The sequence below is a fragment of the Rutidosis leptorrhynchoides genome, chromosome 2, assembly GCF_046630445.1.
Source record: "Rutidosis leptorrhynchoides isolate AG116_Rl617_1_P2 chromosome 2, CSIRO_AGI_Rlap_v1, whole genome shotgun sequence".
Taxonomy (NCBI): Eukaryota; Viridiplantae; Streptophyta; class Magnoliopsida; order Asterales; family Asteraceae; genus Rutidosis; species Rutidosis leptorrhynchoides.
Window position 1 is genome coordinate 382069512 of NC_092334.1, and position 72089 is coordinate 382141600.

Sequence of the window (72089 nt, forward strand, 5' to 3'; positions counted from 1 at the left end):
AATACGATACAATTTACACAAGATATTTATTTATTTAGAGAATGGATATACTTAAACCTTGCTACAACACTTATAGGCAGTGTACCTAATCGTACAGTAGTGTAGTTTTTAGTAAGTCCGGTTCGTTCCACAGGGAATCTTTTTAAACAAAGCTTAACGTTATATTAGTTTACTTTTATAAAAATACAAATATATATATAAGTAATATTATTATTATAAAGGGGGGTTTTTACCGTTTAATGACCGGTTTGTCGATTTTAAAACTTTAGTCGCAGTTAAAACCAAATGTAAAATATTAAAAATAAATACAAGACTTAAATTAAAGCGTAAAGTAAATAACGATAATGAAATTGCGAATAATAAAAATGTGATAAAATAAACTTGCGATAATTAAAAAGTACAATAATTAAAAGTGCAATTAAATACAATAACAATAAAAATGCGATAATTAGAAGTGCAATTAAATATAAAATAAAGGAAATTAAATATGAAATAAAAGAATTATGCTTATTTAAACTTCCGTAATCATGATGGTTGACGTGTTGATTTTAGTTTTATGCCCATGGGTTAATTGTCCTTTGTCCTGGATTATTTAATATGTCCGTCTGGTTTTTGTCCATAACAGTCCATCAGTCATAAATATAAAGTGCGAGTATCCTCGTCAAATTATCCTTATACCCGAAGTTAAATATTCCAACTAATTGGGGATTCGAATTGTGACAAGGTTTTAATACTTTGTTTAATGAATACACCAGGTTATCGACTGCGTGTAAACCAAGGTTTTACTACTTTGTTAACAATTACACCAATTACCCTTGAATGTAATTCACCCCTGTTTCAACAAGTCTATTAACTATTAATCCAGTTCCGTATCCGGTAAAATGAATAATTATTGGTATTTATAGATATCCCGCCCACCGTACTCAGTCAAGCGTATGTGGTTATATATAAATACGTCGAATTATAAGTTTGTATATTAAATTAACAAGGTATTGTTTAGTTAATATAAAACCCATTAATAGCCCATAGTCTAATTTCCACAAGTGTCGTTCTTTTATCCAAACCCCAATTATGGTACAAAGCCCAATTACCCAAATTTTAGTAATTAGCCCAACATCATGATTACTTCGGATTAAATAAGCATAATAATAACTTAGCTACGAGACATTAAATTAAAAAGGTTGAACATAACTTACAATGATTAAAAATAGCGTAGCGTTACACGGACAGAATTTCGACTTACACCCTTACAACATTCGCTAACGTACCCTTATTATTAGGATTAAAATTAAAATTAAAATTAAAATATAAATTATATATATATATTTTACGTATATAGATGGAGAGATTGATATATGATGATATAAAATGCTCAGAATTCGGTTGCTTTTATAGGGACTTTCAAAACTTGGGGCTCCGCGACTCGCGGCATTTTTGGCCTTCAAACTCCGCGAGTCGCGGAGATTGAAATTACAGCTCAGTCCCTTTTGGAGTCTTTCTTGCCGACGGTTTTATTTATAAATATAATATATATATAATTAATATAATTAATTATATATTATATTATATTTATATACATAGTTAACTTGTAATTTTTAGTCCGTTGCGTCGAGCGTTGAGAGTTGACTCATGTCCCGGTTCCGGATTTTCGAACGTCCTTGCGTACAATTTAATATCTTGTACTTTGCGTTTTGAATCTTGTACTCTTGTAATTTCGAGACGTTTCTTATCAATAATTGGAACCTTTTTGATTGTCTTTTGTACTTTTGAGCTTTTTGGTCGCTTGCGTCTTCAATTCGTCGAATCTGTCTTTTGTCTTCACCTTTTATTATTTAAACGAATATCACTTGTAAATAGAACAATTGCAACTAAAAGCTTGTCTTTCTTGAGGAATAATGCTATGAAATATATGTTCGTTTTTAGCATTATCAGCTTACATAATTAAAAATATGATTATATAAATTAAATACGATTACATAAATAAATAAATTCTTAAAATATGATTTCTAATTTTTCCAGGAGTGTCATCACTTACGTATCCCAAATCATTACTACTCTTGTAATTATAATTAAGGTCAAAAAATATATTCTTTAGATATAACTCAATTCGTTCCGAGTGTAATTTTGCTTTACTGACTAGTTCATACCTTTTTTCGTGCTTTATAAACACGAATATTATCTCGTCTTCATCAAGATATACAAACTCCGAGATCTCGTAATCAATGTGTTCTCTTAAAAACGAGAACAAACATGTTAAATCAAAGCCGGTCATGCTAATATCAATCAACATTTTTTTCAAACCACTGTAGTATTCTTTCACGTCAACGGTAAAAATTCCATTCGACGATACTTCGAATGTAACAAAGCACGATGCCATTTTATTTGTTAACTCTCACATGTACGTATGCCAGCACTATTTCGTCTTGATGAGCATTTTTGGCCGGAGGTCCTTTGGGAAGCAATCTCTTGGCTCTCGAGTAGAGAAAGGGACGATCTTATCTAGTCGCGGGTTATATACCCACGGGTGGAGTAGTGACTTCCTTCTAATTTAGGGTACAAGGAATGATTGTCTACACTCCACCTCCCTCATACCCTACATTTGTGGGATTGGGTATTGTTGTTGTTGTTGTTGTTGTTGTGTGTGTGTGTGTGTGTGTGTGTATATATATATATATATATATTTGATAGTGCTCTAAATGAATATATATTTAGTATCAATATCCTTCCAATATGTAAAGCTTTTAGTTACTATTGTTCTATTTTTATGTAATAATCGTTTAAATAAATAAGTGCGAAGACGAAAGACGAAAATGAAGATTTGAAGACGCAAATGACCAAAAAGCTCAAATGTACAAGATATAATCCAAGTGGTTCAATCTATTGATGATAAACGTCTAAAATTTACAAGAGTACAAGTCGCGAAACGAAAAGTACAAGATATTAAATCATACGAAAAGACGTTCGAAAATTCGGAACCGAGACATGAACCAACTATCAACGTACGACTCAACGGAGCTAAAATTACAAGTCAACTATGCACAAGAATATAATATAATATATAATTATATATATATATATATATATATATATATATATATATATATATATATATATATATATATATATATATATATATATTATTTATTCAGCATCCCACGTTTTGTATTTATTGGATGAGCTGGATTTCAAACCTCCGCAATCGCGGTGCACCAAGGCACAAAAGTACCACGATCGCGGAGCTACCTGGGACACAATTTGGCCTATAAAAGCCAACGATTCTGCTCGATTCATGCATCCCTTTTCCAACCTCAATCTCTCTATATGTATTTATATTTATATTTATAATTATTATTATAATTAAGTTTAATTTAAGATTAATAATAATAATAAGGTTGTTGTAAGAAATGTTTTACGAGTTTTAAAGTCGGAACTCTGTCCATGTAACGCTACGCGATAAATAATCACTGTAAGCTATGTTCTTCCTTTTTAAATTAATGTCTCGTAACTAAGTTATTATTATGCTTATTTGAGCCGAAGTAATCGTGATGTCGGACTAAATATTAAGATGGGGTTATTGGATTTTGTACCATAATTAGGGTTTGGAAAAAAGACCGACACTTGTGAACATTGGACTATGGACTATTAATAGATGGGGGTATTGTCTAATAGAATGACAACTTATTAGAATCTGTCAAACCTATCTTCAAATTATTTAATCTAATAATTATTAAATGATTATGAATGTCCTATTTAGTGACGTTTATACGACATCTTTTACAAATCATTTAATTAATCAATTGGATTGGGTAATTTATTATTCATTATGGCCAAGTGAATAAATTAATGTATCATGGACTAAATATAACAGGGGTGGATTACATACAAGGGTAATTGGTGTAATTGTTAACAAAGTATTAAAACCTTGGATTACACGCAGTCGATAACCTGGTGTAATTATTAACAAAGTATTAAAACCTTGTTACAGTTCGAATCCCTAATTAGTTAGAATATTTGACTTCAGGAATAAGGTTAATTTGACGAGCATTTTATAATTATGACCGATGGACTATTATGGGCAAAACCCAGATAGGTATCAAATAAGCCAGGACAAAGGACAATTAACCCAGAGTAATAAATTAAAATCAAAACGTCAAACATCATGCTTACGAAAGTTTAAATAAGCATAATTCTTTTATCGTATTTCTCATCGTACTTTTAATTATTGTCATTTTATTATTCGCAATTTTATATATCGTCATTGTCATTTATTTTACGCATTTTAATTATCATCATTTACCTTTACGCTTTATTTAAAATCGACAAACCGGTCATTAAACGGTAAAACCCCCCTTTTATAATAATATTACTACTTATATATATATATATATATATATATATATATATATATATATATATATATATAATTGTTTAAAAATATAGTGTACGCAATAAGTGGATCCCTGTGGAACGAACCGGACTTACTAAAAACTACACTACTCTACGATTAGGTACACTGCCTATAAGTGTTGTAGCAAGGTTTAAGTATATCCAATCTACATAAATAAATAAAACTTGTATCATATTTCGTCGTATTTCGTAGTAAAAATTAATAGTATTTCGTATACACCGCTGCACACAACAATATATATAATATATAGTGGTAGGATCAAGGGGGAAGTAACCAATCGGGGGGAAGCGGGGGGAAGAATTTTTTTTTTCATTTTTTGAAAAACTTTGTTCACGAACATTATAGATTGGATGAAAATATGAACATTTAATAAAGACACTTTGTGATAAATGTTTTTATTTTTGCGAAAAAACGCTCGAAAAAGTAATATATAACAATTATCGTGTTTTTCGAGCGTATGTTGAGGTTTTAGATATTAGGGTTGATAATGCTAAAAACGAACATATATTTCATAGCATTATTCCTCAAGAAAGACAAGCTTTTAGTTGCAATTGTTCTATTTACAAGTGATATTCGTTTAAACAATAAAAGGTGAAGACAAAAGACAGATTCGACGAATTGAAGACGCAAACGACCAAAAAGCTCAAAAGTACAAAAGACAATCAAAGAGGTTCCAATTATTGATAAGAAACATCTCGAAATTACAAGAGTACAAGATTCAAAACGCAAAGTACAAAATATAAAATTGTACGCAAGGACGTTCGAAAATTCGGAACCGGGACCAGAGTCAACTCTCAACGCTCGACGCAACGGACTAAAAATTACAAGTCAACTATGCACATAAATATAATATAATATTTAAATAATTCTTATAATTATTTATATATTATAATAAATAATAAAAACCGTCGGCAAGAAAGACTCCAAAGGGACTGAGCTGTAATTTCATTCTCCGCGACTCGCGGAGTTTGAAGGCAAAAATGCCGCGAGTCGCGGAGCCCCAAAAGTCGACTTTTCCTATAAAAGCAACCGAATTCTGATCGCAAATCATCATCTTTTTCTTCTTCTCCTCATACGTAAAATTTATATATATATTTATAATTTATATTTTAATTTTAATTATAATTCTAATAATAAGGGTATGTTAGCAAATGTTGTAAGGGTGTAAGTCGAAATTCTGTCCGTGTAACGCTACGCTATTTTTAATCATTGTAAGTTATGTTCAACCTTTTTATATTAATGTCTCGTAGCTAAGTTATTATTATGCTTATTTAAAACGAAGTAATCATGATGTTGGGCTAATTACTAAAATTGGGTAATTGGGCTTTGTACCATAATTGGGGTTTGGACAAAAGAACGACACTTGTGGAAATTAGACTATGAGCTATTAATGGGCTTTATATTTGTTTAACTAAATGATAGTTTGTTAATGTTAATATAAAGATTTACAATTGGGCGTCCCTATAAATTACCATATACACTCAATCGGACACGATGGGCGGGGTATTTATATGTACGAATAATCGTTCATTTAACCGGACACGGGAATGGATTAATAGCCACTAGAATAATTAAAACAGGGGTGAAATTATGTACAAAGGACACTTGGTATAATTGATAACAAAATATTAAAACCTTGGGTTACACTCAGTCGACATCCTGGTGTAATTATTAAACAAAGTATTAAAATCTTGTTACAGTTTAAGTCCCCAATTAGTTGGAATATTTAACTTCGGGTATAAGGATAATTTGACGAGGACACTCGCACTTTATATTTATGACTGATGGACTGTTATGGACAAAAACCAGACGGACATATTAAATAATCCAGGACAAAGGACAATTAACCCATGGGCATAAAACTAAAATCAACACGTCAAACATCATGATTACGGAAGTTTAAATAAGCATAATTCTTTTATTTCATATTTAATTTCCTTTATTTTATATTTAATTGCACTTCTAATTATCGCATTTTTATTGTTATTGTATTTAATCGCACTTTTAATTATCGTACTTTTTAATTATCGCAAGTTTATTTTATCGCACTTTTATTATTCGCAATTTCATTTATCGTTATTTACTTCATGCTTTAATTTAAGTCTTGTATTTATTTTTAATATTTTACATTTGGTTTTAACTGCGACTAAAGTTTTAAAATCGACAAACCGGTCATTAAACGGTAAAAACCCCTCTTTATAATAATAATATTACTTATATATATATTTGTATTTTTATAAAAGTAAACTAATATAGCGTTGAGCTTTGTTTAAAAAAGATTCCCTGTGGAACGAACCGGACTTACTAAAAACTACACTAATGTACGATTAGGTACACTGCCTATAAGTGTTGTAGCAAGGTTTAAGCATATCCATTCTATAAATAAATAAATATCTTGTGTAAAATTGTATCGTATTTAATAGTGTTTCGTTGTAAAATTTAATAGTATTATATACCACTCCGCTACCACATCAAGTATTTTTGGCGCCGCTGCCGGGGAACTCTCTTAAAAGCCGGAAGCGCAACGCTAATATAAAAAAAAAAAAAGGATTTTTAGTTTACTTTTATTAAAATTCGTTTTTGTAAAAAAAAAAACGTTTTAAATATTCGAAAATATAAAAAGAAAAACAAAAATATAAATATTTTTAGGAGTTTGATAAATATTTAAGTTTTATAAAGTTTCTTTGTTTTTATAAAAACATAAGTTTTATTTAAGTATTTAGTTTTTATTTAAAAACATATAAATATAAAAAATATATATATATATATATATATATATATATATATATATATATAAATCTAGTTTTAAGATTTTTATTTATAAAATTATAAAGTGATTCTATTTTTATTTAAGTTTTAAATATAAGTTTTATTAATACACATATTTAAAAACAGAAAATAAAATAAATAAATAAATAAAGAAAAACGCGTTGAAATTAAACCTGTCAGTTGAAATTCTGAACCCCGCGACTCGCGGGGTTTGATGCATTAAATACCGCAACTCGCGGAGGTATTCTGACACGCGACAGAAGCCCTAATCAGGCATTAATTACGGAGTTATTATTATTATTATTATTTATTAATTAAAACCCTAATTATGTTTTTAGTTTTTAATTAGTTTTTAGTTTTTATTATTATTTTGTATATTTTGTTTAAATTAGTTTAATTAATTTGTAAAATTAATAGTTTTATTAAATAAATAATATAAAAATAATATTTTTATAAAAATTGTAATTTTTACAACTTTTTGTATATTTTTATATTTTGTCCCTTTTTAATCGCTTTAGCGTAACTTTTGTATTTTTAGCTCATATTTAGTTTTAAACTTAGTTTTTGTCATAGTTATTTTTACTCCTAGATTTTTAGGCTTTTCCGTAGAATTCCTTAAGTGCTTTTTCTTTAGACCAAGATTTAGGTGCTTTAGAATTTTGCGACGCCTTTTTAAGTTTTAGTTTCTTTTTAAGTTATTTCCATTTGGGATTTAGTTTTTCTTGTAAGCTTTAATATTTTTAGACGACTTTTTACCTATGTATCAATTATCATTCCAATTAGTAATTTCAATTTGCGATTATAATTTTAAGTTAGTTGTAGTAATAAGGTTAGGTTAGTCAAGTATTTTTAAGTTTTATAAGTTTCTTTTATTTTTCCGTCACCTTTTATTTTTCAACCATTTTTCTTTTTCGACCTTTTTCGACGAACTCTTTTTCTTTCTTATTTCTCGCTATTCTAGTTTTAAGACATAGATTTTTATTCTACTTCTTATCTAAATTTCTTAAAATTACGAAAATTTATTTTAAGTGGTTAAATTAATAGACATCAAAATTTTCTGGTTCGTAGTAATAGTTGGATTTGTACGTGGACCGGGTTATTGGAGCCAAACAGTCCTCAATTATATTGAGACCAAATGAATCCTGCCCCTCTGCTGCATCTTTTGGCTATTCGAAACGTGGGCAAAATCAGAAAAGTCTATTAATTGGATAACTTATTATAATTTTTCTTTCCTTTTTAAAACTAATAGGATATTCAGTGAATGCACCGAGCAAGACGTTCACCACCTTTTGTACGTTCACCACCTGTAACTAGATCAAGATATTTAGCAAATATAACCGCCGTTGATTTTTCTTTAGAATCGTCATCCAGTCGACCAAGTACTTCAGTTCAAATTTCCGATAATCCATTTTTTGAACCCGACCTCACAATTGAGAATCCGGAGAATATTCAGGAACGGTTCGTAGATCCTGAACCACTAAACTTTCCTCCGGAGCCACCAATCATTCAAACAGAGATTGTTGAGGAACGAACCATTAAATCAGAATCATCTAGTGATACCGATTCAACAAATTCAATTATGGAGAATCTGGAACCTTTAAGTATGGAAGACCGAATGAGAGCTAAACACACTGGCCAAGGTCACGCAATTACTCATCCAGACATTAATGCGCCAGATTATGAAATCAAAGGACAAATTCTACACATGGTGACTAATCAATGCCAATTTAGTGGTGCGCCGAAGGAAGATCCAAATGAACATCTACGTACCTTTAATAGGATCTGCACACTATTTAAAATCCGAGAAGTGGAGGATGAACAGATATATCTCATGTTATTTCCCTGGACTTTAAAGGGAGAAGCCAAAGATTGGTTGGAATCGTTACCTGAAGGGGCGATTGATACATGGGATGTTTTAGTTGACAAATTTCTTAAACAATTCTTTCCTGCATCTAAAGCCGTAAGACTACAAGCAGAAATTGTTACGTTTACACAGAAACCGAATGAAACTCTATATGAGGCATGGACAAGATATGGAAAGTTGTTAAGAGGATGTCCGCAACATGGTTTAGACACATGTCAAATAGTACAAATATTCTACCAAGGATGCGACATCACTACAAGAAAAGACATAGATATAGCAGCTGGTGGTTCTATTATGAAGAAAACCGAAACTGATGCTTACAAAATTATTGATAACACTGCTTCCCACTCACATGAGTGGCACCAAGAAAAAGATATCATTAGATCATCTAAAGCAGCTAGAGCCGATTCTAGCCATGACTTAGATTCCATTTCCGCAAAGATAGATGCTGTGGAGAGACGAATGGAAAAGATGACTAAGGATATTCACTCAATACGAATTAGTTGTGAGCAGTGTGGAGGACCACATTTGACAAAATATTGTCTCAGTATTGAATTAACAATGGAACAAAGAGAGAATATTTCATACATAAACCAAAGGCCTGGAAATAATTATCAGAATAATTATCAACCGCCAAGACCGATTTACAATCAAAACCAGAATTATAACCGAAATATTCCATACAACAACCAACGAGGTCCTAGCAATCAACAAGTATCCAATAATACTTACAATCAGCAAAGACCGAATTTTCAAAACAAACCACCACAACAAACCGATGATAAAAAGCCGAATTTAGAAGATATGATGACAAAGCTAGTTGAAACTCAAACACAGTTTTTCACATCTCAGAAACAAACCAATGAACAAAATGCTCAAGCATTTAGAAATCAACAAGCTTCTATTCAAAATCTGGAACAAGAAGTAAGTAACCTAGCAAGGTTAATAGGTGAAAGAAAACCGGGAAGTCTACCTAGTGATACAAACGCTAACCCCCGGAATGAAACAGCTAAAGCCATTACCACAAGAAGTGGTACAACACTTAAACCACCTGAAATACCTGTAACTTCTGATGAAACCATTCCTACTCCACAAGAACCACAACCTGATCAAGATAAGAAAAAAGAACCGGTAGTTGAAAAGGTTAATGAAGATAACACAGCTAAGGCTAAACCTTATGTTAAACCATACCAACCACCACTTCCTTATCCGAGTAAAATGAAGAAAGAAAAACTTGAAGCCGAGCAATCCAAATTCTTGGATATGTTTAAACAGATAAATGTAAATCTTCCTTTCATTGATGTGATTTCAGGAATGCCTAGATATGCTAAATTCTTGAAAGATCTAATCTCAAATAGAAAGAAAATGGAAGAACTCTCGGCTGTTACTATGAATGCTAATTGTTCAGCAGTGCTGTTGAATAAGATACCAGAAAAACTATCTGATCCAGGAAGTTTCACAATTCCATGTTTTCTGGGTAGTCTTAGTTCAATAGAAGCATTGGCAGACTTAGGTGCTAGTATAAATCTAATGCCGTATTCACTATACGCTAAACTAGACCTTGGAGAATTGAAACCAACCAGAATAAGCATACAACTAGCCGATAGATCAATAAAATATCCTAGAGGGATAATGGAGAACATGCTAGTTAAAGTTGGTACTTTAGTATTTCTAGTAGATTTTGTTGTTCTGGACATGGAAGAAGATTCTCAAGTTCCTCTCATATTAGGAAGACCATTCTTAAACACGGCTAAAGCAATGATAGACGTGTTCGGTAAGAAACTGACCCTAAGTATAGAGGATGAGAGTGTTACCTTTTCTTCAGTTGATAGAGCAATGCAACAACCACAATCTGCAGATGATACATGTTATTATATTCAAACTATAGATGCACATGCAGAATTATTAGAAGAATTTCCAGAATTACAAGGAACAGGAGAATGTTCTTTAGGAGAAGGTAATGAACCAATTGATGAAGCTGAAATGTTAGCTACACTTATAGCTAATGGATATGAACCAACAACAAAAGAAATTCAAATGCTAAAAGAAGAAGACAGATATCGATACAAATCACCGATAGAAGAACCTCCGAAATTAGAGTTAAAGCCACTTCCAAACCATTTGGAATACGCTTATTTACATGGTGAATCTGAATTACCTGTAATAATATCGTCTTCTCTTACTGAAAATGAGAAATCACAACTCATTTCTGTGTTGAAAGCTCATAAACCAGCCATTGCATGGAAGATTCATGATATTAAAGGAATAAGTCCTTCGTATTGCACACATAAAATCCTTATGGAAGAAGGTCATAAAACGTATGTGCAACGCCAACGAAGACTAAATCCTAATATGCAAGATGTAGTTAAGAAAGAGATTATTAAACTGCTAGATGCAGGTTTAATTTATCCAATCTCTAATAGTCCATGGGTAAGCCCAGTTCAATGCGTGCCTAAGAAGGGTGGCATGACTGTCATTACAAATGAGAAAAATGAGCTTATTCCTACTAGAACTGTAACAGGATGGCGTGTGTGTATTGATTATAGAAAATTAAATGACGCCACCAGAAAAGATCACTTTCCCTTACCTTTTATTGATCAAATGTTGGAAAGATTAGCCGGAAATAGTTACTATTGTTTTCTAGATGGATTTTCCGGATATTTTCAAATTCCAATAGCACCCGAGGATCAAGAGAAAACCACATTCACGTACCCTTATGGTACTTTTGCTTACAAACGCATGCCATTTGGACTTTGCAACGCCCCTGCAACCTTTCAAAGGTGCATGATGGCAATTTTTCACGACATGATAGAAGAATGCATGGAAGTTTTCATGGATGACTTTTCAGTCTTCGGTGATACATTTGAATCATGTCTAGCTAATCTTGAACGAATGCTTCTTAGATGCGAACAATCCAATCTAGTACTTAATTGGGAGAAATGCCATTTCATGGTTAAAGAAGGCATCGTTCTTGGACATAAAATTTCAAAAGAAGGAATTGAGGTGGATAGAGCTAAAGTAGATGTAATTGCTAAACTTCCACATCCCACCAATGTTAGAGGAGTTAGGAGTTTTCTAGGGCATGCCGGTTTTTACCGACGTTTCATAAAAGATTTTTCTAAAATTGCCACTCCTATGAATAAACTCCTAGAAAAGGATGCTCCATTCATCTTTTCAGATGAGTGTATCAAATCTTTTAATATTCTTAAAGAGAAACTCACTAATGCACCGATCATGATAACACCAAATTGGAATCTACCATTTGAACTAATGTGCGATGCAAGTGATTTTGCAATGGGAGCCGTTTTAGGACAAAGGATTGAAAAACGATTTCAACCTATATATTATGCTAGTAAGACGTTACAAGGAGCACAAACGAACTATACAACTACTGAAAAAGAACTCCTTGCTATTGTCTTTGCTTTTGACAAATTTCGATCATATCTCGTTCTAGCAAAAACAATAGTCTATACCGATCATTCTGCTCTTAGATACCTATTTTCGAAACAAGATGCCAAACCACGATTAATCCGTTGGATCTTACTCTTACAAGAGTTTGATATTGAAATCTGAGATAAAAGAGGAGCAGAAAATCTCGCCGCTGATCATCTTTCTCGTCTTGAAAATCTCGAATTAGAAGTTCTAAATGAATCAGCCATACAAGACAATTTTCCTGATGAATATCTATTGAAGATAGATTATAAAGAAATCCCATGGTTTGCAGACTATGCAAATTACTTGGTTTGTGGATTCCTTGAAAAAGGATTATCGTACCAAAGACGAAAGAAATTCTTCAGTGATATAAAACACTATTTCTGGGAAGATCCACATCTGTTTAAAAGTTGTCCCGATGGAATAATACGCCGATGTGTATTTGGAGATGAAGCTAGTAAAATATTAAACCATTGTCACACAGGACCAACAGGAGGGCATTATGGGCCTCAACTAACAGCAAGAAAAGTTTATGAAGCTGGATTCTATTGGCCTACAATTTACAAAGACGCACACCTTCTTTGCAAATCCTGTGATGCATGTCAAAGGGCCGGAAAAATAAGTCAACGTGATGAAATGCCACAAAATGTCATCCAAGTATGTGAAGTATTTGACATTTGGGGTATTGACTTTATGGGTCCATTTCCAAAATCTCATAATAATCTATATATACTCGTAGCCATTGATTATGTATCTAAATGGGCGGAAGCACAAGCTCTCCCAACTAACGATGCACGAGTTGTAGTCAACTTTTTAAAACGTCTTTTTGCAAGGTTTGGAACACCGAAAGCTTTAATAAGTGATCGGGGTACTCATTTCTGTAATAATCAACTTGAGAAAGTTCTTAAAAGATATGGAGTAACTCATAAAATCTCCACCGCATATTATCCACAAACAAGTGGACAAGTTGAAAATACCAACCGAGCCTTAAAACGTATTCTAGAGAAAACCGTAGGATCAAATCCGAAGGAATGGTCCATTAAATTGGAGGATGCACTCTGGGCTTTTAGAACAGCCTACAAAACTCCAATTGGAACCACACCTTTTAGACTTGTTTATGGAAAAGCATGTCATCTTCCAGTAGAAATTGAACACAAAGCATTTTGGGCTTTGAAGACATGTAATCTTGATTTACATGAAGCCGGACGTCTACGATTAAGTCAACTAAACGAATTAGAAGAATTAAGACATGAAGCATACGAAAATTCGTTAATCTATAAAGAAAGAACGAAGAAATGGCATGATAAAAGAATCAGAAGTTCAAAAGAATTTAAAGAAGGAGACAGAGTTCTTCTTTTTAATTCACGATTCAAGCTATTTCCTGGAAAATTGAAATCAAGATGGTCTGGACCATTCATAGTCAAAAGAGTTTTCCCATACGGAATGATAGAATTGATAAATTCAAATGGGATTGAATTTAAAGTTAATGGTCACAGAGTTAAACATTACATACATGGTCCGATAGAAGTCGACAACGAAGTTAATCACAATTTCGACACCACAGCTAACTAAGTGTGGGGAGAATCAAGTCTTTAAAAAATAATATGTATTTCTGTTAGAGTTAGATTGTCTGTTTTCGTGTAGTTCTTGAAAATGGAACCCGAATGGTCTTTCCCTAGCAGACCCTAAAGAACTAGTCTTCTCCCCCCATTCTGAATTTTTATTTTTTTTAGGTTTTTACGAAATGAAGACTGCCTGTGAACTAAACCATGATCTAATGCTACACGCTTTGATCACTAAACGTAATAATGACATACTACCGAGTGAATTAGTATCAGTAATCAGAGAAAGAATGGACGGAGTTAGAAAAGAATCCAGATGCGAAGATAATAAGTTACAATTTGGTAAAGGAAAATCAAAATCCGCAGCGAAAAGAAGAGCACGACACCTAGAAAGATGTCACAAATGCGGAAAATGGTCACATGGAGGTAAATGTTCAAATAATCAAACCTATTCAAATACCGAATTTGTTACTTTATGCAGAGACGGACCGTTCATATGTTTAGAAGAAAAGACACTGAATGCTCGAGGTTACGCCTATGTAGCCATGGAAAACCAATTAAACCGACTATCTTATGAATGGGATAGATCATATAACTAAGAAATGTATTTCACAGGTATGTCTGTACAGTTTTTATTTTTATTTTTAACCTTTTGATAATAAACGCTAATTTGTTCGCTAAAAAGTATTAAATTGGTATTGAATGAAATTAGGTTTGGCGACCGAAATTATTGATATCATTCAAAAATTTATTACATCACTGCGAAATTTAACGTTTATTCTTAAGGTATAAATATCTTTAATCAATCAACACAAAATATTTCAAAAATTCGTCATGAGTTAAATTAGGTCTTGGAACCGAAATTACTTTACCGAAAAGAGGGTCGCATATTTTTGATAATATTTGATTGATTAAAGTGGGATAAAAAGACAAAAAGATTTTTAATTTTATTTTTACCATGTTTTTAAAATTAATATATAAATCTTAAATTAATATTGTAAACTTTGTAAAAACAATATTTTTAAAATTGTAAATATTTGAAAAATTAATATAAGTTTGGTATGAATTTATAATATGAATTTTTAAATTAAGTTTGGTGTAAATTTTTAATTTTTAAAATATGAATTTTTAATTTTATGCATTTCAAATTTTAAGTTTGGTGTGAAATTTTAATATTAATTTTGAATTTTATATTTAAGTTGTGTGAATTTAAAAACAAAAATTTACTTTATCTCATTAAGTTAAAATATGATTTTTAAAATTCGTCGTAAGTTGAAGACTAGGTCTTTGAACCGAAATTGCTTTACCCGAGGGAGGGACGAGAACTTTTATTATCATTGTTTTTAATCTTATTGAATTAAAGTATGTCAAAAACATTGAAAAAACCCAAAAATCTTAGCTTTTAAAACAATCGCTACAAAAAGACAAATTTTAAAATTTTGTCGAGGGACGGACTAGGACATCGATCCGAAACGACCTCGTCCTAAATAACAAGGGAAACAAAATTTTAAAATTAAATACTTAATTGTTTTATAAGTTAATGATTATAAAAAAAAAAAAAAATATATATATATATATATATATATATATATATATATATATATATATATATCAAACTCCGCGACTCACGGAGTTTGAAGGGTTATTCACCGCGAGTCGCGGGAGGATCGGATTACAGAAAAAAAATAAGAGCTGAAATAGCTCAGTCCACACAACCCACAACACAAAACACTGCGAACAAAAACCCCAAAAACCCGAAAAATACACCCCAAATTCACAATTTTTAACCGTTAATCACCAAATTTTTTACTAAAATCATGTTGAGAAGGATGCTATCTAGGAATTACTCAAGAAGAAAGGTAAATTTTTACACCTAAACACCATTTAATCCGAAATTTGGTGTTCTTGAGCAATTTTTTTTCAAATTTGATTTTGATGCTTTTTAGTGTAATTATGCTTAAATTGTTTATGTATTATGCTTGTATAACCTAGATTGATGCTATTTAACATGATTAGAAGCCTTAAACTTCAAATTTTGAGTAATCTAGGGTTTGTGTTCTTGAGCAATTTGGGACTTTTTGATATAAACAGGTTATGGCCGATTTTTGTCATGAATTGTTGCTAAATTAAGTAGTGTAACATGTTTGGGTAGTTAAATGATCCAAACTTTGAGCCTAAACATGATTTTGAGAATTAAAGTGGACTTTTTCAAGTCTAAAATTCATGAACTTGATTTTTGAGAGATAATGCCATTTGAAACTTGTTTAATTGCTAGTAATGATTATTTTAACATGTTATTTGAATTGAATGCTTGTGAACTTGGCGAACATTTTCGTATATGCTTATTTGAAAAAGTGTAGATTTGATGAAAATATGAAAATGAGCTTAAGTTTGATATAAATTGATCATGTCATTGTAATTATTTTGATTGATGATTTTGCTGACACTAATGCATATTTGGATGCATAAAAATTGTGTTTGATGTGTTTTGTAGACTGAAAGGGGTGAATCTTCATCCCAAGCCCGCAATGCTCCTGCTGAGAATGTGGAACAACAGGAGGTGGATAACTACTACAAGCAGGATATACCTCATCCAGTCATGACCTTTTCTGATATGCACTTAGAAGAGTTGCACCCGAACCTGAGATTTGACAGACTTTGGATAGATTATCCAAAATATCAAAGGGGTTTGCATACTCTTCATTCTAAGGTTGTTGAGGTACCGAGGGTCATAGAATGGGGACCCTTAGAAGCTGTAGAATTGGCCAGGCCAATTAGGGAATTACTTGTACAGAGGTATGGTAATTCTTCTTTTAATGACTGGGTACGTTTATTCACCATGCGTAGACCTGTATATAAAGTATGGTGTGAAGAATTTTTGTGTAGTATAGAGTTGAATGATCGGGTAGCTAGTTTAACCGATCGTTCTTTTATTAGATTTTTGTTAGGCAGTTCGATGCGCCACATGTCTTTACTAGACATGGCTCAGGCTTTACGTATATATATGCCTGAGGAGTTAGCATCTGCCGATTGTAGAGGGTTAATACTAAACGGTAGAAAGATAGATGAAAATTTTGATACACACGGTGTGTGGAGTCAAATGACAAGCCATCACCGTTTCAAAGGGGGAAATTACTCTTATTTGGATATAGATAGAGCCGAATTAAGAGTGATTCATAGGTTTTTACCTAATTCGATTACACAAAGGGGTAAAAACAAGGAAAAGGTAAATGAACAAGATTTGTTTTACCATATGTGTATTCGAGACCCACAAAGCGCTGTAAGTATACCATATTGTGTGGGTTATTATTTATCAGCTATGGTTCGGGGGATGCGATCGCATAGCATAATAGGAGGTGGTATTTTTATTACTTTGATTGGTGAATATCTCGGTGTGGATATAAGTCGGGGGGATTATTAGTAGAAGAACCGGAACCCCGCGATACTATAGGTTTAAGTGTATACCATGGTACGAAAGTTTTGAAGAGGCGAAATAACGCCGCAGTACAATACCATGGTAGACATCCACAGGTGGAGAGAAACCAACAGCAAGGTAATGTAGGAGGGGGGAATGAGATGCAAGAAATGCAAAGGTTTATAGCTTCTCAGGAATACGAAAATGCTAGACAGAGAGCATTTGAAGATTGGCAAGTTCATCAGAACCAAATCATAGCTCATTTCCAACATATAGGTAGAAACTATATTCCTACACCGAAACCCATCTTCCCTCCTTGGTCTATAGAGATGCAGCCACCATATCCTACGTATAACCCTGCCGAAGCATTCTATAGCACCTATGGTTATGCCTGGAACCCCTATTGGTACCAGTATCATCCCTAGTATACTTAGTTTTATTTTTTTTTGTAATTTGTAATTATTGATACGTTTAATACTTTTGTTAATATTGTAATCATTTTTATAATTATCTAACTTTTATTCTTAGATTTTAATAATTTTTGAATGTGGGGTAATATACCAAACTTCAAAAATATGTATATATGTTTGCAGTTTATCTTATGTACACAACAGGGTAAAACAACGCATTTTCAAAGACTGGCATTAAGTTCAGCAAACGCAACTAATTTTGACGACAAGATGCAAAATATATGTGAAATAACAACAAGACGGAATGAACAAATGATGTGCACCATTTATCATTCAGCAAACAAACGCCAATATATTTGGAAACATTGGTAAAAATTTAATCATTTTCACACAAATCACCCTCAATAATTTAAATTGTTACTGATTTCTTGCAAATGAGGGCATTGCAAGATCTTAAGTGTGGGAAGGGGTTAAATTCTTTCGGATTTTAAATTTTTTATCTTAAACACTTGGTTACCATTAAAAATACTAGTAAAGCAGTAGTTGTATTAGAATCTAGTGCTCTCTGATAATAAAGAATAGCCCTAGTCTTATATACTGACTACCCAATTCTAGTAAAATTTTTTAAAATTTTCAATTAAATGAATTCAAAATCATGTTTATACATATTTATGAACGATAAAACTAGGTTTTAACACCGAAATTATTATTACCTCGGAAAGGACATAAATTGAGAAACAAACTAAAATGTTAAAATTCATTTAAAATGGAATATAGGACGATAAAAAGGAAAATAAAAGTCAAGTGTGGGAAAATTTACCAAGTTATCTTAAACATATGTCACATATATCTGTAACAAATAACTGAAAATACTTTTGCTTTGGACTAAACTAAACTGTTTTACCAAATGAAAAAAAAAGAAAAGATGGATCTACACAATGAATCAATTCCATCATTAAAAGGAAGTAAAGTCTTCCGAAAAAGAAACGCGCTTCTTGATCTAGGTCATGAAGTTGTCGTCCAGGCCAGCTGTAGGTTGACGAAAAATCCAGAAAAGTCATCACTAAAATCAGCAGGAAATCCACGGACCTCAGCATCAAACAGGGTCGCCAAGTGGTCAGATTTATCCTAACCATGAGAAGGATTTATCTCGTACAATGGGGGGGCACCATGCAAATTAGCTGGATAAGACTAATGAATCAGATCCCCAGAAAGGATAATCTCCTTAAAGATTAAAAATCAGCTTTTAAGACTGATATTACTCAATCCTAGAGATTGACCTTAAAGATTGAGAATTCAAACTCATGGAATTCAATGATATCTAAACTCGAGCTTGAACGAGAAAATATTTTGATCAAAATTATAAACCGATTTGTTTTCTGAAAACCCATTTTCAATGCGTTCATTACCATTGAACATAAAATCCTAGGAATTCACCTGGAATTCATTAGGTCACCTGAACTAAATCGGGTGTCAACCGTAAGAACGGTGGTTGCATAGTGGTCAAAGACAGGACCTTGTGCCATACCGAAAAATCATAAGGGTGAACTTTACTATTGCTCCTACCAAGGATAGTAATTGCGTCCGACACGTTATAGACCATAATTAAAAGCATGTCAGGGGACATTGCCTTAACAGTTGCTTGTTCAACGCTTTCCTTTACAACCGGACGGTAGTTTACCGAAAGGTAATATACGGGACAAGTAAACTGGACGTGTTGCTTTCCAAATACAAGGTTAGCAAGTGGGTGACACAAAACCGCAAGTTTTGAGCTAAAATTTTCAAATCTGAAACCCACCAAACCCACAAAAATATTTTGCAAACACCGGTAAAGGGTTATCCCGGAAAACTTATCTAGGGTAAAAACTAGATTTAATTTTCAAAAGATCAAATGTTTTCATAAAGATCCAATTTCCTTAATGGATCTAAATTTTTATAGTCATGTGGGACTGTAAACCATATCGTTACTACCATTGTTTATACCGCCATATAGAAATCACTGATATACAAAGTGTGAAGAATAAAGAAGTGATTCTAGTATTTCAAGACGATATTGCTTGAGGACAAGCAACGCTCAAGTGTGGGAATATTTGATAATGCTAAAAACGAACATATATTTCATAGCATTATTCCTCAAGAAAGACAAGCTTTTAGTTGCAATTGTTCTATTTACAAGTGATATTCGTTTAAATAATAAAAGGTGAAGACAAAAGACAGATTCGACGAATTGAAGACGCAAACGACCAAAAAGCTCAAAAGTACAAAAGACAATCAAAGAGGTTCCAATTATTGATAAGAAACGTCTCGAAATTACAAGAGTACAAGATTCAAAACGCAAAGTACAAAATATAAAATTGTACGCAAGGACGTTCGAAAATCCGGAACCGGGACCAGAGTCAACTCTCAACGCTCGACGCAACGGACTAAAAATTACAAGTCAACTATGCACATAAATATAATATAATATTTAAATAATTCTTATAATTATTTATATATTATAATAAATAATAAAAACCGTCGGCAAGAAAGACTCCAAAGGGACTGAGCTGTAATTTCATTCTCCGCGACTCGTGGAGTTTGAAGGCAAAAATACCGCGAGTCGCGGAGCCCCAAAAGTCGACTTTTCCTATAAAAGCAACCGAATTCTGATCGCAAATCATCATCTTTTTCTTCTTCTCCTCATACGTAAAATATATATATATATTTATAATTTATATTTTAATTTTAATTATAATTCTAATAATAAGGGTATGTTAGCAAATGTTGTAAGGGTGTAAGTCGAAATTCTGTCCGTGTAACGCTACGCTATTTTTAATCATTGTAAGTTATGTTCAACCTTTTTATATTAATGTCTCGTAGCTAAGTTATTATTATGCTTATTTAAAACGAAGTAATCATGATGTTGGGCTAATTACTAAAATTGGGTAATTGGGCTTTGTACCATAATTGGGGTTTGGACAAAAGAACGACACTTGTGGAAATTAGACTATGAGCTATTAATGGGCTTTATATTTGTTTAACTAAATGATAGTTTGTTAATGTTAATATAAAGATTTACAATTGGGCGTCCCTATAAATTACCATATACACTCAATCGGACACGATGGGCGGGGTATTTATATGTACGAATAATCGTTCATTTAACCGGACACGGGAATGGATTAATAGCCACTAGAATAATTAAAACAGGGGTGAAATTATGTACAAAGGACACTTGGTATAATTGATAACAAAATATTAAAACCTTGGGTTACACTCAGTCGACATCCTGGTGTAATTATTAAACAAAGTATTAAAATCTTGTTACAGTTTAAGTCCCCAATTAGTTGGAATATTTAACTTCGGGTATAAGGATAATTTGACGAGGACACTCGCACTTTATATTTATGACTGATGGACTGTTATGGACAAAAACCAGACGGACATATTAAATAATCCAGGACAAAGGACAATTAACCCATGGGCATAAAACTAAAATCAACACGTCAAACATCATGATTACGGAAGTTTAAATAAGCATAATTCTTTTATTTCATATTTAATTTCCTTTATTTTATATTTAATTGCACTTCTAATTATCGCATTTTTATTGTTATTGTATTTAATCGCACTTTTAATTATCGTACTTTTTAATTATCGCAAGTTTATTTTATCGCACTTTTATTATTCGCAATTTCATTTATCGTTATTTACTTCATGCTTTAATTTAAGTCTTGTATTTATTTTTAATATTTTACATTTGGTTTTAACTGCGACTAAAGTTTTAAAATCGACAAACCGGTCATTAAACGGTAAAAACCCCCCTTTATAATAATAATATTACTTATATATATATTTGTATTTTTATAAAAGTAAACTAATATAGCGTTGAGCTTTGTTTAAAAAAGATTCCCTGTGGAACGAACCGGACTTACTAAAAACTACACTACTGTACGATTAGGTACACTGCCTATAAGTGTTGTAGCAAGGTTTAAGTATATCCATTCTATAAATAAATAAATATCTTGTGTAAAATTGTATCGTATTTAATAGTGTTTCGTTGTAAAATTTAATAGTATTATATACCACTCCGCTACCACATCAAGGGTTTATAGGGTTTAGATATTTAGGATTTAGGGTTTAGATTTAGGGTTTAGATTTAGGATTTAGATTGAGTTTTTAACACGAACGGTTTAGAGTTTAGGGTTTAGGGTTTATGGTTTGGGGTTTAGGAAAGACACTTTGTGATAAATGTTTTTATTTTGGCAGAAAAACGCTCGAAGAAGTAATATATAACAATTATCGTGTTTCTCGAGCGTATGTTGAGGTTTTAGATATTAGGGTTTAGATATTAAGGTATATAGGGTTTAAATATTTAGGGTTTAGGGTAGATTTAGGATTTAGATTGAGTTTTTAACACGAACGGTTTAGAGTTTAGGGTTTACGGTTTATGGTTTAGGGTTTGGGGTTTAGGGTTTTGGGTTTAGGGACTAAACCCAAAACACCAAACCGTAAACCCTAAATCGGGGTAAATTTTACTTCACAAAACATGAAGAAAAAAAACGTTAACATTGTTCCCAATCAATATTATCTTGAATGTTATTTTTGTCGATCGTTTTTCCACCTAAATAATAACATTCATCATGAAGTGTCTTTTCTAAATGTTCATATTTTCGTGTGATCTTGATGCCTGAAAAAAAAAATCCAAAAAAACGGAAAAAAAATTGCTTCCCCCCTCTTTCCCCCGATTGGATATATATATATATATATATATATATATATATATATATATATATATATATATATATATATATATATATATATCTATATTATAGAGAGAGAGAGAGTGTGTGTGTGTGTGTGTGTTTAAATGAAAAAAAGCTAGCCAAAAATGTTGACAGTCAAACGGCTAGATTTTGCTTTCAAACGACTATTTCAGCGTCTCTATTTATATCAAGTAAGCACAAAAGCAGCACGAAATCGACGAGGGCTTGGGGAATGTCATTGGGGCTCTCATCGTCTCAAAGCAGGGTGACCATGGCGTATTAACAGTTGAGAGTGGCCTAAGAGGGAGGGGGTTTGAATTTGCGTTCTGATAATTGATTATGTGTTTTTTTTTAACGACGAATTTGCATCAGCGAATCATTTATTTCAACGACCCTCATCATTTGCACCCACACACGCTAGAACGAAACTCCTACCCGGGTTGCTTAGCAACTAATCACGGGACATGGGTTGCTTAGCAATTAATCGCAGGAAGTTGGAGAGAAAACCTTCCGCCCTCAGGAATTGAACCCGGGTTGCTTGGCAACTAATCACTGGCCTTTCCACACTGAGGCTTGATACCGTTGAAGCTAACGTTCGTTGGTAATTGGTTATGTGTTTTAGATAATCATAATCAAATAATCAGTTGTATCAAAACATGATTTCACTGAATGGTGTTTAAATTTGAATACGATGTTTGATATCATAATAATCAGATAATTATTTGTTTAATGTTTGAGAGAATTAGATTATTTGATAATGTAAATGTAAAATCATCAAAAAGAACATTCTTTTAGAAAAATTAAATTAATGTAAAGATTTAAGATTACTCGTGATAAACATATTGTATGAATTGTTTAAGCAATTATCAATTCAAATACTATGCATATTACTGTATAAAAATATTAACGTATATTGTCTACATGATGATGTAAATATAATACTCATTATTTTAATGTAATTGTATGATGGTAGCATTTCAGATTAATGGAGTTGCCGTTGCGGTTGATCATCGTCCATATCGTGTTTAATTTTCGGAGAGCGATGTTGCTCTTGAGGGTCAAAGTTTTGACAACAAAAACAGAAAGATTGATGAGGTAGGAAAGGTTTATTTTGGGCCTGTTTTTGAACTGTTTTCATGCGAAAAGGCTGCTGACCAAAGCGGTTCGACTTCAGCTACCTTCGACGATGGCAAGAAAGTGGGGTGTAGTGTGTGTGTTTGTTCAAGTGTTACATGTCAGGGTACTTGTCAGTAGTGGGTAAATCTCAACAAGAAAGGTCGTGCTCCTTTAAAAAGTTATCCTATTTAACTTGAGATGCAAAGTTAGCCTTTAAAGAAAAAATTAACAAGGGTAAGACTCTTACCGTAAGAGTACCTCTTTCCATTTACTTGACAAAGATAATGATTTAGCTTATGGTGTTGCGGTTCAAGACTTGTTTGATGCGGAACCGGCTGCCAAAAATGTTAAAGTGGACGGGTCTTGTAAGTGGTCGTACGTGGATTCGGGATCGGGACTCTCATTAGAAAATAGGGGTTTTTTCAATGAATTCAGAAAACACGATTTTAATCCTCCTCCGTCTTGTACTTTCACTGGTTGCGGGATCGGTAACGGTCCGACCTTCTCGGTCAACGCTAGTGCGGGTAATGGCAACATCACCGGCGACTAGGTTGTTTTGATAGTTGAGATTCTTGTTAGATTGTTTGTTAGATTCGTTTAGTTTAATATTTTTAGTTTGTGTGTCATGTTGGGCGTTGGTTTTCAACGGAGCTTTGTGATGTGGTCCAGCGGTCGGTGGCTTGCCTCCTTTAGGTGAGGTCTTGTAGTGACCCGAACTTTTTCATGTTTATATATATATTAAATGAAATTATTATTTACATGATTAAGTGTTTCCAACATGTTAAGCAATCAAACTTGTTAAGACTTGATTAATTGAAATAGGTTTCATAAAGACAATTGACCACCCAAGTTGACCGGTGATTCACGAACGTTAAAACTTGTAAAAACTATACGATGACATATATATGGTTATATATATAGTTAACATGATTTTATTATAAGTATGTATCTCATTAGGTATTTTAACAATGAGTTATATACATAAAAATGAGACTATTAATTTAAGAAACTCGAAAACGATATATATAACGATTATCGTTATAACAACGTCTTACTAGGTACATATGAATCATATTAAGATATTGATACACTTGGTTAATTATATTAAATGATAAGTAAATATATTATTAAGTGTATTAACAATGAAATACATATGTAAAAATAAGACTACTAACTTAATGATTTCGAAACGAGACATATATGTAACGATTCTCGTTGTAACGACATTTAACTGTATATATATCATACTAAGATATATTATATATCATAATATCATGATAATATAACAATTTAACATCTCATTTGTTATAATAAACAATGGGTTAACAACATTCAACAAGATCGTTAACCTAAAGGTTTCAAAACAACATTTACATGTAACGACTAACGATGACTTAACGACTCAGTTAAAATGTATATACATGTAGTGTTTTAATATGTATCCATACACTTTTGAAAGACTTCAAGACACTTATCAAAATACTTCTACTTAACAAAAATGCTTACAATTACATCCTCGTTCAGTTTCATCAACAATTCTAATCGTATGCACCCGTATTCGTACTCGTACAATACACAGCTTTTAGATGTATGTACTATTGGTATATATACTCCAATGATCAGCTCTTAGCAGCCCATGTGAGTCACCTAACACATGTGGGAACCATCATTTGGCAACTAGCATGAAATATCTCATAAAATTACAAAAATATGAGTAATCATTCATGACTTATTTACATGAAAACAAAATTACATATCCTTTATATCTAATCCATACACCAACGACCAAAAACACCTACAAACACTTTCATTCTTCAATTTTCTTCATCTAATTGATCTCTCTCAAGTTCTATCTTCAAATTCTAAGTGTTCTTCATAAATTCCAAAAGTTCTAGTTTCATAAAATCAAGAATACTTCCAAGATTGCAAGTTTACTTCCAAGTTTTCTAAATCCATTCCAAGTAATCATCCAAGATCAAGAAACCTTTGTTACTTACAGTAGGTTATCTTTCTAATACAAGGTAATAATCATATTCAAACTTTAATTCAATTTCTATAACTATAACAATCTTATTTCGAGTGGAAATCTTACTTGAAATTGTTTTCGTGTCATGATTCTGCTTCAAGAACTTTCAAGCCATCCAAGGATCATTTGAAGCTAGATCTATTTTTCTCATTTCCAGTAGGTTTATCCAAGGAACTTGAGGTAGTAATGATATTCATAACATCATTCGATTCATACATATAAAGCTATCTTATTCAAAGGTTTAAACTTGTAATCACTAGAACATAGTTTAGTTAATTCTAAACTTGTTCGCAAATAAAAGTTAATCCTTCTAACTTGACTTTTAAAATCAACTAAACACATGTTCTATATCTATATGATATGCTAACTTAATGATTTAAAACCTGGAAACACGAAAAACACCGTAAAATCGGATTTACGCCGTCGTAGTAACACCGCGGGCTGTTTTGGGTTAGTTAATTAAAAACTATGATAAACTTTGATTTAAAAGTTGTTATTCTGGAAAAATAATTTTTATTATGAACATGAAACTATATCCAAAAATTATGGTTAAACTCAAAGTGGAAGTATGTTTTCTAAAATGGTCATCTAGACGTCGTTCTTTCGACTGAAATGACTACCTTTACAAAAAAGACTTGTAACTTATTTTTCCGACTATAAACCTATACTTTTTCTGTTTAGATTCATAAAATAGAGTTCAATATGAAACCATAGCAATTTGATTCACTCAAAACGGATTTAAAATGAAGAAGTTATGGGTAAAACAAGATTGGATAATTTTTCTCATTTTAGCTACGTGAAAATTGGTAACAAATATATTCCAACCATAACTTAATCAACTTGTATTGTATATTATGTAATCTTGAGATACCATAGACACGTATACAATGTTTCGACCTATCATGTCGACACATCTATATATATTTCGGAACAACTATAGACACTCTATATGTGAATGTTGGAGTTAGCTATGCAGGGTTGAGGTTGATTCCAAAATATATATAGTTTGAGTTGTGATCAATACTGAGATACGTATACACTGGGTCGTGAATTGATTCACGATAATATTTATCGATTTATTTCTGTACATCTAACTGTGGACAACTAGTTGTAGGTTACTAACGAGGACAGCTGACTTAATAAACTTAAAACATCAAAATATATTAAAAGTGTTGTAAATATATTTTGAACATACTTTGATATATATGTATATATTGTTATAGGTTCGTGAATCAACCAGTGGCCAAGTCTTACTTCCCGACAAAGTAAAAATCTGTGAAAGTGAGTTATAGTCCCACTTTTAAAATCTAATATTTTTGGGATGAGAATACATGCATGTTTTATAAATGATTTACAAAATAGACACAAGTACGTGATACTACATTCTATGGTTGAATTATCGAAATCGAATATACCCCTTTTTATTAAGTCTGGTAATCTAAGAATTAGGGAACAGACACCCTAATTGACGCGAATCCTAAAGATAGATCTATTGGGCCTAACAAACCCCATCCAAAGTACCGGATGCTTTAGTACTTCGAAATTTATATCATATCCGAAGGGTGTCCCGGAATGATGGGGATATTCTTATATATGCATCTTGTTAATGTCGATTACCAGGTGTTCACCATATGAATGATTTTTATCTCTATGTATGGGATGTGTATTGAAATATGAAATCTTGTGGTCTATTGTTACGATTTGATATATATAGGTTAAACCTATAACTCACCAACATTTTTGTTGACGTTTAAAGCATGTTTATTCTCAGGTGAATACTAAGAGCTTCCGCTGTTGCATACTAAAATAAGGACAAGATTTGGAGTCCATGTTTGTATGATATTGTGTAAAAACTGCATTCAAGAAACTGATTTCGATGTAACATATTTGTATTGTAAACCATTATGTAATGGTCGTGTGTAAACAGGATATTTTAGATTATCATTATTTGATAATCTACGTAAAGCTTTTTAAACCTTTATTTATGAAATAAAGGTTATGGTTTGTTTTAAAAATGAATGCAGTCTTTGAAAAACGTCTCATATAGAGGTCAAAACCTCGCAACGAAATCAATTAATATGGAACATTTTTAATCAATAAGAACGGGACATTTCAGTTGGTATCAGAGCGTTGGTCTTAGAGAACCAGAAAATTTGCATTAGTGTGTCTTATCGAGTTTGTTAGGATGCATTAGTGAGTCTGGACTTCGATCGTGTTTTCTTTAAAAATGATTGCTTAACATTTTTGTTGGAAACTATATATTATTAACATGTATATATTATGTGATATATTAATCTCTTAACATGTTTGATATTGTGTGATAGATGTCTACCTCTAGCACAAATCCCATTGACTCACCTAATAATAACGAAGAGTCGAATATATATTGGACTGATTCACAAGTTCCCGAAGAAGAACCGGAAGAAGAAGAACCGGAAGAAGAATCAGAACCGGAAGAAGAATCAGAACCGGAAGAGGAGGAACCGGAGGAGGAAATAGAACCGGTGGGGGAAATAATAAAATGGTTAAGTAAAAGAAAATCCTCAACCAACCGACCAAAGTTAATTATGGTCAATGGTGTTTCCGCCAAGGAAGCAAAATATTGGGAGGATTACCAATTCTCCGATGAATCAGATTCCGACGAGAATTCCGATGATGTTATAGAAATTACCCCAAGTGAATTTAAAAAGGCAAAAGAAAATAATAAGGGAAAGGGCATAAAAATAGAGAAATCTAATTCCAACCCCGATGAACTTTATATGTATCGTCAACCCCCGAAGCCCTTAAGTTGTAACAATGACCCGGGAACCTCTAAACCACCAGGTTTTTCTAAACCGTTGTGAAAAACGACAGCTCGTATTAGGGGAACATCATATATCCCTAGAAACTTGGCAAAACGAACCAAAATCGAAGAAGAAGAAACGAGCGAGTCAGAATAAGATAGTTGTATTCGTGTGGTGTAATATATGTAATATAGTGTGCTTATGCTTTATGATATATGTAAAAATTGCTTGTATTAATAAGTATTTTTTTTTTTTATGAATCTAACTCTTGTCTATTTTACAGTATAAAAAAACAAAATGGATAGACAACCCAATATTTTAAGAGACCTACCCGGAGACATGATTAATGAAATCTTGTCTAGAGTCGGTCAGAATTCTTCGGCACAACTATTTACGGCGAAATCAGTTTGTAAGACATTCGAAGAACGTTCCAAGAATGTCTTGGCTTATAAGAGACTTTCGTTTGAAAGATGGGGGATATCACATTGGGAAACCCATAAGTTACGATGTGTTTACTTTGACGCATATATTGCGGGGAACCCAAATGCTATTTTACGCAACGGGTTAAGAAATTATTTTGACTCAATGTATCCGAATATAGGACTTCATGATTTAGAAAAAGCGGATAACATGCAACATAAAGAAGCATGCTATGCTTACGGGTTAGTAATGTTCGCTTCTCACCAAAGTGAGAAAAAGAACATCGGGCTACAACTATTAAAAAATTTTTTCCCACAAGTGACGGAGTCGATAATTGGGGTAAGAAATGAGGTTTTTAGGTTATTACGAGACTGTTGGTCATTACGTAACCCTCGTCCCTTTGACGACATTACAACACACTGTCTTATCAACCGCCATAACGGTTATGTTCCACAAGACCAAGGATGGGAAGTAGTCCTGGTAAAACCAGAATGCATGACTTGTTTCTGGACGTATGAATTACGTGTCTTTATTGCCTTTGCTAAACGACTTGTGTACTAGCTAGAATTATCTTGACAACTATCTTGTATCAAAGTTATTGTGTGCTATATTTCATGCTTTATGTAAAATAAGCGGTATTGTAAGTTTGTAAAATATTGTATAAAAGTTTGAACGCGAAATATTATTATAATCAGTTTTTCATATAGAATTGTAGTAGTTGAATTGTATATTAGCTACTAAGTATGAACTTAACGGGTAGGTACTACCCGAATTTAAACTTATAAAACGCTAATATGAAGAAAAAGCTTTTATAAATGAGTTCATATTATGCTACGAAATACTATTAACTACTCTTAATATTCTGTATGATTTTCCATTTGACTATTTTGAAGGAAATGGCACCGACTACTCGACACACCGTGAATATGAATGAAGAGGAATTTCGTACTTTTCTAGCTTCAAACATAGCCGCAGTACAGGCTGCACTACATACCAACAATAACCTTGGATCTAGCAGTACAGGAAATCGTGTAGGATGCACCTACAAAGAATTCACTGCCTGCAAACATTTGGAATTTGATGGAACCGAAGGACCGATCGGATTGAAACGGTGGACCGAGAAGGTCGAATCGGTGTTTGCCATAAGTAAGTGTACTGAAGAGGACAAAGTGAAGTACGCTACGCATACCTTCACAGGTTCTGCGTTAACATGGTGGAATACCTATCTAGAGCAAGTGGGATAAGATGATGCGTACGCACTACCGTGGTCAGCATTCAAGCACTTGATGAACGAGAAGTACCATCCCAGAACCGAGGTCAATAAGCTCAAGACAAAACTTAGAGGGTTACGAACCCAAGGATTTGATATTACCACGTACGAAAGACGATTCACAGAATTGTGCCGATTGTGTCCGGGAGCGTTCGAAGATGAGGAAGAGAAGATCGACGCGTTTGTGAAAGGATTACCGGAAAGAATCCAAGAAGATATAAGTTCACACGAGCCCGCCTCCATACAACAGGCATGTAGAATGGCTCACAAACTAGTGAACCAGATTGAGGAAAGAATTAAAGAACATACGGCTGAAGAGGCCAATGTGAAGCAAGTCAAAAGAAAGTGGGAGGAAAACGGTGATAAGAATCACCAATACAACAACAACAGCAATTACAATAATAATCGCAACAATTATCCCAACAATCGCAACTACAACAAACGGCCCAACAACAACAACAACAACAACAACAACAACAACAACAACAACAACAACAACAACAACAACAACAACAACAGCAACTACAACAATCATCCCAACAACAATAACAACCGCAACAACAACAACAATCAGAAGCAGCTATGCCAAAGGTGTGAAAAGTATCACTCGGGGTTCTGCACCAAATTTTGCAACAAGTGTAAAAGAAATGGTCATAGCGCGGTGAAGTGTGAGGTCTACGGACCAGGGGTTAACAGAACGAAAGGAACAAATGGTGTCGGAACGAGTAATGGCGGAGCAAGTAGTGTCGGAGCAAGTTATGCCAATGTAGTTTGTTATAAATGTGGAAAGTCGGGCCACATTATTAGAAATTGCCCGAATCAGGAGAACACGAATGGACAAGGCCGTGGAAGAGTTTTCAATATTAATGCGGCAGAGGCACAGGAAGACCCGGAGCTTGTTACAGGTACGTTTCTTATTGACAATAAATCTGCTTACGTTTTATTTGATTCGGGTGCGAATAGAAGCTATATGAGTAGAGATTTTGGTGCTAAATTAAGTTGTCCATTAACGCCGTTGGATAGTAAATTTTTACTCGAATTAGCAAACGGTAAATTAATTTCAGTAGATAATATATGCCGGAATCGAGAAATTAAACTGGGTAGCGAAATATTTAAGATTGATTTGATACCAGTAGAGTTAGGGAGTTTTGATGTAATAGTTGGCATGGACTGGCTGAAGAAGGTGAAAGCAGAGATCGTATGTTATAAAAATGCAATTCGCATTGTACGAGAAGAAGGAGAACCCTTAATGGTGTACGGAGAAAATGGCAACATGAAGCTACATCTTATTAGTAATTTGAAGGCACAAAAACTAATAAGAAAAGGTTGCTATGTTGTTCTAGCACACGTCGAGAAAGTACAAACTGAAGAAAAGAGCATCAATGATGTTCCCGTCGCAAAAGAATTTCCCGATGTATTTCCAAAAGAATTACCGGGACTACCTCCACATCGATCTGTTGAATTTCAAATAGATCTTGTACCAGGAGCTGCACCAATAGCTTGTGCTCCTTATAGACTCGCACCCAGCGAGATGAAAGAACTGCAAAGCCAAATGCAAGAACTATTAGAATGTAGTTTCATTCGACCAAGCACATCACCATGGGGAGCTCCTGTTTTGTTTGTCAAGAAGAAGGATGGTACATTTAGATTGTGTATTGACTACAGAGAGTTGAACAAACTTACCATCAAAAACCGTTATCCACTGCCGAGAATTGACGACTTATTTGATCAACTACAAGGCTCGTCGGTTTATTCGAAGATCGATTTACGTTCTGGATATCATCAAATGCGAGTAAAGGAGGATGATATTCCAAAAAATGCTTTTAGGACGCGTTATAGTCATTACGAGTTTATGGTTATGCCGTTTGGATTGACTAACGCACCAGCTGTGTTCATGGACCTTATGAACCGAGTGTGTGGGCCATATCTTGACAAGTTTGTCATTGTTTTCATCGATGACATACTTATTTACTCAAAGAATGAACAAGAGCACGAAGAACATTTGAGAAAAGTGCTAGAAGTATTGAGGAAAGAAAAACTGTACGCTAAGTTTTCAAAGTGTGCATTTTGGTTGGAAGAAGTTCAATTCCTCGGTCACATAGTGAACAAAGAAGGTATCCAGGTGGACCCAGCAAAGATCGAAACCGTTGAAAAGTGGGAAACCCCAAAAACTCCGAAGCATATACGTCAATTTTTAGGATTGGCTGGTTACTACAAAAGATTCATCCAAGATTTATCCAAAATAGCAAAACCATTGACTGCATTAACGCATAAAGGGAAGAAATTTGAATGGAAGGATGAACAAGAGGAGGCGTTTCAATTATTGAAGAAAAAGCTAAGTACGGCACCTATATTGTCATTGCCTGAAGGGAATGATGATTTTGTGATTTATTGTGACGCATCAAAGCAAGGTCTCGGTTGTGTATTAATGCAACGAACGAAGGTGATTGCTTATGCGTCTAGACAATTGAAGATTCACGAGCAAAATTATACGACGCATGATTTGGAATTAGGCGCGGTTGTTTTTGCATTAAAGACTTGGAGGCACTACTTATATGGGGTCAAAAGTATTATATATACCGACCACAAAAGTCTTCAACACATATTTAATCAGAAGCAACTGAATATGAGGCAGGGTAGGTGGATTGAATTGTTGAATGATTACGACTTTGAGATTCGTTACCACCCGGGGAAGGCAAATGTGGTAGCCGACGCCTTGAGCAGAAAGGAAAGAGAACCCATTCGAGTAAAATCTATGAATATAATGATTCACACTAACCTTACTACTCAAATAAAGGAGGCGCAACAAGGAGTTTTAAAAGAGGGAAATTTAAAGGATGAAATACCCAAAGGATCGGAGAAGCATCTTAATATTCGAGAAGACGGAACCCGGTATAGGGCTGAAAGAATTTGGGTACCAAAATTTGGAGATATGAGATAAATGGTACTTAGAGAAGCTCATAAAACTAGATACTTAATACATCCTGGAACGGGGAAGATGTACAAGGATCTTAAGAAACATTTTTGGTGGCCAGGTATGAAAGCCGATATTGCTAAATATGTAGGAGAATGTTTGACGTGTTCTAAGGTCAAAGCTGAATATCAGAAACCATCAGGTCTACTACAACAACCTGAAATCCCGGAATGGAAATGGGAAAACATTACCATGGATTTCATTACTAAATTGCCAAGGACTGCAAGTGGTTATGATACTATTTGGGTAATAGTTGATCGTCTCACCAAGTCAGCACACTTCCTGCCAATAAGAGAAGATGACAAGATGGAGAAGTTAGCACGACTGTATTTGAAGGAAGTCGTCTCCAGACAGGGAATACCAATCTCTATTATCTCTGATAGGGATGGCAGATTTATTTCAAGATTCTGGCAGACATTACAGCAAGCATTGGGAACTCGTCTAGACATGAGTACTGCCTATCATCTACAAACTGATGGGCAGAGTGAAAGGACGATACAAACGCTTGAAGACATGCTACGAGCTTGTGTTATTGATTTCGAAAACAGTTGGGATCGACATCTACCGTTAGCAGAATTTTCCTACAACAACAGCTATCATTCAAGTATTGAGATGGTGCCATTTGAAGCACTTTATGGTAGAAAGTGTAGGTCTCCAATTTGTTGGAGTGAAGTGGGGGATAGACAGATTACGGGTCCAGAGATAATACAAGAAACTACCGAGAAGATCATCCAAATTCAACAACGGTTAAAAACCGCCCAAAGTCGACAAAAGAGCTACGCCGACATTAAAAGAAAAGATATAGAATTTGAAATTGGAGAGATGGTCATGCTTAAGGTTACACCTTGGAAAGGCGTTGTTCGATTTGGTAAACGAGGTAAATTAAATCCAAGGTATATTGGACCATTCAAGATTATTGATCGTGTCGGACCAGTAGCTTACCGACTTGAGTTACCTCAACAACTCGCGGCTGTACATAACACTTTCCACGTTTCAAATTTGAAGAAATGTTTTGCTAAAGAAGATCTCACTATTCCGTTGGACGAAATCCAAATCAATGAAAAACTTTAATTCATTGAAGAACCCGTTGAAATAATGGATCGTGAGGTTAAGAGACTTAAACAAAACAAGATACCGATTGTTAAGGTTCGATGGAATGCTCATAGAGGACCCGAGTTTACCTGAGAACGAGAAGATCAGATGAAGAAGAAGTACCCGCACTTATTTCTGGAAGATGAGCCAACACCTCCAATCGCTTAAAATTTCGGGACGAAATTTATTTAACGGGTAGGTACTGTAGTGACCCGAACTTTTCCATGTTTATATATATATATTAAATGAAATTGTTATTTACATGATTAAGTTTTTCCAACATGTTAAGCAATCAAACTTGTTAAGACTTGATTAATTGAAATAGGTTTCATATAGACAATTGACCACCCAAGTTGACCGGTGATTCACGAACGTTAAAACTTGTAAAAACTATTCGATGACATATATATGGTTATTTATATAGTTAACATGATTTTATTATAAGTATGTATCTCATTAGGTATTTTAACAATGAGTTATATACATAAAAATGAGACTATTAATTTAAGAAACTCAAAAACGATATATATAACGATTATCGTTATAACAACGTCTTACTAGGTACATATGAATCATATTAAGATATTGATACACTTGGTTAATTATGTTAAATGATAAGTAAATATATTATTAAGTGTATTAACAATGAAATACATATGTAAAAATAAGACTACTAACTTAATGATTTCGAAACGAGACATATATGTAACGATTGTCGTTGTAACGACATTTAACTGTATATATATCATACTAAGATATATTATATATCATAATATCATGATAATATAACAATTTAACATCTCATTTGTTATAATAAACAATGGGTTAACAACATTCAACAAGATCGTTAACCTAAAGGTTTCAAAACAACATTTACATGTAACGACTAACGATGACTTAACGACTCAGTTAAAATGTATATACATGTAGTGTTTTAATATGTATTCATACACTTTTGAAAGACTTCAAGACACTTATCAAAATACTTCTACTTAACAAAAATGCTTACAATTACATCCTCGTTCAGTTTCATCAACAATTCTACTCGTATGCACCCGTATTCGTACTCGTACAATACACAGCTTTTAGATGTATGTACTATTGGTATATACACTCCAATGATCAGCTCTTAGCGGCCCATGTGAGTCACCTAACACATGTGGGAACCATTATTTGGCAACTAGCATGAAATATCTCATAAAATTACAAAAATATGAGTAATCATTCATGACTTATTTACATGAAAACAAAATTACATATCCTTTATATCTAATCCATACACCAATGACCAAAAACACCTACAAACACTTTCATTCTTCAATTTTCTTCATATAATTGATCTCTCTCAAGTTCTATCTTCAAGTTCTAAGTGTTCTTCATAAATTTCAAAAGTTATAGTTTCATAAAATCAAGAATACTTCCAAGATTGAAAGTTTACTTCAAAGTTTTCTAAATCCATTCCAAGTAATCATCCAAGATCAAGAAACCTTTGTTACTTACAGTAGGTTATCTTTCTAATACAAGGTAATAATCATATTCAAACTTTAATTCAATTTCTATAACTATAACAATCTTATTTCGAGTGGAAATCTTACTTGAAATTGTTTTCGTGTCATGATTCTGCTTCAAGAACTTTTAAGCCATCCAAGGATCCTTTGAAGCTAGATCTATTTTTCTCATTTACAGTAGGTTTATCCAAGGAACTTGAGGTAGTAATGATGTTCATAACATCATTCGATTCATACATATAAAGCTATCTTATTCGAAGGTTTAAACTTGTAATCACTAGAACATAGTTTAGTTAATTCTAAACTTGTTCGCAAATAAAAGTTAATCCTTCTACTTGACTTTTAAAATCAACTAAACACATGTTCTATATCTATATGATATGCTAACTTAATGATTTAAAACCTGAAAACACGAAGAACACCGTAAAATCGGATTTACGCCGTCGTAGTAACACCGCGGGCTGTTTTGGGTTAGTTAATTAAAAACTATGATAAACTTTGATTTAAAAGTTGTTATTCTGGGAAAATAATTTTTATTATGAACATGAAACTATATCCAAAAATTATGGTTAAACTCAAAGTGGAAGTATGTTTTCTAAAATGGTCATCTAGACGTCGTTCTTTCGACTGAAATGACTACCTTTACAAAAAAGACTTGTAACTTATTTTTCCGACTATAAACCTATACTTTTTCTGTTTAGATTCATAAAATAGAGTTCAATATGAAACCATAGCAATTTGATTCACTCAAAACAGATTTAAAATGAAGAAGTTATGGGTAAAACAAGATTGGATAATTTTTCTCATTTTAGCTACGTGAAAATTGGTAACAAATCTATTTCAACCATAACTTAATCAACTTGTATTGTATATTATGTAATCTTGAGATACCATAGACATGTATACAATGTTTCGACCTATCATGTCAACACATCTATATATATTTCGGAACAACTATAGACACTCTATATGTGAATGTTGGAGTTAGCTATGCAGGGTTGAGGTTGATTCCAAAATATATATAGTTTGAGTTGTGATCAATACTGAGATACGTATACACTGGGTCGTGGATTGATTCAAGATAATATTTATCGATTTATTTCTGTACATCTAGCTGTGGACAACTAGTTGTAGGTTACTAACGAGGACAGCTGACTTAATAAACTTAAAATATCAAAATATATTAAAAGTGTTGTAAATATATTTTGAACATACTTTGATATATATGTATATATAGTTATAGGTTCGTGAATCAACCAGTGCCCAAGTCTTACTTCCCGACGAAGTAAAAATCTGTGAAAGTGAGTTATAGTCCCACTTTTAAAATCTAATATTTGTGGGATGAGAATACATGCATGTTTTATAAATGATTTACAAAATAGACACAAGTACGTGAAACTACATTCTATGGTTGAATTATCGAAATCGAATATACCCATTTTTATTAAGTCTGGTAATCTAAGAATTAGGGAACAGACACCCTAATTGACGCGAATCCTAAAGATAGATCTATTGGGCCTAACAAACCCCATCCAAAGTACCGGATGCTTTAGTACTTCAAAATTTATATCATATCCGAAGGGTGTCCCGGAATGATGGGGATATTCTTATATATGCATCTTGTTAATGTCGATTACCAGGTGTTCACCATATGAATGATTTTTATCTCTATGTATGGGATGTGTATTGAAATATGAAATCTTGTGGTCTATTGTTACGATTTGATATATATAAGGTAAACCTATAACTCACCAACATTTTTGTTGACGTTTAAAGCATGTTTATTCTCAGGTGAATACTAAGAGCTTCAGCTGTTGCATACTAAAATAAGGACAAGATTTGGAGTCCATGTTTGTATGATATTGTGTAAAAACTGCATTCAAGAAACTGATTTCGATGTAAAATATTTGTATTGTAAACCATTATGTAATGGTCGTGTGTAAACAGGATATTTTAGATTATCATTATTTGATAATCTACGTAAAGCTTTTTAAACCTTTATTTATGAAATAAAGGTTATGGTTTGTTTTAAAAATGAATGCAGTCTTTGAAAAACGTCTCATATAGAGGTCAAAACCTCGCAACGAAATCAATTAATATGGAACGTTTTTAATCAATAAGAACGGGACATTTCAGGTCAGGAGTTCGACCCCCATTGGCTATATATTAAAAACACAATTTCATCCATGTCATGAAGTATCCACCCATGACACATTTCCCATATCGTTTGGGGGTAAAGGGGAGAGGGGTTTTACTTGACCGTGCCCTAGGATCGGTTTCAAGGTTTCCTCCCGGGCATCGATGAGGGCGGGGTTATTATCGCCGCATCAGCATAGTCGAAACGGGAGATAATCGCAACGGGTGGTTTAATCCCCTCAGGTGTTCTGAATCGCTGTTAAAAAAAAAAAAACAACCATATCACTTTCTCAAACACCAACTAAGTTGTTTGATCAATTAGTTTCACTCAAAAACCCTTCAAAAACCCTAGATACACAAGTGTTCTACCGTGTTACTGTGGTCTTTTGTTATACTATAAATTCCCATCAAACAAGGCTTTATGTATTTGAACCATGCCTTAAACAAACACATTTTATAACAAAATAAATCTGATTTTACTATAAACACATTTTAACATTTCGAATCTATTTGCCGCCATTGACGGCCGCCAGATCGGCCTATGGACAAAGCAAAACACTTTGGATTCCAAAAACCCACGAACGCTTCTGTCATAATCCCAATCACAACACGCCACGTGTACGTTCCTCATTGGACAAGATCTACCGTTTTTATATTAATTAATTTCATTTTCATTTCTTAAATTAAAACACGCTAAACAATAACTCAATAAAATTCCGAAAACGTAAATTTGGCGGGCGTTCCCAAATTTTATTTCAAATTGCTGATTTTCTAAACCCTAGCCCCCGTTTCTTCTCTTCCTCTCTCTCTACAGGTTCATTTCCTATTTTGTGAATTGTGATTTCATTTCAATTAGTGTGCTTTAATTTTCAATTGTTCGAAACCCTAGGGTTTTGCATGTATCTAATTACATCGCTATTTTGAATTTAGTGTTTAATTTATACAGAATATAAGTAAAGTCGATTCCCTGTGTAGGTCCGTTAGCTGTATAAATTAGCTTAATTTTAGATTTAATTCCTAAAATTGATTGATGTAGTGATTTGATTTCTATATTCTGTTATCTATTGGTTCAGATTTAGGAAGTAGAATGGGGAAAGTGTCTCCGAAAAAGAAAACATCAAAGAAATCGAAGCAAAAACGGCGTAGTATTCGTGATTCTAACAAGTATTTAAAACCAGGTGCTCTTGCTCAGCTCCGAAATAGCAAAGCATCAGCATCAGCATCAGCATCCAAGTTGTGTATGGATTTGGGGAAGAAAAGGATTGCTATTTTGGATGCTGAAAAGGTTAATAATAGTGTTTTATTTCAGAATGAGTCTGGAAATGAGAATCCTGTAATTTTATCGCCTGAAAAGTTTACGAACAGTCATGTGGCTGCTCCTGTTGATTTAATGAAGGAGAATAAGTTAATTAAAACGCCAACCACACCGGGCCCTCAAGATTGGATCACGGATTGTGAGTCTAGAATGGAGTCTCTTCCAATGGAATTGCTGGTAAATGTATTTTATGTTTCTGTCTTCATTTACTATTTAAAGTTTTAATTCTGATTAAGCTTAGCATAATCGTATCACTAAAGTTTACTTTGTTTTTGCAATTTAGAAAGTATATTATTGATCACAGATGAATTGAAGTTTCTTATTCAGGGGATTAGTAAATAGTAAATAGTTCGTGTATTCTGGTTAATGACTCATTGACTCATTATAATGTAATGAAAACTTTTAGTCTATTTCCTCATTGAACAGTGTCTTAAAGTATATTAAAAAATCATTGGACATCCATTTTTCTTATTTAGATTAATGTTTCTGCTATGCTTACATTACGTTATCAATGTTAAGTACGTTTTTTGACCAATATTAGCTCAAAATAGACGACTTATAACGTGAAATTTAATGGACTGAGGAAACAGTCATTTTAGAGAAGTGATACGCATGAAAAGTGAAAATCCTTTTGTGGTTACAATTTGTTTTATTAACAAGTCTCTTGAATGTATTGCTTTTCTTTAACATTTTCTTTTTGTGTTTTTTTGCACTATCTCTGCATGTGTTCAGGTGATTACGTTTTGATGTTCTTCATCAACATATGTTATCTGGATCTAACTTGTTCATCTTTATTTGTGATTAAAGGTTAAAATACTCTGTCACCTGCACCATGACCAACTTAGAGCTGTTTTTCATGTTTCTGAGAGGATCAGAACAGCTGTGAGTTTTTTTTCTGTGTTTTCTCCTTTAAGTATCAACTTAAATATGTTTAAAACTTTTAATTAATCTGTTAATGAAATGAATGTCCACACATTGAATCAGGCTATTATAGCTCGCAGATTTCATTTTAATTATACGACACCAGACAGGTCTCGCCAAGAGATGCTGAATGCAATGACTCCACTCCCTACTCAACACTGGCCGTTTATGAGGTGTGTTTTTCGACTCCCATTTATTTCTTTCCGGATTCTGGAATGGATTATTGCCAGCTGCTAATAACATTACCAATGACAACATGTGTTGGTTGGGTTTGGTTGGTAAGTGGACAAAATGGGTTTAAGTTAAATCAGGCCATCTTTTAGTAATTCAAAAATGGGTCAGGTTGGGTTTTGCCTACATTCACATTTTTTTTTGTATTCGTATTAATGCATTAGTTATGATTACAATCTGTTGGTAGTGTAATTATCTGAATCTTTGAATAAGACCCTTTAGCAGGTTATGTATTTTCAGTTTGAGTCCTTTTACTTGTTTACAACCACACAATCATATAGTAGTCAAATAGATCCAGTTGTTAGTAGTTTGGTAAAAAAAAAAAATGCTGACTTTTAATCCTACTAACATGATTTCTCACATACTACAGCAAGGAAGATGAGAAAAGGAAAGTAATGACATTACCAAGAACCCCTAAAGCACCTAGGCATGGGCCCCGTCCTCCTTCCCGCATCAAGTTAACCGAGATACGCCAGGTGGCAGCTGTTTTGTTCCAGGAGTCAGCATTTTCTCCAAAGTACATTGTTCCATCCGTACTGCCAAGGCCCATGCGCAAATCGTTTCCTTCCAACAGAGTGCTGTTTGATGAAGAACTCGAGCTTTGTCAGGCTGTTGCTCAGAATAAACTTCGTTAGTGTTCGGATAAGCCTCCTTTTATTATATCTATGTATAGTTTATACTTAGGATCCCATTATTTTGAGGTAGTAGTTAATGTTAAATAGTGGATTACTTTTCTTTTTCTTCAGATGTGGCAGTCAGCAGCTTGATGGCTGTATAAGATTTGGGTTAGTTGGATAGTTAAGGTTTAAAGGGAATAATGTGTTATGGTTTGTTTTCTAGATGTTGTGAGGACATCTTTTTTTTATTAGAAGTATCCTCTCTTCTTGAGGAATTAAACTATATTACAATCCTACAATAGACTACATAGGGTGTTTGGATGGTTTCTATTATTCATCATTATTTATTTATGCTGAAAGTCTATCTATAAATAATAGATGCATGTAGTGCTTTATTTTGATAAAGAACTAAATAATTTTTAGGACCTGTAACTTTTTCCCTTTCTTATGTCTTATGTATTTAGTTCCATAAAGGTTCAGCAAGTCTATAAGTGTATGCATATATATGATATAATTGAGTTGCGCGAAGTTTAAAAACAAAAGATAAAAACCATTTATTCAAAATTCAGGTCAGAGTCCAATTTCACTTTCATAACAATTCATTACACCAGCAGCATCCTGAATGTCATTACTTTCATATTCCACTTTATCTTATTATTATTTCAAGATTCTTTCCATTTTCTGAGGCTCTTCATACAAGAATTTGTTATTAGTTACATTACAAATTATAACTATAGTTACACTTTGATTGTAATTCAATACATGGCATACTTCTGAGTCCAACTTCTAGCCATGGCTTCATACTTGACCTTGTCTATCTTGTACATATGTGCGATTTCGGGAACCAATGGGTCGTCTGGATTAGGATCCGTTAGCAATGAACATATTGACAACAAAACCTGGATGAACCAAATATTTACATTAGCTCTAGGTGATCGTTAGTCGCAGAATTTATTTATTTTGATAAGGGTTTGTAGTAAGATATTAAAAAAGAACCTTGGATATGGTGAGGGCAGGACTCCATTGATCCTTGAGAATATCAAGACAAATGTTACCATTGTTGTTTATATTTGGATGGAAAACTTTGGTCCTAAAGGCAACCTACAAGAATATATCAATACCAAACTTATGTTAAAACTTAAAAGAGTGAAGCGCAAATTACACAGAATAGAAATGAACAAAAATTAACGATAACAGGATCATCAGGTAAGACCAAGTATATCGAGTAAGGTTGCAAAACTCGCTATTCGGGGAGTAATCGGTCGGGAATTTAGAAGGAGTAGTCGGCAATTCAGAGATTAATCGAGAATTAAGCGTATTGTACCTTTTATACATTTAAATAATAAATTCCAAATTTTATGTGTAAATCTTGAATAACCCATAAACATAAACATTAACCTCAACATAATTGTCCAAAATCGTTCATTTTTTTTTTCTTTCAAAAACTCTAAAATTGTAGTTTAAATTCATGTAAAAATATTGATAAATTTTGACTTTAACCGACTTTGATCAACAAATTCGATTTTGGCCCATTAACAGACGTTGAAGGATTAATTTAACGGATTTTGGAAAATTGAAACAGACTTTTCTTAAAAGGATTAATCAGGGTTTTATACAACAGTGATATTGGAGTATAAAATTATGGGTAGCGTGAACAGAAAAACATTATTTTTTTTACCCGTTTACTTATAGATGGTTATATGTTTACCTTAGGAGGTTTGAACGGATAGTCAGGAGGAAAGTGAATTGTAACTTGAAAGACGCCACCGGAGTAGGGACTATCGTTAGGACCGATGATGGTGGCTTGCCAATGAAACATATCTTGAGCCACAGGACCAGCACTACATGAGGCTGGCGGGTCTCTTTGCAAGTCTTTGAGCTCTTTTAGAATCCTTCTTGAAGCCATCTTTTTGAACTATGAATGGGGGATGTATAAAGATGAAAGAATACAAATGTATTGGTGTATCTACTAATGGTGTTTGAAGATGGATTTATATAGTTGGAGAGAGTTTGTGGAGAAGGTATAGATTCTAAAAAAATTAAAGTGAAGAACCATGGTTCTTTTGGAAAGGTAGGTCTAGAGCAACAAGATTCTTTCTCACCACCTCCATACATTAAATAAAATCACATCAACACATCATAATATAAAACGAATATCAATTTAAGTTGCATTTTAATGGAAATGAAAGTTTTTTTTTTTTTTTTTTTTTTTTTTTTTTTTTTTTTTTTTTGTGAATTTACTAAATTGTCTCTAACAAATAGTAGAAAGTGGCGAAACCAATCAAATAAAACAACATCTGGCTTCTTAGGGGTGTTTAGATTTGCGATTAAAACATTATTTTGTTCTTTGAATTATAAACGATTAACTGCCATCGTTTGACAAGATAACATAATAATTAAACTAATCTCAATTTCGAAGGCACAAAATGCAAAAATGAAAAAGTAAACCACTAATTCATTACTTACTGTACCAAAACTACTTTCCCACTTTTTCACCCTAATTTATCTCTGTCAATCTCAAATAATCTGATTTATTAAACACTTAAAAACTTATAATTAAATTATTATGTTTTCGAAAAACATAATCGAATTCAAAAATTATTAACGTATAATATCTTTTGTTACAACGATTATTTGATTTTTATTTATTTACACTACATAATCAATTCACAAAACGTGACATTATACATGCCTTATATGGCAATGATTTTGAATTCGTATTTTAGAGGTAGAATAACCTTCTCGCTATTTTTTTTCATATAAAAGTATTTCCTTTCCTCTCATTCAGAGCCGACTTAAAAGTTTTGATCATCAACAAAAAGTTTTGGTGAATCGTGTAAAAGTTAAACATCGAATCTTTTAAACAAAAAGGGACTGTTAACTAGATAAGTACCAATGATTTGTGAATATTATGCTTGATTTTTTAGGAAAACTTGCACCAAATGCAAGTCCTTTTCACGTGTAGAAATATTGACTCACAATTTGGTACCTAGAAAAGGCAATCGTCACATTAGCTATCTAACTCATCTTCACGCTATACAATTCCAATAAGACTACTTTAGCACCCAACCACATTATTCGGTATGGGCAAAATGCCGAATACACGTTTACCTAAAAAAGGTTGATCCACCAACTCCGCTTCGACGCAAATGGTACATGTTGCTTAAAAAGCCGAGCATGTTATGTAGATGTTCTTTACAAATGTGGGCGTGGGCAGGGGCAAAAGTAGCACATGGAAAGAGGTCAAATGCCCCCCGTCAATTCAAAATTCTAATGCAAAATTTTTGAATTTTATCATTTTGCCCAGGAGATATTTTGTTGTTCAAAAGTCTCCATATTTACAATCAAAACCTCTATATTTTGCCAAAAACTTGCATATTTTACCAAAAATTCTTCATATTTTGCTCAAAAAAAAAAGTTGCTACGTTTTTAAAAAAAAGTTTCTCCCCGGTGAAAAAAATTTCTGGTTCCACCACTGGGCGCGGGTTCAAGCAGGGGCGAAACTACATGGGGGCAAGGGGGCGCCCACCCCCAGTGAATTTTATTTTCAGTGTAAAAATTTTGGGTTTTTCGACTTTGACCCCGGTGGATTTTATTTTTTTGTCCCAAAACTTACATATTTTGCCCCCAAAACCTTCAAATTTTGTCCAAAATACTCCAACTTTTGCCCCAAAACCTTGAAATTTTGCCCAAAAACCTTCAACTTTTGCCAAAAAACCTTCATAATTTGCCTAAAAACCCCATTTTTTTGCCCCAAAACCTCCGTATTTTGTCCCAAAAAATTGCTACGGTTAAAATTGTTTTTTTGTCCCCGGTGAAAAAAATCCTAGTTCCGCCATTGTGTTCAAGCACAATTTGTGACAAGAATTCACCTCTCTTGCCATAGTGGTATTAGTCTCCTATCGTTCCTATCACAGAGGCAGAATTCGCAGGAAGTATTTTCAGGTATCCGACTCTTAAGGGGTGAGTTTAGTGGATTTTCATAAACAAAATATAAGGTTTGAATGTTATTATCGATCTACAACTTTTTAAACAAAAAAGAAGTTGACCCTTTGATCCATTACAGATGAAATAAGATCTTACTCCATTAATCATAAAGCAAATGCTCCACTTGCAAATAAAAAGCCCACCACTTGCCACTTGGTTCGTCGTATTCATTCGAATCGGAAGCAGAAGAAAAATTAGATAGTGTCAAATCTTCATTCTCCACTAGTTGAATTGAATAAACACCAAAAGTTAGAATAACATGACGTTCATAACAAGAAGTAAAAGTAGGGTGAATAAATGTTCAAATGTCAATGATCAGAGGTAAAAAGCCAACGGCATAGTGGTATGTGTTGATGTGAAGTTCGAATTAAATAAGGAAACAAAATGCGAGTTCGTGTCCGAAGTAAACTAGGAGTTCCTGATTTGGACATCTCGCGGTTGCGAGTAGGAGAGATGCGGTTGAAGATGTAATTCGGACCTTAGATCATACGTTGTATCTAGATTAATGGCGGAAACACTAACTAGAATGAGTCGAATACGTATTAGACTAACGGGATCGAATTAACCAATGAATAATTGATAGAATCGATGCCTAAGACTGTGTATTCGGTTGGTAAGGGTTTTGGGACGATTAGCAGCAAGTAATTCGACGGCCTAAGGGTTTATGGTGTGTAACCTATCACAAAACCACGAAACCCGTATTTATACTAAATACAGTGACCATCGGCCGGTGGTCGGGGACCTTCGGCCGATGGTGACAGTCCCTCGACCGATGGTCCCTACCATCGGTCGATGGTCTTGAGCAGCCAACCAACTGCTTGACCTATTCACGACATTATACTAAGCATCATAAACACAAAGTATAAATGTCCACGTACATATATGACTGAAATATCAAGTACATAACAAATAGAACAATAAACGTAATAGAACTCGGGATTTATGCACCAACAAACTCCCCCTAAGACCTAGTTCTATTCCATAAGTCTTCAGTCATCATACGGATCGATCACCATGTTGTTCAAGTAGCACAGCTTAGCCACTTTAACATACTGTTCAGCCTGTACCCTGTTTTCACGACGATAAAGCATACGGTTATAGTACAAAGTAAAAATATCAGCTTCGGTACAGTTCCTTAACCAGATCGGATCCAACACACGAATACAATCGATATCATCTTCCTTCAGCTTATCTAAAACAATCACAGCTTCCTCAGAACGATCATCATAAAACCACCAACGAAATCTCTGACTCCAATTCTGCGGCAATTTTCTTAACGGAACCTTCTTCATAGTCTTTGCCGGCTTATACTTCAAAATTTGTCGAGATACTCCACTAACAGGATCAACCCTGTACTTAATCCTCGGATACTGTGGTCTAAAATCCTTCCAGTTATTCGAATTGTACGCGATTCGAATTTTCTTAACCAACAATGATGAGCGATCGTTCATTCCACAATACAACATCTTTAACCTGGCAATCTGCATAAGCTCAAAATACGGCAGTGACTTGAACTCATGACCATGTTTGATGTAGTCAACTCCAAACTCTCGTTTAATTGCAAACATGTTGAATTCTTCAATGTATGCCCAGGCCAAGATCCTTCCTTTTGCACCTTTCCTCAAATTTATCATCTTCAAATACTTTGGCTCAAGCTTCGGTTTTTCACAATACTTTCGAATCCTCAAGATATCACGCCAGTCAGTTTCTAACTTCGCAGCAACCTCATCATTATACTTGTCTGGCAAGAACCCTTCAGGCAAAACCTCAGTTCTCTCTTTCTCTTTACACATTCGATTCAAAACTTCGTCATCTGTTCTAAATAACTCCTCAAAACCAGGAAGATCTTCATTCCTATCATTCATATACGTAGGATATTCTTCAAAAGTAACATCTTCCATTAAACCATCAACTTCCCCATCATCGATATCCTTAGAAATCTCAGGGCTAAAAGAATCATCCTCTGATGGAGGATCATCGGACTGTGCGTCAGCAGCTTTAGCTTCTTCTTGCTCTAGACGCACCAGCTCGTCTAGCTCAGCTCTGGTGAAGTTGTGAGGGATCTCCCCCTCCTCTAAATCATCATAAACAACAGAATGCTTGAGCTCATCCTGTTTAGACAAGAATTCACTAAAACTATAATCAATTTGTAAAGGAATTACTGACAGTGCTGTTTCTTTTGAAGTACCAGGAGCCACCACCATTTGATCATCAGTTTCTCCTTCTGGCAATTCAACCAGATCAAACTTCTCTTCCCAAGCAGTAATCCTAGCCAAAGCCGACTCTGCCACCTTTCTAGCTTCAGAAGCTTCTTTCTTTGCAGCAGTTAACAACAATGATTGATCACCAACTTTCTTCTGTAACAAATCAACCTGAGTTCTCAACCTAGTAACATCCTCAGTTTTCACACGATTCTCTTCTCTCAACTCCTCCACTTTTGCATCCATATCCTTCTTCATTCTCAGATTATCAGCCATAGCTTGAACATACAAATCATTCAGATTCTGAAGCGCAGATGAACTAACTCCTCCTTCTGCTCCTGTATGTGGTGCCTCCGGAGTTGGAGTAGACACAGTCTCTTGAGACAATTGTTGAACAATTGGCGGTGATTGATGTTGCGGTTGAGTTTGTTGCCGTGGCTGAATTTGTTGCTGTTGTTGACTTTGTGCTTGAGTAGGTGCAGTTCTTTGTGTAGCACCTGTAGCAGAACCACCTGGATTCTTCAAAACCAACTTAAACCTCTTGCTCGGTCTCATCTTTGTAGAAACCTGAGAACCTTCATCTTCTACCAGACGTCTCCTCTCACCTCTAGGAGCTTCTTCACCAGTACCAGTATTAACATCAACGTGCTCATCAGCCAAACCTCCAGTACCAGAACCACCTATACCCTGAGTATTCATCGGCTGATCAACCTCTTCATCACTGTTTGCTAGCTCAAAATCAGGCTCATGACCAGATAGACTGTTCTCATTCCTCCACTTCTTTCCTGGTGGACATTGATAATCTTCCCTCGCAAGATGACACACCAGCTTTCCATCACTAGCACTCTTCTTCTGATTTAATCAATTAAACGTAAGATCGGTCATATGTTTCAGCTTGATGACGTCCTTCTTTGATCTCGGCAGATCCATAGTTTGAGCATTAATCATTATCTGCAGGAACCTCGGATAAATCAAGTATTGTAGGCTCGTAACATTCTCCATCAACAGATCAAAGATAACACCCAAAAAATTGAAATCAGCTTTCAGAATCAAGGCAGTAAACATTCCCTGATAAATCTCACTCAGCTCATCAAATCCGCCTTGTAACGTACTCAAACACTTAACAATCACTAAAGACAGATATCTGTACGGTGGAGAGAATCCGCTTCTTTTGATCGTAGCACGTGTAATATCACCAGCATACTCACATCTCAGCACACATCCAGTAATCTTAGTCTTCGACAATCTCTTGGGCATTTTCTCATCATCCTCAAACAAAAACGTGTTCCGAATAGTATACTCAGATATCTTAACCTCTTGATCACATACTCGACTTACTATCACAGGCTTATTATCAACAGTTTCCACTCTAGCGTTAGCCCAGAATTCTCTCTGATGAGAATAGTAAGCAGTACATGGCATTGACACCGCAGCAAATATCCTTGAACGCTTCAAAAATTCAATCACAGTCTTGTACTTGCTAGCATTTGGACCTTTGTCATTTAGACACGCCATCAGATTAGAATTAGGGCTCACCTTCAACCCTGGAAGACTAGCAGATGTGGGTCCTCCTGATGATTCAGTCTCAGAACTGTGGACAGCTTGTTCTTGATCCATTTGTGCACCTGACATGATTAACAAAAACTGCAAACACAATTCTTAATCAGCGTTAAATTCATGAGTAATTAAGTATCACTGATTTATCATCATAGTACATATCACATTAATACGATCACGGTTACATAATCACATGTTCAAAGTTAGATCATTACAGACATAAGATACCGTATCAATGCTAACAGGCTAGCATTATCAAATTACACAATAATCTGAAAATAATCAAACATAAACATAACATCAGAATCAATCATCCCATTATGGAATCCTCTGGCACTAACTTTTCTTCATGTTGAATCACACCAAGTTTCTCAAACAAGTTATACAGTAAAGCTGCATATGGGAATGGTTCTTCTGATTCAAGAAAATCTTTCATCACATGAATGAGAAAGTGTCCCACATTCACTTGAATACCCTCTAGTAGGCAATATAGAAACAAGACTTCAGTACCAGACAGCAAATGATCTCCTTCTCTCCTAAAAGTCACATTTCTTTTGATGATTCTCAAATGTATCTCATATTGTGGCAAGATATCTTCATCACTAACCTCAACTCTACCAGTATACACTACCTTCTCTGGCTTGCATATCCTAAAAATAACATCTGACAATCTGAATCTACTGGGAATCTTTCTGATATCTTTGCTAGGGTACAGTATCTTAACCCCAGTATGAGGAACGTTTAACAGGTTTGAGAATTCCTCTAAAGTCCACCTATACTGTTGATTAAATAGACCCGAGTGTACAAACTTCTTCTTACCATCCTCTAAAGCAACATTGGCGTAAAATTCTCTGAGTAGAGCAGGACAGTAATAATCCCCAATATCTATGAAAGCCTGACACCCAATCTGTTCCCAAGGACTATAAGTCTGTCGAGTCGCAATGACCTTTTGTTCTACTAAGATTGGTCGATATCTAGCTAGGATTCTCCTACGGTCGATGTTGAACATCCATTGACCAATAAATGAGCCACCTGACATTCTAATACAAACTACAAACACTAGCATTAGATGGGCATCACAGAAATTATCAGAGACCAATCATTCAATGAAAATTAATCAAAATAATCTACCATCGGTCCAACAGAATGACCATCGGTCGATGGTGGAGACCATCGGTCCGATGGTCTAGACCTACGGCAGATGGTCTAACCACATACACACACTGGTCAAATAACGACCTTCGGCCGAGTGACAAGATGTCCGGCCGATCGATGGACACCATCGGTCGATGGTCAGAGACCCTCGGCCGGAGGTAGTTCATCATATCTGTGACTCGAAATTGATCAACTCGTCCGATTTGACGTTTCTAGTTCAAATTCCTGTTATAACAGATGCTAAAGGGGCCGTTTATCATACATCAAACATCAATTTCAACAGATCTCAAATAAAACTAATCCGATTTAAAGTTTATACTTCGAACACTAAATCATCGATTACAAACAAACGATTAAGAGTTATGTTACCTTGTTTACGGCGCTAAGATCACAAAGAAAAGATGAATAATAAAAACTGGATCAAAACCTTTCTCCTTAACTTCAGAAAATTAGGGTAAAATCACACAATTTTGGCCAGAGTGACTGACCCGTTCGTCGCTGGGTCCTTTTATACCCTGTCAGTGACGATCGGCCGATGGTCAAGTCCGTCGGCCCGATGGTCTTGACACTCGGGCGAGGGTCTGAGTCCATCGGCCGGATGTAAGGACTGTCAGCCGATGGTCTGACATTTGAAAACTTTTAAAACTTAACACTTTTCAATATCAGACTTTTACCCATTTACACTAACTCCCCCTGGGACTGATCTCCACAATAAAAACATCACGCTTTGTTCCTTTAAGCTCAAAACAACTTATATTCAAGACAATAAGAAACCTAAGGTTCCTTTCACAGTAAACCTTACCCAGAACTGAGTTGTGGACTTAAAAGATGAAATATAAATGCACATGCAACTAACACATGAATGCAAACTAATTCAGAAATGCATGCTCATGCAAATACACAAAGCAAATAACTGTACAAGATCAAGTGTATCATGATCAGCAATATAATAACAGATATAATCAGTAACATTTAACCTTTTAGATCTGTGAAAAAAAAAACTTTTAACATCAGTTTCATAAAGCATTAACATTAACAAATTCATGATGTTATCAGCATAGGAACAAATAATACTGCTTATCATCAGTCACACTTCCAGAAGAATAACATATCTTTTGTGAGTTGGCATATAAAATTGATTGAATCCTTTTGATTTGGGGATCAGAACTGAACTATATTGACATGTTATTCCATAGTTCATTCACGAACTTATTCATTAAAGCATATACAGAACAACCTTCAAATATATCAATAAACATTCATCAACTTTCACCCTAGACTTCGATGATCACGTTAGATTAATTACTTTAACATTTTTCAATGTCAGATTTACATCACAAAGTCAGTCCTCGTTTGAGATCGCACGATTTCTCGGGTAGAACAATTGAGCACAAACCTGTTGACACTGTCCTCTTATCACATCAATGTACTTTCGATTCTATTGAACAGAACCATCTCACGATGTTTCTAGCAACCCTGTCAGCCTTTGGCTTCTACCTTAAACTTATACCTTTCGTTTCAGATAACATTGTTAATCTCAAATTTATTGCATACTCTGTTAAGGACGCATACCGGCCGCTATAAACCCCATACTTAAACGGAAATAGTATGATGTATGGTGTTGGATGGATGGAAGTGATATAAATATTTGAGTGATGGAACGCTAAGATACCTTCCAGAAGATATTCCCTCTATCCAGGTCAATAGGCACAATCCCATATCACAGACAAAAGATGTAAAGTTCACTAATTGAGATGTGAACTAAATGATTTAAGTTCTCTATATCTGATGATCTGATAAATTCTCCCCCTCGGATGTAGATAACGAAATCATTCAAATAAGTCTCCGATTGGAATGTATGTTGTCTCAAACATTGATAACCGAGAAATCTCTGAAACTCTGTTCAATTCTTGATCCATGATTCTCTTGCAGCTATGTAGTGCATCATGTTATTTACAAATTGAAATAAATAAATAAACATAAACTTTCCATAATTTTTTTTTTTTTTTTGGATTTTCTGATGTTGCATTTTCTCCTTACAATACATAAACAAAATAAATAAATAAAAGATTACAACTAAACATGACGATGACGCACCACTGTCTTTGACATTTGTTATAACTGCACGGAAAACCAATCTTCGTATGTGGAAATCTATAACCCGATGATGTTGCCTTTTAAAAATCATTCTGTGTCTGTGATACAAAACTGCACTTCTTAACCCTTTTAGAGAAAACACCTCCCTTTGGGTACCCGATATGTATGTTGTTGGATTTCGGTCCAAGTAATAAAGGTAAATAGAAACAGGTATGCATCCTAGACAAAATATGCTCACCTTGGGGACTCACAAAATTATCCTTTTGCTACCGAGTATAAATCGTAGTAGGGGAGACCTCAACCGTCTGTCGAGTTTCTGTTCAATCATTTCTCGGTACATATTCAGTGATAAGTAGGTGACTACCCTCAACCGCTGTAAACCTTTCCACGATTTCCTCATCATGATATTTACGCGTTATTAGTGTGATCATCTCTATCTAGAATTAGATCAATAAAGTTTACCAACATATTATCAATCATCCTGTATTACTTGTTTTTCACAACTTACATGTCAGTTCAATATTGCAATCACTTCCCCACAAACATAACAAGCAACTCATTTTCTGATTTTTCACTTTTTATGGATTTTCTATTTTTCTAATTTTTATTTGTTTTTCTGGTTTTTTTTTTCAATTTTTATGGCTTTTTGATATTCTCTGTACAAAAGCATAAAACTATCTAAAAACATAAGCAAACAAGCAAATTTCAGTAAAAAACTAATCTATCATGCAAACGAAAAATGCAAATGATCTAGAAGCTATCATGCAAAACTATTCAAACTCTACAAGCAGTTTCTAACCATTCACAACTCAGTCTCAGGCTTAGATTCCTCTGTGTCAGGTACCTCAGTTTCAGGAATTTCAGTTTCAGGAACTACATCTTGAAGCAACTTAACACCTATCTCATTTAATAGAAATTCAAAATGTGGTTTATCAAAAGCTTTTGTGAAGAGATCAGCCCTTTGGGCTGTAGTGTCAATTTGCACTACATCAATTAACTTTTTCTCATAGCAATCTCTAATGAAATGGTATTTAATCCCTAAATGTTTCGTTTTAGAGTGATTTACGGGATTCTTAGTGACAGCTATGGCAGCAGTATTATCAACATAAATAGGAGTGTTAGAGATTTTCAAACCATAGTCACGTAGTTGCTGTTGTATCCAGATAACCTGTGATGTACAGCTGGCCGCGGCAATGTATTCTGCTTCACAAGTGGACTGAGCCACTGCTGTCTGCTTCTTACACTGCCAGGTTACTAGTTTGCTACCAAGAAATTGACACCCTCCTGATGTTGACTTGAAATCTTTCTTGCAACCTCCATAGTCTGAATCACTGTACGCTGTGAGATCAAAACCATCCTCACACGGATACCATAACCCTAAGCTGGGAGTATCTTTTAGATACCTCAGAATCTTCTTGACCACTAACATATGATAAACATTAGGGTTTGCCTGATAACGAGCACACAGGCACACCGCAAACATTATATCTGGTCTAGAAGCAGTTAGGTACATTAGAGAACCTATGATAGCCCTGTACAAAGTAGGGTCCACTGGAGCACCCTCCTTATCTGGTGAAATCCCATGATTAACCGACAACGGAGTCTTAGCTGGTCTCTCTGTATCTACCTGAAAGCGCTTAAGGATATCAGCAACATACTTCGTCTGATGTAAGAAGATGCCTTTATCCGTTTGAGCTACCTGCAAACCTAAGAAAAACTTAATAGTTCCCATGGAACTCATCTTAAACTTCCGTTGCATAACCTTCTTGAACTCATCAACCATACTCTGATCTGTAGACCCGAAAATAATATCATCAACATAGACCTGCACTAACATAAGATGTTGTCCTTTCTTCTTGATGAAAAGTGTCTGATCAATGACACCTCTCCGAAAACCATTCTCAAGCATGTAGTTGGACAAAGTTGCATACCAAGCTCTAGGAGCTTGGTGTAGACCATATAGCGCCTTTTCTAGTCGATACACCTTTTCTGGGAAATGCGGATCCTCAAAACCAGGCGGTTGTTCAACAAACACTTTCTCGTTTATCTCACCATACAAAAACGCACTCTTCACATCCATTTGATAAACTTTGAAACCCATATAGGACGCGAAGGACAAGAAAATCCTGATAGCCTCCAGTCTCGCAACTGGAGCAAAAACCTCATCATAGTCAATTTCCGGGATTTGTTGATATCCCTTAACCACCAATCTAGCTTTATTACGAATCACTATACCCTGCTCATCTTTCTTATTCTTCAAAACCCAACGAAGACCATAGGGTACACAACCATGCGGTGGATTGACTAACCTCCAAACCTTAAGATGTTTAAATTGCAACAGCTCTTCCTGCATAGCACTTACCCACTCATCGTACTTTAAAGCTTCGTATACATCTTCCGGCTCGATTTGACACACATAACACGAGTGGGCATGAACAAACACTCTCCCTGTCTTGTTCAATGATGAATAAAAAGCTGTCACCAAATTCGCACTTTCACTTTGAACATCTTCAACTGCAGTCATATTTTCAGTAACCGCGGGAACCTCAGATGTAGAGATAACTCCTGACGTGGATGCCCCAGATGTAGTAGTTTGAGGAGGATTGACACTAGGCAGTCCTCTTGTATCCACATAATAGTCTGCCAGACGCTTTGGTGGCAGAATAACACGATTCGATCTCCGTACACCTCCTGCATCTGCTATCTGTTCTGGATCAGTCACAGTAGATGGTTGGTTATATAGAGGATTCAGATGTCTCTCTGTCAATACTGTACGTTCCACATCATCATCTAACTCACTATCTTCATCTGTATCAACTACCCCGTCCTCATTAGACTCAAGATTACCTTGAACACTTTGTGGACTTGGTTGCACGCTAGAAACCGGATTCTGAACCTACGTAGGAATAGTGATAACATTTTCTGAAGAATTCCGAGAATCAAACAATATCTGAGTCAGAAGTTCTTCCTCTGTAGCACCTGGTGGAAGATTGAATGAATCAAAAAGCTTATCATACTCAAACTGCCATGCATAACCTTTACTGACACGAGGCGGTGCATTGCGCTGAATATCAACTTCAAACTGTTCTTCCAGACGTTTTGTCTCATTGTTGTACACCCGCTTGTTCGGATTCCCGTAACCCAAGAAGATACCAGAAACAACCTTTGAATTAAATTTTCCTCCAGCATCACGTACCAAAATAGTACAAGGTGCGCCAAAGGGTTCGAAATGTTTAATATTAGGTTTTCTCTTATGCAGCAGCTCGTAACAAGTTTTACCATGACGCTTCACCACGAGAACTCTGTTCATAACATAACACGCTGTACTCACTGCTTCACCCCAGAAGGCAATCGGAAGACATGAATCAGCTAACATTGTTCTTGCGGTCTCAATCAAAGTCCTGTTCTTTCTCTCAGCAACACCATTTGACTGTGGTGTATAAGCAGGACTGAACTGCTGTTGTATCCCCTTTTCGTTACAAAACTGCAGCATCTGATTGTTCTTAAACTCCGTACCATTATCAGTACGAATCTTTCTCACTTTCAATTTATATAAACTTTCGAGCTTTAGAATCAGCACCTTAATATGCTCAAAAGTATCCGATTTATTCTTCAACATCACCACCCAAGAAAAACGTGAATATTCATCAGTAACTACCAAGCAATAAGATTCTCCTGTGAGAGTTTTACAGTTGACTGGACCAAAAAGATCCATATGCAACAACTCCAAAGGAATGTTAACAGAATGATGCTTTTTGGTAGCATGTGACTTTTTCGTTTGTTTCCCCTGTTTACATGGAAGACACACATCAGGAATATGAAAACTTTTAAGATTAACACCATCAACTAATCCATTGTGGACTAGATTGTTCATCTTCCTCAGACTCAAATGACCCATACGCTTGTGCCATATGATAGACTCTTGTTCAGTAGCTTTTGAAACGAAAGCCTGATGGCCAGTAGCTTCCTTTACATGAGCCTTACGCATGTCAAGGATATAGAGATCCTTGCATCTGGGAGCAGTCATCAGAATCATGTCTTCCGGAATAACAAATTCTTTCTTCAAAATATAGCATTGTTTATCATCAAATGCTACTGTATACTTCTTGTCAGCAACCTGAGAGACTGAAAGCAGATTGTTTGACATCTGCTCCACAAAATTAACCTTATCAAAGCTGACATTTTCATTCGCGATTACACCTTGAGCAGTAATAAACCCTCCTTCACTACCAGCAAAAGAAACCGGTCCACTATCCACTGTTTTCACATTAGAAAGTAAAGACAAGTTCCCTGTCATGTGCCTGGACGCCCCACTATCAACAATCCATGTACTGCAGCGTGGATTGTAGGCGACCTGCACATTAAAGTAAGAGGATTAGTTAGAAAGGGCAACCCATGCCCTAATGGCAGTGGGTTTCCCGTCAATGCCAACAACTGGCAATTCCACCCATTGTCCCTTGGATCCCGAAGGACCTGCAGGACGTTGAACACCCTTCACCTCAGATTTTGGTCTCCAAACTGTATTTTTAGGCAATGGTTTTCTATAATAATCGTTAGTTTGAAAAACCTTTGAATCAATTACTTTCACATTTGAATTGTGCACAGGAGAAGATGATCTTCTATAAAAGGAACGATTTGGACTGAGATCAATCTTCCTGCGGGGTGTCTGTCTAATGGGTCCACAATCCACAGCCCTGTGTCCCAGCCTCCCACATTTGAAACAGTTAACATTATCAAAATCATTAACGTTAAACAACCTGCGTCTAATCGGTGAAAACTGTCTCCTAGGCTGTTCAGTACGTTGTCTAATCGTAGGGGGTGTCAAAACCTGTTTTTCAACAGTCTGACGCCGACTAGGCGGAACATACTTGGACACTATCTCAGAATTAGAACTCCCACCTTTAGGTGGTTGTTCTACCTTAGGAACACTAACCTGCTATTTTCCTGAATTATTTTCTTTAACAAACTTAATAGGAGTAGACAAAGTGGTCTTTTTCTTACTCTGTTTGGGCCTTTCTACACTCTTTGTCGGCGTCTTAAGACTCTCACTCCTATTCTCACTGTGTTTTGGATTCTTAAGAATCGTAACTGGCTTAGTTACTGGTACAAATGGTTTGCTATCTTTCTCAGTGTCTATGTCAGTATCAGACTCAGTCTCATAAACAACCTCTGTAGGGTTCTTAGAATCAACAACCTTACTAGCACTAACCACTGGGGTCTCCTTAGATTTACCATATGGTGGTTCCACCACTGGTTCCTTAAACTTCTCTACGGGCTTATTAACATACTCACCCATAAGAGGTGGTGCAACCTCAGAATATCCCAGACCCTCCCGATTAGAATGATTAAAAGTCTGTGTCACATACGACATCCTCTGCCAGTTATCTATTCTAGCTTTCTCAGACTCATATTTTAACTTAAAAGAATCCTTTTCAGCCTTAAGAGTCTCTATTTTCCCCAAATACATTGTGATCACCTTTTCATCATCTCTAATCGTTGATTTCATGTGACCTATTTGGTTTTCTAGAGACTTAATCACCTCAACATATTCTTTCTATTTGTTAAGGTAGAAAAGGGCATCTTCATAGTTCTTCTTGTTGGTCTGATTTTCTAAGCTTAGGTTCTTAAGGTCAGTCCTAAGTTTAGGGCAGGTCTCACAAGTAACAGGTATTTCACTTAGCTTAGAAATAACGCATCCAAGTCTTTCAATTTCCTGTTCATAACCAAAACAATAAGCACATTTAGAAATTGAATCAGTACATACCTTATCGTTACTGGAAGTATTAGCCATAAAAGCATAGTTATGCCTTCCATCCTGTGATTCTGCATCTGACTCTGATTCGTACTCCGAACTTGTGCTGTCCGAATAATCAGCTTCATAACCTTCCTTACCCTCACTATTATCTGAACTAACTTGACTTTGAACCGTCACAACTTTATTATCACCACTCACAAAATCACGGTTGAGCAAATGACCCAACACTTCTCTGAACCAAGTACCCTCATGACAACTTTTACCTTCTTCTTCATCGGATGGATCAGTAGTAAACTCAATGTCTGACAAATCCTTGGCTTTCCGGAACTTATCATACAGCTGTTCCTTAACCCTCTTCCTGAAACACCATTTCATAAGCTCCTCAGCTCTCTTTAACCTTGCATCACACTTGCACACGTAGCATGTGCAGTTTGGATTATCTTTACCCTTACAACCTGCTCTTCTACGAACTACTCTTTCTTCCTCAATTTCAGCCGGACTCTTTCCCACAAATACAACATTAGCTTTCTGAGCATCAACTGGAATAGACCAGTCACAAACTTCATCAGGATATATTGTGGAACCAGTTAAGGCTTTAGGTTGAGCAGAACCAGATGATTCCTTCTCAACAATGACGTGTTGGGGAGTCACTGAGATGGTTGTACTAAGAAAAGGATCATGATAACCAGCCTTTGGTGGTCTAGTACAAGTCTTCTTGAAGTGACCAAGTTCATCACAGTTATAACATCTAACCTTCGCCATGTCAAAACCAAACTTAGAATCCCTGTTTAAACTCAAAGATCGTTGTCCAGTTCTCTTTAAATACTTCCTTGCACGCCTAACAATGCTACCCATACAGTACAGAATGTCCATCCTCTCTAGCTCATCTTCATCGATCTGATCATAATCTTCATTCTCGAGATGATTGTTAAGAACCTGTCCACTAATCATATCGTTGTAAGAGTTAACAACGATAGCAGCTAAAGCCATGTCCTCCTGAATGGACTCAATAGACCTTTTCCTGATATTATCAGTTTGAAACATAGGACTCTGAGTCTGAGTCTGAGGTGGAATCTGAGTCTGCTGAGTCGGAACGTCCTCAATCATCTTAATTGTAGAGTTCTGTATTTTGGCATTAAAGTAACCAGATTGTGACTTTGGTGCAGATATCTGATTTGCATTTGCTGTGATGTACGCTGTCTGCAATGGAGCATGACCAGAAGAAGAAGCACTAGATGTGACATTGGCTGCTACAGTACCAAGCCTTTTCCTTTTGGCCTCAACCTGTATATCCTTCTCCATTAACTTTGAAGTAAATGCAGTCAATGTCAAAGGACGTGCCGAAGCAACATATAGGTTTTGGATCTTCTCTACTTCATAATCCCACTTCTCAGGAAGACCAAGTGCCAACACTTTTATTGCCTTATCATCTTTTACCTCAATCCCATAATCCGTCATCTCGGCAACCAATAACCTGTACCTTTCTAAGGTCTGGCTCAAAGTTTCTGTTGGAAGTGCTGCAAACACCTTCCACTCATCCTTCAACACTTTACCTTTAGTTGCTTTATAAGTAGCAGTACCCTCAGTTGCGGACACAATAGCCTGCCAAAGAGTATAGCATGTCTTATAACGGTTCTTAAACTGACCGAAGATTTCCTTAGACAAGGCTTGCGTTAACTGAGCATAACACCGACACTCAAGATTATACCCTTCACGTTCTGCGGGATCAAAATCATGAGTTTCTTTAGGTTCACCGTCAGCCCCTGATGGCCAAACAAAAGGAGTCTCAATACACTCCCAAAGTCGAGAATCTTGTCCATTAAGGTAAATCACAAACCTAACTTTCCATTCTAAAAAGTCTTTTAAGTTTTCAAGCCTCGGAACTTTATTGTTAGATCCTGATTCACTTTCGCTTAATAATAGTCTTTGAATTCCGGGTGCAATAACAAGTGCACTGTATTCGTTTGTTAATTTCTCGTTTGTATCAGACATTATTAACTGATTAAGTGATTAATTATGGATAAATTACTCTGGATTAAAAGTGGATCGGCCGATGGACTGAGACGATCGGTCGGAGGACTGAGACAATCGGTCGATGGTCTAAGGACGAACGGTCGATGGTCTAGACAAACGGTTCAAGGTTATCACAAACTGTCCTCCGGTTCAACTTAAGACGGTCGGTCGAGTGTGAGTAACTATCGGTCGAAGGTCAAGACACTCGGTCGATGGTCAATGACGAACGGCCGAGGGTAGTTCTTACGTATCTGGGCAGAAAAAACTAGGGTTTTTGGTCAAAACTCAAATTTTGATTGATTCTAACGTTCTGGACTCAAACAAAACCGATGAAAACTTCACAAAAACACCTTTGAACACAAAAACACTCGAAAACACTAGATTTAAACGTAAAAGTTCCAACCTTTTAATTGAAACCCGTTTTGACACAAACCCTAATCACAAAAATAAAAAATTCGACTCAAATAACGTATGGATCAGCAACACATCGCTCTGATACCACTTTGAAGATGTAATTTGGACCTTAGATCATACGTTGTATCTAGATTAATGGCGGAAACACTAACTAGAATGAGTCAAATACGTATTAGACTAACGGGATCGAATTAACCAATGAATAATTGATAGAATCGATGCCTAAGACTGTGTATTCGGTTGGTAAGGGTTTTGGGACGATTAGCAGCAAGTAATTCGACGGCCTAAGGGTTTATGGTGTGTAACCTATCACAAAACCACGAAACCCGTATTTATACTAAATACAGTGACCATCGGCCGGTGGTCGGGGACCTTCGGCCGATGGTGACAGTCCCTCGACCGATGGTCCCTACCATCGGTCGATGGTCTTGAGCAGCCAACCAACTGCTTGACCTATTCACGACATTATACTAAACATCATAAACACAAAGTATAAATGTCCACGTACATATATGACTGAAATATCAAGTACATAACAAATAGAACAATAAACGTAATAGAACTCGGGATTTATGCACCAACAGCGGTCGCGAAATTGGTCCAACGGGCAGAAGCTGGATTTAGACTAGGACTCACAGTTTGGCTCCAATTCGTCTTAGTTTAGCACTATAAATAAATATCCACGTAACCTGTAATTGTGTGCACGAAATTAGTAGGAAATCTCTGGTTTGCGCTCGTGGTGTAAACCATTCTCCTTGTTTTGGAGTTGTGATAAAAACCACGTTAAATCCTGTGTCGTTTATGCATTTATTTATCGTTCATATGCTTTAGTTATTACGTTTCTCGTATGTGCGTGAGTGATTGGTATAAATCACTTCTTGTTGGGTCCAAAATTCCTAACAAGTGATATCAGAGCTTCAAGGTTTGAAGACCGGGCGCGATGGCGATTTGAAAGCAATATTTTCGATTAAGTTGATGATTAGGGATATATCATCGGGTTATCATACGACGAGCTTAGGATTTGTCTTGCAACATGTATCGAGACCATATGACTTAGTATTTTGCGCTGATCTCAAGGGGTATGTCGATGTATCTGGGAGGTTTAATCACACTAGGATTGGTTTATGGTTCTAACATTTTTTTTTATGATGCAACTAAATCGATGTAGTTGTATTATGATGATGATTATTGTTCGCGAAGAGTTACGGAGTCAGGGGTCAGGTCGATGGTTTCTTTGCGGAGAGATTTTCTGTAAGATCCGGGTGACGGGTCCGGGTTCTTGTTCCTCACTATCCCGTGCGAAGGAACGATTGAGCAAAATTCGGATGTTCATGCGTAGTTGTAGGAGAAAATTCATAGTGGGTTCATTAACCGTTGGACCGACTTGAACTTTGGGTTGTAGGTAGCAGAAACATAGGTCTACATATGGTAAACATGTGAGGCTGATCGAACCATTGGATTTTCATATACGAATTTTAGATTTGGGCAGTTTCAGGATGAACTTTTCGGGTTTAATGACCCAAGTGCGAGACGGTTTTGTCCTCGTGAAACTTCAAGTGATACGAGTTGTGTATTCAGAGATGTTGGTTTGTTATGGGAGATCGGTATGGTGGTTTAACTCGGACTTGGGTGGTGTTGTAATGAACGGGGTACATCGATTTGAAAGTCGATAGTGAAAGTTATCAGATATTCAAAGTCTATGGAATATGCGGGGAGGTTAGAGTTCCTTATCACTAAGGATTGTCGAAGGGTGTCGAATGCGTGCGACAATTGCTCGGTTTTTTGTTGTTGATGGTTCAACAAAGGGGACGATTTTTCTTCTAAGGTGATCAATTAAGAATCTTTGGGTGATTAATGGGGCAAATAAACTTGAGTCCCGGAACTTGAGCTTTCTAGGATTGTTGAGGGTGTCAGGAACTCGGTATGAGGTTTGGTAACTGACAGAAGTTATCGAGCTAGTGAGAGTTAGTCGACTAGTGGAGTTGTGGAAATGATTATGCGACGTTTTTCTCCGCTAGCGTGATCATTTCGGGTAACACTAGGGCTTCGAATACTTGTTATACTCTCCAATGATTATGTACTTTGTGATTAACCGGTGGTACTAACTAAGTTTATTCTCAAGTAGCAGTGTTATATTTCTTACTCGTAAAGTGGGAGCGTGCTTGGGAGAAAAGATGGGGTTTGTGAAAATCATAACGCTATGAGGAGGTTAATGTACCAACGAGAAAGCGAAAAGTTGAAAAAGGTGGTAGATTTCAAGGTGGTGATTGCGTTTTCACTAGGGTACTTTGATGAAAGGTCTACAAAGGCGTCAGTTGGAGTTTTCTTCTTGTTGGTAAAGGATATCATAAACAGACGAGGGATAATATGTGCGAGTGATTGTTGACACATGGTTTCGGGATTGGACATGTCTAGATCGACGGGTGAGGCGTTCTTGTCTCATCAAAGATTCCTATAATTTAAGTGTCGCATACTTCAATGTATTTTCTAGTATAAGAAGATGATCTTCTAGTTTATGAAAATGGTAGCGAAAGAAACCGAGATGACCCAACCTAGTAAATATGAGATTGGATTATCACTCACCGTGTTTTTGGTGTAGAAAGACTTCACTTACTCGTAGGTTAACGAGTGAAGTGCGGCGTGATTCGGGTAGCTTACTCAGCGGTATCAATAGGAGTTGGAAATTGACTAGCCTAGCGTAATTGTGGGGTTTGAATAATTTGACGGGTTGGTGAAGGTTGTATAATGTCTCCTTCAAGTGGGAGATTATTGAGTGTGACATTCGAATTAAACATGGAAACAAAATGCAAGTTCGTGTTCGAAATAAACTAAGAGTTCATGATTTGAACATCTCGCGGTCGCGAGTAGGAGAGTTGCGGTCACGAATTTGGTCAAACGGGAAGAAATTGGATTTAGACTAGGACTCACTGTTTGGCTCTAATTCGTCTTAGTTTAGCACTATAAATACATACACATACACATACACATACACATACACATGTAACCTGTAATTGTGTGCACGAAATTTATCGTAGGAAATATCGGGTATACGCTCGTGGATTAAACATTTCTCCGTCTTTTAGATTTGGGATATAACAACGCTAAATCTCTTATCGTTTATGCATTTATTTTACGTTCGTATGCTTTAGCTATTTCATTTGTCGTATGTGGGTGAGTGATTGGTATAAATCACTTGTTTTGTTGGGTCTTAAATTCCTAATAGTATCGATAACCCTCTAATGAGGTTGTACGTCTAAAAGGAAAAGGGTGAATATTCATGGAAAATTATATATATGTGTGACGGGATGTGTTAGAAAAAAACGCCATTGATCATAACTAACAGGAATACGATATATGAAAATGTGAAAATTGTGAAAATGTGTGACGACCCGAAAATTTCTGACTAAATTTAAACTTAATATTTATATGATTTCGATACGATAAGCAAAGTATGTAATGTTGAGTCTCGAAAACTTTGGAACAGATTACATGAATGCATTTACCCTTCGACTGCTCTCGACGATTCACGAACAATTAATTGTAAATAGATATGTGTGTATGTATATATAAATAATAATTCGAAATATAATTTGAAGTATTATATGTTGTTGTTATTAAAAATTAATAAAATAAAAATAGGATATTATAATAATTATTATTTAAAATATATCTCTATATATAAATAAAGTATATTAAAAATAAATATTAAATGATTGTAATACCCGTTTGATGTTTCGATTGATATTAAGCAAGTTAAATTCAAATTTATGTAATTTTAAAATAAACGGTGATTCGAAAATGAGTTCTACAAATTTTAGGCTTGCTAAAAATGTATTTAGGACCTAGTTATTAAATTTTAACACTTTTTATATTTCACCCATAAATGAGAGGGACAGTTGATGTAATTTTTGTTTAATAATTTATGATCGAATTTTATACCATAATGACCAAAATAAATAAATAAAGTTAATTTAAAAATATGGGATTTTTCTGAACACTTTTATCCGCCACTGATTTCGCCTGATACACAGTCCGTAAAAACTGTCGGTAGAATTATTATCTGCTTCACACGTTTTGAATTCTAAATATAATTTAATAAGCTACTGTTTTTGTTCTTAAATCCCACTTGTTTGATTTATCAAAATATACTGTGTTTGTTTGTGTTATTCTCTACTAACTCGATATCCAGCTCAATATATAGACATATACATATTCTTGCATTACAAGACCCACTTGAGTGGTTTTGTTTCTTTTCTTTTCTATTTCAACATACAAGAACCATTAAACCCCACCATCTATATATATATATATTACTCCGTATATGCAGTAACAAGAAAGACCCATCTTTCTCTTTTCTATATCTTTGCAACAAAACCTTTTATTGCTTTCTAATTTTCAAGACCAACCTCATCACTATCTCCTACTTTCATCATAATATTTATTTTTGTTGCTAGCTAATGTTTTGGTTGAACAACGCATAAGTTTCAACAACAATATCATCTTTGTTTGATCAACGGCCAACTCTCACCGCCAACAACCATCGTGATCCTCCATCTCCGCCACCAAATCCATCAACCATCGTATCCACCACTAACTATAATCGCCACCACCTTGATAACCCGTCACCTTCGTATGTTTTTATTTTTCTCTGTTGAAAATGTCATCCCCGACACCACCACCCATTTAACAACCCTCACCACCATCACAACCCAATCGTCACTCCCACCATCGCCACCCTACGCCACCACAGCTCACTGCCACTGCCATCTACCATAACAACCTCCATCACCAACACCACGTTTTTTCTCTCTCTTTCCTGTTGTGTTCGAAACTCCACTCAACCGGCACCATCAAACCATAACCAAAACTGCTGCAAACCATCGCCACTTTGTTGTTATCAGTGTCACTGTAACCACCACTCGCCACTATAAAATGCTCCTGTTTTCATCACCATTCGAGGACAAGAATTACGCGATACGCGTATATCATTTCCTGTCTCTACTATTGTACGTGTTATTTTTTCTGTTTCTTCTATTTCTACAACGATTAACGAACGATGATGATGTTGGTAATATGATAAAGATGATTAGGGTTATAATGGTACGTGATTATGTTAATGAAGATGATGTTTAGATGATATTTAGAAAGATCGATAATGATATGATGAAAGATGATCGATAACAAGGAAGATGATGATTATGATTTGAAGATGATGAGGTGATGATTAAGAGATGATGATAGTTCGTGAATGGCAAGAATGAGATGAGAAAGCGATGAATGAGTGATTGTAGTGACCTGAACTTTTCCATGTTTACATATATTAAATGAAATTGATATTTACATGATTAAATGTTTCCAACATGTTAAGCAATAAAACTTGTTAAGACTTGATTAATTGAAATGAGTTTATGTAGTCAATTGATCACCCAAGTTGACCGGCGATTCACGAACGTTTAAACTTGTAACAACTACATGATGATATATATATATATATATATATATATATATATATATATATATATATATATATATATATATATATATATATATATATATATATATATATATATATAGTGAACATGAGATTATTATAAGTAAATATCTCACTAAGTATATTAATAATGAGTTAGGTACATAAAAATGAGACTAGTCAATTCAGAAACTTGAAATGATATATATATAACGATTATCGTTATAACAACGTCTTACTAAATACATATGTATCATATTAAGATATTAATATACTATGTTTAACATGATAAAATGATAATTAAATATATCCTTAAGTGAGTAACAATAAACTACATATGTAAAAACAAGACTACTAACTTAAGAGTTTCGAAACGAGTTATATATATAACGATTATCGTTGTAACGACATTTTAATATATATATCGTATTAAGATATATTCATACACCATTTTATCATGATAATATGATAATTTAACATCTCACTAAATATAATAAACAATGGGTTAACTACATTAAATAAGATCGTTATCTTAAAGGTTTCAAAAACAACACTTACATGTAACGACTAACGATGACTTAACGACTCAGTTAAAATGAATATACATGTAGTGTATTAAGATGTATTAGTACACTTTTGAAAGACTTCAAGATACGTATCAAAGTACTTCTACTTAGCAAAAATGCTTACAATTACATTTACATTCATTTTCATCAACAATTCTACTCGTAGTCATTCAGTATTCGTACCCGTATTATACACAGCTTCTAGACATTTTACTATGGGTATATACCAATAGGAACTAGCATGGGATTCCACTCTTGATTATGTTATGCATGACTAATCAAATTTAACTTCTACCATGAACTAGTCAACTAACTAGAACTCCTTTTAACCCCACTCACCACTCACCATTCACCACTCACCAATCAATCCATTTCACTTCCAATTCTCTTTCTAAATCTCTCTCAACACCTACACACACTTATGAACAAATTTTTCCAGTAAACTAATCATCATATTCATCAAAAATTACTTCAATAATCAAGCTTTAATCATCATAAGAAGAACACTTCAAGAACACTTCAAAAATCCTTTCAAGTTTACTAGTTTACTTCCAAGCTTTCTAATCCATTCCAAGTAAGCATATAAGATTAAGAAACTTTTGTTATTTATAGTAGGTTATCTTTCTTATTCAAGGTAATATTCATATTCAAACTTTGATTTGATTTCTATAACTATAAACTATCTTAATTCGAGTAAAAATCTTACTTGAACTTGTTTTTGTGTCATGATCCTACTTCAAGAACTTTCAAGCCATCCAAGATCCTTTAAAGCTAGATCATTTCTTGTCACTTCAAGTAGGTTTACCTACTAAACTTGAGTTAGTAATGATGTTCTTAACATCATTCGATTTATATATATATATAACTATCTTATTCGAAGATTTAAACTTGTAATCACTAGAACATAGTTTAGTATATTCTAAACTTGTTCGCAAACAAAGTTAATCCTTCTAACTTAACTTTTAAAATCAACTAAACACATATTCTATATCTATATGATATGCTAACTTAATGATTTAAAACCTGGAAACACGAAGAACACCGTAAAACCGGATATACGCCGTCGTAGTAAAACCGGGGGCTGTTTTGGTTTGGATAATTAAAAACTATGATAAAATTTGATTTAAAAGCTATACTTCTGGGAAAATTATTATTTTTATGAACATGAAACTATATCCAAAAATCATGGTTAAACTCAAAGTGGAAGTATGTTTTTCAAAATGGTCATCAAGACGTCGTTCTTTCGACTGAAATGACTACCTCTACAAAAATGACTTGTAACTTATATTTCAGACTATAAACTTATACTTTTTCTGTTTTGATTCATAAACTTGAGTTCATTATGAAACCATAGCAACTTGAATCACTCAAAACGGATTTAAAACGAAGAAGTTATGGGTAAAACAAGATTGGATAATTTTGCTTGTTGTAGCTACGTGAAATTTGTAACAAATCTATTCAAATCATAACTTAACTAACTTATATTGTATTACACATGTATTCTATCATATATTATGTAATCTTGGGATACCATAGACACGTATACAATGTTTTGACATATCATATCGACCCATCTATATAATATATTTCGGAACAACCATAGACACTCTATATGCGGTAATGTTTGAGTTAGCTATACATGGTTGAGGTTGATTCCAAAATAATATATATACTTTGAGTTGTGATCGAGTCTGAGACTTGTAGACACTGGGTCGTGGATTGATTCGAGATAATATTTATATTGATTTATTTCTGTACATCTAACTGTGGACAACTAGTTGTAGGTTACTAACGAGGACTGCTGACTTAATAAACTTAAATCGTTAAAACGTAATAAAAATGTTGTGAATATATTTCGATCATACTTTGATATATATGTACATATTTGTTATAGGTTCGTGAAGCGACCAGTGGCCAAGTCTTATTTTCTAACAAAGTAAAAATACGTGAAAGTGAGTTATAGTCCCACTTTTGAAATCTATTATTTTTGGGATGAGAATACATGCAGTTTTATAAATGTTATACAAAATAGACACAAGTGATCGAAATTACATTCTATGTTGAATTATCGAACCGAATATGCCCCTTTTTAGCTTGGTAGCCTAAGAATTGGTGTTTATGATAATTGCCACCAATTGACGCGAATCCTAAAGATAGATCTATTTGGCCCAACAAGCATCATCCAAGTTACGGATGCTTTAGTACTTTGATTTATCATATCCGATGTGAGTCCCGGAATGATGGGGATATTCTATATGCATCTTGTTAATGTCGGTTACCAGGTGTTCATCATATGAATGATTTTTATGCAGTTTGTATGTTATTGAGAAATGGAAATAAAAATCTTGTGGTCTATTATTACGCTTTGATAAATATATAGGATAAACCTATAACTCACCAACATTTTTGTTGACGTTTAAAGCATGTTTATTCTCAGGTGATTTTTAAGAGCTTTCGCTGTTGCATGCTAATTTATGGACCAGAGTTGGAGTCAGCATGCTTGTATAATATTGTTTAAATACTACATTCGAAGACATATATTGATGTGTAATATTATTGTAAACCATTATGTAATGGTCGTGTGAAAACGCTATATTTTAGATTATCATTATTTGATAATCGTTGTAATATTTTAAAGTTTATGGTTTGTTTTAAAATCGAATGCAGTATTTGAAAAATGTCTCATATAGAGGTCAAAACCTCGCAACGAAATCAATTAATATGGAACGTTTATAATCAATATGAACGGGACATTTCAGTTGGTATCCGAGCGTTGGTCTTAGAGAACCAGAAAATTGCATTAGTGTGTCTTATCGAGTTGGTTAGGATGCATTAGTGAGTCTGGACTTCGACCGTGTTTTCTTTAAAAACGATTGCTTAACACTTTTTGTTGGAAACTACATATTACTAACATGTAAATTTTATGTGAAATATTAATCTCTTAACGTGTTTGATATTGTGTGATAGATGTCTACCTCTAGTACAAATCCCATCGACTCACCTAATAATAATGAAGAGTCAAATATATTTTGGGAAGATTCACAATTTCCCGAAGAGGAACCGGAAGAGGAGGAACCAGAAGAAGAGGAACCGGAAGAGGAGGAACCAGAAGAAGAGGAACCAGAAGAAGAAGAGGTTCCGGAGGAAGAAATATTAAGACCTACAGTAAAACGATTAAATAAATCCTCAACCAATGGACCAAAGTTAAAAATGGTCAATGGTGTTTCCGCCAAGGAAGCAAACTATTGGGAAAATTACCAATTTTCTGATGAATCGGATCCCGACGAGGATTCCGATGATGTTATAGAAATTACCCCAACTCAATTTAATAAGGCAAAAGAGAATAAAAAGGGAAAGGGCATTAAAATAGAGAAACCTGATTCCGACCCTGATGAACTTTATGTGTATCGTAAACGCCCGTATTTCTTAGATTTTAACAATAATCCGGGAACATCTAGGCCACCAGGTTTTTCTAAACCATTTGTGAAAATGACGGCTCGTATTAGAGGATCACCATGTATCCCTAGGAAATTAGCCAAAAGAACCAAGTTCGAAGAAGAAGAAACGAGTGAGTCGGAATAAAGAGTTGTAATCATGCTGTGTAATATATGTATTGTTGTGTGCTTGTATTTTTAAGATACATGTAAAAATTGCTTGTATTGTTTGTTAATTATCTTTCACGAATCTAATTCTTGTTTATTTTACAGTATAAAAACAAAAATGGACGTTAAGGATAGACAACCAAAAATTTTAGAAGACCTACTAGGGGATATGATTGATGAAATCTTGTCTAGAGTCGGGCAGAATTCATCAGCACAATTATTTACGACGAAATTAGTTTGCCGAATGTTTGAAAAACATTCCAGGCATGCCTTAGTTTATAAGAGGCTTTCTTTTGAAAGATGGGGTATATCACATTGGGGAGACTTTAAGTTACGCCGAGTTTTCTTTAAGGCATTTAGTGCGGGAAACCCAGATGCAATTTTACGCTACGGGTTGAGAACCTATTTTGACTCAACCTATCCTATCATAGGACTTCGTTCATTAGAAAGAGCTTCAAACATGCAATTTAAAGAAGCATGTTATGCTTACGGATTAGTAATGTTCGCTTCTCACCAAATTGAGAAAAAGAACATCGGATTACAACTGTTAAATAAAACATTCCCACAAGTGACGGATTCAGTAGTTGAAGTGAGAAACAAGGATTTTAGATTGTTACAGGGCTGTTGGGCATTACGTAACCCTCGTCCTTTTGACGACATTACAACATGCTGCCTAGCCAAAGGCCACAACGGTTATTTTCCACAAGACCAAGGATGGAAAATAATATTAGTAAAACCAGAATGTATGACCTGTTTCTGGACCTATGAATTACGTGTTTTTATTGCCTTTGCTGAACGACTTGCGTATTAACTGGAATTGCCTTCGCAACTGAAATGTCCCGTTCATATTGATTATAAACGTTCCATATTAATTTATTTCGTTGCGAGGTTTTGACCTCTATATGAGACGTTTTTCAAAGACTGCATTCATTTTAAAAACAAACCATAACCTTTATTTTATCGACAAGGTTAAAAGGACACCACCTAAATTATCAGAAATGATAATCTAAAATATCACACTTACATACTACCAATACATATTGGTTTACAATATTAATATGTTACAACAAAGTAAATTTCGAATGCAGTTTTAAACAATATTATACAAGCATGCTGACTCCAAATCTTGTCCATATATTAGCATGCAACAGCGGAAGCTCTTAATAATTACCTGAGAATAAACATGCTTTAAACGTCAACAAAAATGTTGGTGAGTTATAGGTTTAACCTATATATTTATCAAATCGTAATAATAGACCACAAGATTTCATATTTTAATATACATCCCATACATAGAGATAAAAATCATTCATATGGTGAACACCTGGTAACCGACATTAACAAGAAGCATATAAGAATATCCCCATCATTCCGGGACATCCATCGGACATGATATTAAAACTCGAAGTACTAAAGCATCCGGTACTTTGGATGGGGTTTGTTAGGCCCAATAGATCTATCTTTAGGATTCGCGTCAATTAGGCGTGCACTAATTCTCAAAATTAGTGATGTTCCCTAATTCTTAGACTACCAAGCAAAATGGGCATATTCGGCTTCGATCATTCAACCATAGAAAGTGGTTTCATGTACTTGTGTCTATTTTGTAAAACATTTATAAAGCCGCATGTATTCTCATCCCAAAAATATTAGATTTTAAAAGTGGGACTATAACTCACTTTCACAGATTTTTACTTCGTCGGGAAGTAAGACTTGGCCACTGGTCGATTCACGAACCTATAACAAATATGTACATATATATCAAAGTATGTTCAAAATATAATTACAATATTTTTAATACATTTTGATGTTTTAAGTTTATTAAGTCAGCTGTCCTCGTTTGTAATCTACAACTAGTTGTCCAAAGTTAGATGTACAGAAATAAATTGATATATATTATCTTGAATCAATCCACGACCCAGTGTATATATGTCTCAGGCTAGATCACAACTCAAAGTATATATATTTTTGGAATCAACCTCAACCCTGTATAGCTAACTCCAACATTACTGCATATAGAGTGTCTATGGTTGTTCCAAATAATATATATACATGGGTCGATATGATATGTCAAATCATTTGCATATGTGTCTATGGTATTCCAAGATTACATAATATATTTGAATACATGTATAATACAATATGAGTTAGCTAGGATATGATTAATATAGATTTGTTACAATATTTCCCGTAGCATCAATAATCAAAAAATATCCAATCTTGTTTTACCCATAACTTCTTCGTTTTAAATCCGTTTTGAG

General features: G+C 34.6%; 2 protein-coding genes across 2 annotated transcripts; one reads left to right on the top strand and one right to left on the bottom strand.

Moving 5' to 3' along the window:
* The first annotated feature begins 38659 nt into the window (after positions 1 to 38659).
* Positions 38660 to 41241, top strand: LOC139892109 (F-box protein At4g35930). The gene is made up of 5 exons (XM_071875145.1): positions 38660 to 38744; positions 39004 to 39422; positions 40053 to 40127; positions 40230 to 40339; positions 40768 to 41241. The coding sequence occupies exons 2-5, from the start codon at positions 39018 to 39020 to the stop codon at positions 41030 to 41032; spliced, it is 855 nt and encodes a 284-aa protein (XP_071731246.1). The 5' UTR covers positions 38660 to 38744; positions 39004 to 39017; the 3' UTR covers positions 41033 to 41241.
* A 302-nt stretch (positions 41242 to 41543) lies between these two features.
* LOC139892110 (ubiquitin-conjugating enzyme E2 28-like) lies at positions 41544 to 43048 on the bottom strand. Its single transcript, XM_071875146.1, has 3 exons — positions 42723 to 43048; positions 42011 to 42115; positions 41544 to 41913 (listed from the first exon to the last, which is right to left on the bottom strand). Exons 1-3 carry the CDS (start codon positions 42918 to 42920, stop codon positions 41770 to 41772), a joined length of 447 nt encoding a protein of 148 aa, XP_071731247.1. The 5' UTR covers positions 42921 to 43048; the 3' UTR covers positions 41544 to 41769.
* Between the last annotated feature and the right edge of the window lie 29041 nt (positions 43049 to 72089).

Bases quoted from the DNA above. Each gene is read 5' to 3' on its own strand.
- LOC139892110 (XM_071875146.1), bottom strand. From the start codon at position 42,920: ATGGCTTCAAGAAGGATTCTAAAAGAGCTCAAAGACTTGCAAAGAGAC. The intron at 42,116-42,722 runs GTAAACATATAA...ATATTCTTGTAG, and splicing joins ATCCGTTCAAACCTCCTAAG to GTTGCCTTTAGGACCAAAGT. The intron at 41,914-42,010 runs GTTCTTTTTTAA...TGGTTCATCCAG, and splicing joins CTGCCCTCACCATATCCAAG to GTTTTGTTGTCAATATGTTC.
- LOC139892109 (XM_071875145.1), top strand. From the start codon at position 39,018: ATGGGGAAAGTGTCTCCGAAAAAGAAAACATCAAAGAAATCGAAGCAA. The intron at 39,423-40,052 runs GTAAATGTATTT...TTGTGATTAAAG, and splicing joins CTCTTCCAATGGAATTGCTG to GTTAAAATACTCTGTCACCT. The intron at 40,340-40,767 runs GTGTGTTTTTCG...CACATACTACAG, and splicing joins CAACACTGGCCGTTTATGAG to CAAGGAAGATGAGAAAAGGA.